The sequence below is a fragment of the Quercus lobata genome, chromosome 7, assembly GCF_001633185.2.
Source record: "Quercus lobata isolate SW786 chromosome 7, ValleyOak3.0 Primary Assembly, whole genome shotgun sequence".
In the NCBI taxonomy this organism is placed as follows: domain Eukaryota; kingdom Viridiplantae; phylum Streptophyta; class Magnoliopsida; order Fagales; family Fagaceae; genus Quercus; species Quercus lobata.
The window spans coordinates 24090469-24162557 of NC_044910.1; the positions used below are offsets into that span (position 1 = coordinate 24090469).

At 36.3% G+C, this 72089-nt stretch overlaps 4 protein-coding genes and 1 long non-coding RNA gene across 5 annotated transcripts; 4 read left to right on the forward strand and 1 right to left on the reverse strand.

Moving 5' to 3' along the window:
* Positions 1 to 28437: 28437 nt before the first annotated feature.
* Positions 28438 to 30666, forward strand: LOC115953512 (peroxidase A2-like). Its single transcript, XM_031071223.1, has 4 exons — positions 28438 to 28693; positions 28810 to 29001; positions 29108 to 29273; positions 30089 to 30666. The coding sequence occupies exons 1-4, from the start codon at positions 28484 to 28486 to the stop codon at positions 30505 to 30507; spliced, it is 987 nt and encodes a 328-aa protein (XP_030927083.1). The 5' UTR covers positions 28438 to 28483; the 3' UTR covers positions 30508 to 30666.
* A 4155-nt stretch (positions 30667 to 34821) lies between these two features.
* LOC115951777 (classical arabinogalactan protein 1-like) lies at positions 34822 to 36189 on the reverse strand. Its single transcript, XM_031068923.1, has 2 exons — positions 36175 to 36189; positions 34822 to 35196 (listed from the first exon to the last, which is right to left on the reverse strand). Exons 1-2 carry the CDS (start codon positions 36187 to 36189, stop codon positions 34822 to 34824), a joined length of 390 nt encoding a protein of 129 aa, XP_030924783.1.
* A 10339-nt stretch (positions 36190 to 46528) lies between these two features.
* On the forward strand, positions 46529 to 48732 carry LOC115953321. The gene is made up of 2 exons (XM_031070926.1): positions 46529 to 46780; positions 47120 to 48732. The coding sequence occupies exon 2, from the start codon at positions 47192 to 47194 to the stop codon at positions 48452 to 48454; it is 1263 nt and encodes a 420-aa protein (XP_030926786.1). The 5' UTR covers positions 46529 to 46780; positions 47120 to 47191; the 3' UTR covers positions 48455 to 48732.
* A 4956-nt stretch (positions 48733 to 53688) lies between these two features.
* Positions 53689 to 56644, forward strand: LOC115952731. Its single transcript, XR_004083528.1, has 3 exons — positions 53689 to 53870; positions 54997 to 55088; positions 56512 to 56644. It is a non-coding gene; the product is annotated as an uncharacterized LOC115952731 (long non-coding RNA).
* Positions 56645 to 59207: 2563 nt separating this feature from the next.
* LOC115951778 lies at positions 59208 to 61088 on the forward strand. Its single transcript, XM_031068924.1, has 4 exons — positions 59208 to 59609; positions 60278 to 60337; positions 60497 to 60649; positions 60705 to 61088. The coding sequence occupies exons 1-4, from the start codon at positions 59208 to 59210 to the stop codon at positions 61086 to 61088; spliced, it is 999 nt and encodes a 332-aa protein (XP_030924784.1).
* The last annotated feature ends 11001 nt before the right edge of the window (positions 61089 to 72089 follow it).

Here is a 72089-nt window from a genome sequence, read left to right on the forward strand (position 1 = left end):
AAAAAAGTATTATTTTATTGAACGATGAAAGGGGTATAAAAGAGCCTAACACAAAGAGAAAACCATTAAAAATGGTGCCAATTGTACTAGGGGAAGAAACTAAACAAATAACTAAATTGATCCTTCAACAGTTTATCAAAGTTTGATGTAGTTCTTTAATTTTTAATTGTGTCAATCTAGTCTGTCAACTTTTTAAATTAAATCAAATTCATCTTGCTTTCAGATTATTTAATAATGGTGTTGATAAATTGGTTACATTGTGTGTGTTTGGTGTGTGCTCTATTTGTTATGTCAGATAATCTAGTTTGGAAGTGTAGCTAGGAATGGCATTTGAAGTGATAATAGGATGAGTTTCATATTCCCATCCTCATCCCCCACCCCACTACACAAGCATAAGTAGACATGGCAAAACGGGTCAGAATTTTCCGACCCGATCCGAAAAATACCTGACCCAAACCCGATTTTTTTATTCGAAGTAAAAACGGGTTAACCTGTGACCCGACCCCTTTTTTTTGCGAGTCAACCCGACCCGACCCGTGACCCGACTTGAACCATTTTTTTTTTTTTTTTGGTAAAAAAAATAGTAAAATTAAGACAATATTGGTTTAATTGATTGTTGTGAGCTTTAAGGAAACAATTGATGCATTTACATAACTGCATGCAAATTAATTTAAAAATAAATGGTTAAGCATTCTGTAATGAGTAAAGATTTTTAAATATCAAATAGTAAATTACATGTCAAGATAATCTGATTATAGTAGAATTAAAAATATAGATTTAAAATTGTAGACATGTGTGAGAAACATTCACAAGTGTGAAAATAATGAAGTCAAAGTATCAAATTAGCATAAATTATAAATACTTAGACCTATTTTTTTTAACAATTTATGTCCAAAATAAATTATGATATTTCCTAGTGTATGTGTTGCTTAACAATGATATGATATTCATAAAAGAGACAATATATAAATAAGTAAGCAATCAAACTTAAATGTATATCTCAATTGAAATAGAGTGCCAACCACAATTGATAATAAATTATAAAATTAATTTTCGAGATTGTAAATTTCTTATATGTTTTTATTCTTTATCAAATGGGCTATCCAATAAGTCATTTGTAATTTTGTTTTATATTTTGGGATGTTGATATTGTGTAGAAATAAAACTTGTGTATTTGTTTTACTTATTTTTGTATTATTTTGTTTTAGATAGCAATGTTAGGATTTGTATAATTTTAAAATTGTTGAATAAGTATTAATAAGTTTAACTGAGTTCATTCTTAATATAAGTGGTGAATTCAAAATAATGCATTTTACATTAAGTAATTTGTTGCATAACTTTTCAAATGACAAATACATGTTGTTTTCTTTATAAAAATAAAATAAAAATAAAAATAAAATAAAATAAAAATTCATGTAAAAAATACGAGTCAACCCGACCCGACCCGCAACCCGATTGACCCGAACCCATTTTTAACCCGCCTAAAGTGACCCGTTTTGACCCGTGACCTGTTTGACCCGCAACCCGATTGACCCGACCCAAACCCGACCTGCCCCGCCCGTTTTGCCATGTCTAGGTTTTTTCCCCCACTCGTTCCTAGCAAGCACCCATAAGTACCCGGCCTAACCAACTCAATTATTTTTAATCTATTAAAATTTGATTTATAATATATCATATATTAAATAAAAACTCCTAAATGTCAAAAATCAAGTTCTAAAATATTACAAAACCTTCTAAAAGCATAGAAATAAAACAACTCAAGTATTATAACCCATAAACACAATTCAAACATAACAAGACAACAATTAAAAATGATAAACAATTTAAAGCTTAAAATACGTCTCTTTTTTTGGTTCTTCCGTTTTCAATTTTGTCATTCTTTCCCTAATTTGAGGAACCAAATTTATACTCTTGGTTGGAGACCTTACCAACCACCATTTTGCGGGTTCTTGGTACAATTGGAAAGCTTGTGCAATGTACTTTCCAACGATTCCAAGTTTGTGTCATTCGGTACGGTGGTTATTCAATCGGGAAGCAAGGTGATCCAAATGGGAAGTTGTTTGTTCCAAAGCGCAGATACACACACAATTATACTAAAGTACCAACTTTTTGGATCACCCATGGGTGCATCGTGGAAAATCAAGGCACAAAGTGGGCACCTTAAGCTGATTTTAGGCCATTTATATGGGATTCGCATGATTCTTTTCACTTTTGTAAACTTAATTTTAGCATTTTCGACCTCCATTTGACTTAAGCAAAGTATCGATGGAAAGCTTGTGATGAAAAATTTCAAATGATACCAACTCTACAACATTTGGTTTTAGATTTACCAAGCTCAAGTTTTTTGTCCAAAATTCTACTTTTGGTATTTCGTGAGTTCTCTTTGCTTGTGTGGAGTTTTTGTGCTCCTAGCCTATCAAATCAAACCTTATCATGAGATCTTTCCAATTACACTTCACTAATCGCTAACCCGTGCGATACACAGAAAAACTATTGACTCTGAAAAAAATAAAGAAATATTTACCTTCTATACTTTTCCATAATTTAAAAGTGTTGTCTAACATTGAACGTTATTGAGTTGCAAGTGCATAGTTACTAAAACTTACAAAGTAATTTACAATTCTTAAATTAATAAAGCAAAACTTCCAATAGTTATATATACACACATGTTTAAAATTAATATAAACTACAAATATATAAACAAATGCCATGATATGAGGAAGATACACAAAGTTTCAAATTTGAGTAGCAATATAACTTTCTCGTAGTAATAACAATATAGACAATTCAAAATTATAATACCTAATTCCATTATCTTTATGTTGAATCCATACAAATAATTAATTGAAATTAATCCAAACAAATAATTAATCACCCAAAAATCATAGCTTTTAATAAGAAAACAAAAAATCACATGAACCTAAATAAAAAGCATTTAAGGTGAAGAATTAAGGTCAACATATGAAAGAAAATTAATTCTAAATATAACAAAAGAAGAAGATAGAAAGAAAATCACAGGCACATATGAAAGCAAATAAAAAATTCAACATAAAAGATAAAATTCATTAATAACAATATAAACAAATATCCACATATTTTGAATTGAAATGTTATTAATAATAACAATATAAACAAATTTGACATAAAATTCATTAATCAAAGAAGAAAGTTGAATTTTTGTTTTTGAGTCTTATCAGAATCTTTGTTTCTATATAGATTATCAACGTTTGAGTTTGAATTTAAGTTGGACTTATTAGAAAGATAAAGTTTTACTCATTGTTAAGTTTTGATCAAACAAAAATAATTTTGTTTTTAAAAAATGATAATGATGAGTTTGAGTTTAAGTTGGACTTGTTAAAAAGATAAAGTTTCACTCTTTATTAAGTTTTAACTAAACAAAAATAATTTTATTTAAATAAAATGATAATAACGAATATATATATATATATATATATGCGATCAATCCTAACGAATATCTTAAAAGATCTATAACCGACCACAAAAAAATATATTAGATCATGATTTAGTTGTTGTGGTTGAGGATTATATTTAAAAAAAAAAAATTAAAAACAGTACTTAAAAATTAAAAACCAAGCCTACAAAACCACCTGAACAGCTCAAATTTTGGAGTGGCTTGAAAACAATGGTTAACGTTTGGTTGTGTAAATGCATATTAAACTTAAAATAATCAAAAGTTAGTTTTGCTTATCTATATATAAATTATGAGGAAAACAATTTTTGAGCACTGATTTTTATAATACGTTATAGTGAAAAAGTGTAGACTAGAAAACAAAAAAAATGGAAATAGTAAGAGTATGAACCTTCAATTATTTCGTCTTCGTCTTTGTCATCATCTCTTTCAATTCTTTGTTTCTTCTGAACCTTCATGCTTCCTACCATGGCTTTAATTTGCCGTGTGTGTTTTCTTTGTGAAAATTTTAGTGAGTATGAAGAGTTTTGACCTTGGCAAGGGTTTATATTTGTTGAAATATTTGTTATAGAATTTTAGTTGAATTAGAATTTTCAAGCTCTTGAACCATATATCTAATAGAATTTTATTTAAACTAAACTATTGTAACACTTGATAAGATAATTACACATTGAAGAGAAATAATAAATATATAAGATATAAAACCTAAAATAAAAAGAAAAAGAAAATAGTGATGACGTGGAAAATTGTGGGAGCTTCAAAGGCTTCGGTTTTATATATATATATATATATATATATATATATATATAGATTTGGGCCAAACTGATATTTTCGATTCATAATTTAATCAGGTTTAAATATTGATATGGAGGAATTATGACATTTTTTTCCTTAAAAATGACCAAGTGTTTGGCAAATTTTAAACATTTTCACGATATCTTATTTGTTTCACGTATGATCTCAGCCCATGAGTAGTCATTTTAAAGGAAATTTAATTAGCTTTCATATGAGCCTAAATTTATCTCAATCAAACTATCAAATTTTTTGTCAACTATTAGTCAAAGTAGGTCAAAGTGTTTTGGTAGATATATTTGGGAATGATAAAATGGAATTTAGTGGTTTGGTGAATTTTTGAGTTAGTTTGATCGCCTGTTAAACTTGTTCAAAGAGGGTAATTTGATTATACTGGCTTTTGATTCATGAAATTGGATCAATCACTATAATTCCCTTACCTTTGGAGTCAAAAATGTAGTTTTTGAAATTTTCTAGAATTTGTGCACAAACTCAAGGGCTAATAAAATATGGTATCAGCACCATTGATTAAATTCATGATGCGAGTCATCATTCATGTAATAGGAGGTAGTACCATTATACCATAATATGGGACTACCTAATTATTTTCTAGAAATATAATGTTGTGAATAGGGTTGCTTACTTGTTTATACTCTATTTTTTTGCTTCTTTCTATTTTAGTGAATGCTTCTTCTTTTCTCCTTCTATGGGGGAAAAAATGCAAATGACATGATTTTATTGAGTTCTTCTACAATTAAAACAAAATTTTACAATATTTTTATAACAAGCTAAGATATCAACATACTGCAAGTCAAAAATAAAATAGCAAGTAGTTTATTGTTGAGAGTTCTTTTTACGTTTCTTTTTCTAAGAAGGAAGTCGAGCCTGGCACTTCGCAGAATGGGCTTCAAAGTACCATTTTGCCTCTACCAATTTGTGCACAAACATTGAGTCCAAGTCCAAGGGAAGATGCTGCAAAGTGGGCTTATCCTCTATTTCTGCCGCAGAAGGAACTTTTCTCTAGTTTCTGCCGCAAAATGATCTTTTCTCTAGTTTCTACCACAAGACTAACTTTTATGCTATGCAGTAAAACTTCCTCCTGTGTAATAAAAACGTCTGTTGTGCATTAAAGCTTTCTGCGGTGCAATAAAGCTTTCTGTTGTGCATTAAACCCTTCTGCTGTGCATTAAAGCCTTCTGTTGTGCAGTAAAGCTGTCTGCTGTGCATTAAAGCTATCTGCTGTGCATTAAAGCCTTCTGCCGTGTAGTAAAGCCTTTTGCAATATGAATGACTACTCTTCATTTTTTACTGTAGAAATACTTTTCTACTTCCTGTATATAAACAAATCTAAAACCCAAAGAAAATACCAATCAAGCAAATGTTAGCTTATATGGGTTAGCATATTCTCAAATATATACATACACATATCCGTAAATATACTTATACATATTCACATATACATCTATAAAATATATTTTGCAGAAAATGAGAAACAAGATATATGTATATATATCCTTATGGCAAGATAAGGATTAGTTTATTTCAAAAGTAAAACACGTAATAACAAATAAAGAAAAAAGTTTCAGCAGAAAAGGTTTAGCTAGTATGATAGCTAACATGATAAATATAATGAAAAGATGCTCCAGTAGAATTACTAATACAACAAGTAAAGATATCACAGTAGGACAACTGATGCAACAAACGTGATAAAAATGTGCTACAACAGAATGACTAAATACAGCAGATATAATTTATAATGAGAAAAATCAAATATATTTGCAATCGAAATCAAGTATTGAATCTTCCCATAGGATAAGTAAACCAAGAAAGAACCCAAACCCCAACTTGAACAACCTTGTTATAGGCTTTTGCCATCAAAGTTGTGCATTTTGGAGAATAGACCTAAATGACTACTAGCTATTACTTTTGGGGACATCAAAGAGTGGGTTTGCTAAGAGGGAGGGAAAAGATGGTCTATTGATGCATGCCCCTATTCCTGCCATATTTTCTTTCTTCTTTTTACCACCTTTTTTTTTCTTTCTCTTAGTTCTTTTTACTCTTAGTTTCTTATTACTCTCTTGCCATGAGTTGTTCCCCCTTTTTGGTCTTTCCTTTTTCTGGGTCCTTCTCTCTAGGTGCTTACTACTCTTTTACCATGAGTTTTCCCCCTTAAGTGCTTCCCCTACATCTTTCTTTTATAGTGAACTGATTCAATGGGATTTCTCCCTTTTACCCCTAAGGTTTCACCAATTGTTTTTGGTTTGTTGTGGGCATCCCTTTAGGACTACTCACCAACCCATTGGTTGCCCCGACCACTGCCATTACTCAAAATACGTCAGATGCACTATTACTCATTTCACGACAAAATTCTGTTTTGTTTGTTCCTACTGTATACCTCTACCTCTAAGTTCAAATAGATAAGGATTGGACTACCTCACTACCTAACTCTATGGCATGCATCAAATGGTCCCAACCATCTATTACTTCTTTTGAGTAAAATACCATCCCAGCAAGGTATATCCCCAAAAGAAGTCATGGCAAGAAACCAAATATAAACCCCCTTTTCCCCCCACCACCAAACCACACCCCCTAAATCCCTTTGACCATGGGCCCACCTTCTTTGTATTGGCTGGGTACAGGTTGGTGGTGTTCCGGCCTTTCTGTGCTTGCTCCACTATCTTCTGCTTTTGTCTTCTTTTGTTCCCACGCCGTTTCTGTCGTAGCAGATTATTTTTGTTTCGTTTTGCTGCGTGATTGGTCTTATTTCTTCACACGTTTCCTGCTGTGTCTATCATTTCATTTGATTTGGCTTTTCTTTCCTTCACACGTTTCCTGCTGTTGACACTTCCTGTTGTTCCTTGTTTCTTTTCATCGTGCTTTTTCATTTTAGTTTTCACACTTATCCTTTTGTTCAAAAGGATTTGGGCCTTTGTGGGCCAAATAATGTTGACTGAATCAAAAGGGTCTTGGGCCCAATTTGTCTTTATTTGCCGAAGCCATTCTGCCAGAGAACTGTATTCTGCGGCAAATCTGTATTCTGCTGCAGATTTATAATTTGCTGTAGATCTGCGTTTTGCTGTAGATTTACGGCAGATCTATATTCTTTCTTTGGACCTTTCTTGCCCTTCGATCTTCTTGGTGGGTCTTGCTTTTCATTGGGCTTTCTTCCTCATGGGCTTTTGGATATGGATTCGCAAAAATGGGCATCAACATTTACATTAAGACCCACCACAACTCAAAACAAACTTGTTATGAGATTTTGTTGTACTCATAGTCTTTCTATATATATATATATATATTCAAATTTCCATATAGACAACTTGTTAAAATTAAAGTAATTTTTCTTACTATAATCTACATGCATTCTGATTTAATGTATTCTTCCTTCTAATGTTTTTAGTTAAAATATCTGAAGTCAAATCCTTTCACATGCATTGTAACTATCAAAATATCTACACACAAAACAAAACAAAACAAAAAAAATCTTTCTGTGATCATCTGCTCTCAATCTCCTACAATTCTGGCTGAATATGCACAAACTGATCACAACCATTAGTTGTCTCTACTCCATGAAAGAAAGATCATTTTATACCATTGAAGGGGTAAAAATAAGATATGACGGACCTTCGTTAAATTGGGCCTAACGGATCTAGTCCATGGGGCAAGCCCAAGGCACAACAAAGGCCTTAGATGGGAAATACTTGCGATACATGCTTGAATCATCATAGAATCCCAAGGAAAATAGGAATCCTAACACAAAGAGAATTCCGGTAGATACGCACGTAAATAAAGATCTTCTCTACAAGGAAAGTGTCTTGTCCATCACGTTTGGAATTATTCAAGAGGATTCCTATAAGGAAAAGACTTCTACGCCAAGAAAGAGAGGACAACCTTCTACTACTATAAAAGCCCAAATACCCTCACAAATCAAGGTACGCATAATTTACCCTTCTCTAGCGCTCTAGAGTTGTGAGAATAATTCTAACTTAACTTTCGAAGGGTATTTGGCTGGCACCACACCGGTGCTCTCTGTTAGGTCTCTTCTCTTTTCTCTTTTCTCTTGTAGGTATCGTTAAAAGCGTGCAAAGATCGTGTAGCTCACTGGTGATATTTATGGCACCATCATTTGGCGCCGTCTGTGGGAAAGAGTAGCATCACAATTACAGCTTGTAGGCCTTACAAACGCTACCCAGACAAAGGGCTGCATGGTACTTACAAGCTCGATGGCGACCACCAACAACGTTCAAGAAGACGAGCCACAACCTACTGCCCTGGAGAGACAAGTCCTAACCCTCATAGCGGTAGTGGAGCACCTCACCAGACAAAACCAGACTCTAAAAGAACAGCTGCAACAGAAGAACGCGATGACTGGAAACCAAGAAGAAAATCAAAAAGGTGCCAGTGCTGATCGCAGGAACCAGGAGAGATCAGAGGGTAGTAACGCCCCAAGCAGATCGAAGCGACAAAACCTAAGCCTCCCAACCCTCATGGATGCAACTCCGCCTATTGTCGCAGAGATGCAAGCAATGAAGGAGCAGATGGAAGTTATGATGAACACCCTCAAGGGACGAGTATCCAACGATCTTGACGACCTAGTCAACCGAATCGACTCACCCTTCATTGCCTTCATCAATTGCTTCCCCCTACCGCATAAATTCTGCATGCCACATATAGACAGTTACGACGGAGTCAAGAATCCTCTAGATCACCTAGAGACCTTTAAGACCTTGATGCACCTTCAAGGAGTTGCAAACAAGATCATGTGTAGGCCCTTCCCTACAACGCTGAAGGGTGTTGCAAGAATTTGGTTCAGTCGGTTAACGCCTGGCTCTATCAGTACTTTCAAGGAGCTGAGCACTCAGTTCACTTCACACTTCATCGGAGGACACAGATACAAGAAGTCAACTGCATGCCTGATGAACATTAAGCAACAAGAGGACGAGACGCTGAGGTCCTACATAACTCGTTTCAACAAGGAGACCCTCTCAATTGACGAGGTAGACAACAAGATACTTGTGGCAGCATTCACTAATGGGCTACGAAAGGGTAAATTCCTGTTTTCTCTATATAAGAACGATCCAAAGACCATGTCGGAAGTGCTTTACAAGGCAACCAAGTATATGAACGCGGAAGACGCATTGCTGGCCCACAAAGATAAGCTCAGAAAAAGAGAAAGACAGGAGGATACACAACAGGATAGGAGGCGCAAAATGGCTAGGACCGGAGATCGACGAGATGATAGACACTCCAAACCCCCCACTAGGAGGTTCACAAGCTTCACCCCGTTAACTGCCCCAATAGATCAGGTCTTGATGCAGATCAAGGACAAAGGAACTCTGACGTTCCCCGACAAGCTGAAGGGAGATCCCAGTAAGAGACCAAGGGATAAGTATTGTCGCTTCCATCGAGACCACAGCCACGACACAGGTGACTGCTACGATCTAAAACAGCAGATAGAGGCCTTTATAAGACAAGGGAAACTACAGAGGTTCATAAGCAAAGAGAAAGCAAATCCGCCCCAAGAGCAAACCCTACGACGAGAGAATGAGCGCCCAAAGTCGCCAATTGCAGACATAAGGATGATCGTATGAAGCACGGCAACTTCTAAGTCATCCAAAAAAGCCAGGAAAACCTACCTAAGAATGGTCCAGAATGTCCAGCTCACGGGCACTATACCCAAGATGGCACGGATCGACAACCCCGTCATCGAATTTTCAGAAGAAGATGCTCAAAGGCTACACCACCTACATGACAACGCACTTGTTATCAACCTAAAGGTAGAAGACTACAACATGCACCGGGTTCTGGTCAACAACGGCAGTTTGGCGGACATCTTATATTACCCGACTTTTCAGCAAATGAGAGTTGACAGAGAGCAATTGGTCCCGGTTAATGCCCCTCTAGTTGGCTTCGAAGGGATGAGAGTGTTCCCTATCGATGCCGTCACATTAACAATCACGGTGGGAGATTATCCCCAGCAAATCACTAAGGAAGTAACATTCCTGGTGGTCAACTGTTCGTCCCCTTACAATGCCATTCTCGGACAACCCACCTTCAACTCGTTGAAGGCTGTAACTTTAACATACCATTTAATGATCAAGTTCCCAACGGATTATGGAGTTGGAGAACTACTTCGAAATCAGGTGGCAGCACGAGAATGCTACATTGCTATGCTAGAAATGGACGATCAACAACAAAAAATATGCATAAAGGAATGACGGACAGTAGCAGAGCCAGTTGAAGAGTTAGAAGAAATAATCCTTGATGACTCAAGGCCAGAGCGGACGACTAGAGTGGGCACATTGGCAAGCTGGCCAGTGCGCCAGGAACTCACAGCATTCTTAAGAGACAATCAAGACATGTCCGCCTGGAGTCACAAGGATATGCCAGGGTTCGACCCCAAAATCATGGTTCACAAACTAAATGTATTACCCACATTCTCCCCAATCCTTTAAAAGAAACGAGTATTCGTCCAAAAGCGGGACAAAGCCATTGCCGAGGAAGTACGAAAGTTGCTTGAGGCAAATTTCATCCGAGAAGTGTACTACCCCGATTGGTTGGCAAATGTTATCATGGTTAAGAAGGCCAACGGAAAATGGAGGATGTGCGTAAACTTCACAGACCTCAATAAGGCCTGCCCCAAAGACAACTATCCACTCCCTCAGATAGATACTTTGGTAGACTCAACCGCAAGACACCGGCTTTTAAGCTTCATGGATGCTTTCTCGGGCTACAACCAGATTAAGATGGAAGAAGCCGATCAAGAGAAGACCTCTTTTGTCACCAGCCAGGGACTGTTCTGCTACAAGGTGATGCCATTCGGACTTAAAAATGCCGGAGCAACATACCAAAGACTAATGAACAAGATGTTTGCACACCAGATCGGGAGGAATGTACAAGTTTATGTTGATGATATGCTGGTGAAGAGCCTACACGAGGATGATTATCTGGGCGACCTCCGAAAGACCTTCGACACCCTCCGGTTATATAACATGAAGTTGAACCCAAGCAAGTGCGCATTAAGAGTGACAGCGAGGAAATTCTTGGGCTTCATGATATCCCAAAGAGGTATAGAGGTCAACCCGGAGAGAGTACGGGCCATAATAGAGTTAGAACCACCGAGGACGGTCAAGGAAGTGCAAAGTTTGAATGGCAAAATCGCAGCCCTTAATAGGTTCATCTCAAAAGCGATGGACAAATGTCTACCTTTCTTTCGCACTCTGAAAAAATCATTTGAAGGACGGACAAATGGCAGATGGTGTTTGACAACTTAAAGGCATACCTTTCATCTCCACCGTTGCTTAGTCCATCTAAGCTAGGAGAAGAGCTCTACCTATATTTAGCTATTTCACAAGCCGCTGTTAGCGCAGCTTTGGTAAGAGAGGAAGACGGATCTCAGAAACTAGTCTACTTCACAAGCCGAGCGCTCCGAGGAGAGGAAGAGCAGAACCCTCAAAAGGAGAAGTTGGCCTTCGCATTGATAACTGCTGCGCGAAAACTCAAACCATACTTCCAAGCATACACAATCGTTGTCTTGACGGACAAGCCCTTGAAAAGAGCTATGAGTAGCCCCGAGGCAGCAGGAAGAATGGCTTTATGGGCTGTAGAGCTCAGCAAGTCTGACATACAATACCATCCGCGAACGGCTGTAAAAGGACAAGAGGTGGCTAATTTCATCGCTGAATTCACTCTTTGAGACGGCCAGAGCGCAGAGGATATGCGACAGTGGAATATTTATATGGACGGATCTTCAAATAGACGAGCAGGAGGGGATGGCATAGTGATCCAAACCTCGGAGGGGGATAGGATCGAGTGTATGATCCAACTAGATTCCCCCACAACCAATAACAAGGCAAAATATGAAGCCTTGGTGGCAGGGCTAGACCTTGCAAAGACTACAGGTGCTGAAAACGTGGTCTTACATTGCGACTCACAGGTAGTAACAAGTCAGATTAATGGCGGCTACAAGTGTAAGAATGAAAGGATGAAGAGGTATCTAGAAGAGGTAAAGAATCGAATCAGTAGCCTCGAAGTCAGATTTGTTCAAATCCCGAGGGGGGAAAATGAATGCGCAGACTGATTAGCAAAAGCGGCCTCAGCAGAATTTATGCTTGTCCCCGAACATGTATTGTCATTTGTCCAAGTCTCCTCACTTATTGATGACAGAACAAATATGCAGGAACTAAATTCTGAAAGAAATTGGACTACGCCTTTGATATCGTGCCTCAAGACTAGCGTGTTACCAGGTAGTGATGCCACTAGAAAGGTGAAGGTCCAAACATCACGATTCGTGCTGATAAAAGATGTTTTATACAAAAGAGGGTTCTCTCGGCCGTACCTGAGGTGCCTATGCCATGAAGACGCTGAATACGTAATGAGAGAAGTCCACGAGGGTATCTACAGAAACCACTAGGGGGCACGGTCATTAGTGCACAAGTTGATCCGAGCAGGATACTACTGGCCTACAATGATGAAGGACGCACAAGCTTATGTCAAGCCCTGCGACAAGTGAAAAAGGTTCAGTAATCTCATTAGGCAACCATCCGAGGAACTAACCCCCATGACGGCCCCTTGGCCCTTCGCTCAATAGGGACTAGATATCATGGGCCCCTTCCCAACAGCAGTTAGGCAGTTAAAATTTCTAGTAGTTGGTATCGACTACTTCACTAAGTGGGTGGAAGCAGAAGCCCTAGCCACTATCACGGAGAGGAATATTCGGAGCTTTGTTTGGAGAAATATCATATGCAGGTACGGGATACCCAAAGTGCTTGTCTCCGACAACAGAAAGCAATTCGACAACAGTGCATATAGGGACTTCTACTCGAAGCTAGGAATCAAGAATCACTACTTGTCGCCAGCACACCCACAGGCCAACGAGCAAGTTGAAGTCACGAACCGATCCTTGCTCAAGATCATCAAGACCCGGCTCGAGGGGGTAAAGGGTATCGGGCCGAACGAGCTACCAAGCGTTCTGTGGGCATACAGAACTACCACAAGAGCGCCCACGGGAGAAACGCCGTTTCGACTAGCATACAAAAGTGAAGCTGTCATCCTAGCAGAAGTAGGGCTCACAAGCTTCCGAGTGGAGAGCTACGACAAGAATAAGAACGAAGAGGCCATGCGACTTCAGCTCGACCTTGTGGACGAGGTACGAATGACAGCGGAGCAAAGGATTGCGCGGTATCAGAATCTTATGGCGAAACACTACAACTCCAACGTCAGGAGTTGAGACTTTCAGGTTGGAGATCTTGTACTGCAAAAGGTAATGGGCGCTACTAGAGATCCTTCGCAAGGAAAACTCGGCCCCAACTGGGAAGGACCCTACAGGACCGCATCATGGCAGAGGAAGGGCACCTACCACCTCGAGACACTGGACGGACAAAAGTTTTAGCACCCATGGAACACGGAGCACCTACGGAAATACTATCAATGGGATAGCATGAAGAGCAACGACGCTATCTCCAATTTTTTCTTCCTAGTTTTTACTACAATTATTAGTTTTTCTTTAACTTTTTGCTACAATACTTCAAGTATCTTTTTAAGCCCAAGGGGGCAGGTACTTTTTTACTTGCTACAATACTTCGAGTATCTTTTTAAGCCCAAGGGGGTAGGTACTTTTCTACAAATACACGATTGAATATTCAGACATAACTATCTTTTCAACTTGAATTCTTATAAAGTCCACAAGCTGGACGGATCATCCTAGATAGGTGAAATTCAATGTCCATAAAAGTGGACGGATAACAAACAAAGTCCACAAGCTGGACGAATCATCCTAGACGGGTGAAATTTTTTTGAGTCCATAAAAGTGGACAGATAATGAACAAAGTCCACAAGCTGGACGGATCATCCCAGACGGATGGAATTTCTCAAAAGTGGACGGATGCAAGTCCATGAACCGGACGAGTCGTCCCATAAGGATGAAAAATTCCAATGTCCAAAAACGTGGACGGGCATAAGCCAAAAACCACGGATCACCCCATGAGGTAAAAATTCTAAGTCCACAAGAAAGGACAGGATGAACTACCTAGTATTTGAGGTGGACGATTCGTCCATACAAGATCTAAAATTGTGTACAAGTCCATAAAAGTGGACGGTTCTCCATAAAGTGGACAGATCGTCCAAAATGGTAAAAATTTAGTCCATAAATCGAATGGATTATCTAAAAAGATTGATTTTAGTCATTAAAGTAGACGGACCATCCTTGAATGTTAAGCCTGTCCTTGATAAAAAAGAGAGGACGGGTCATCCGTGTAGGATGAAAATCTTAGCCCAAGAAGTGGCCAACTGAAGAGGACGAAGATTTATACATCACGTTCAAATAAAAAAGATAGTAACGGGTCACACAAAAGACAAATAAGATGGGCATAAAACTACAGAATAAAACAAAATAAATACCACTGACGGACAAAACCCTCAAAGGGCAGTTGTTCAATACACAAATTTAATGACGGATTGTTCTCAAATTTAGCGGGGGAAAAAAAAAAAAAAAAAAAAAAAAAAAAAAAAAAAAAAAAGGGTCTACATCTTTTTCTTGACAGGCGTCATCAACTACAATATGGCCTTGACCCTGAGCATCCTGTACTTGAGCGAACTCTCCATCGCTATGAATTACATCCTCAGTAAAAAGGTCGTCGGTATCCTCTGAAGCAATGGGCATGACGGAGGTCTAACCTTGGTCTTCAACTTTAACATTTGAAACATCCAGGTCGGGGTAGGCGATCTTAACCTGATGGAGGGTGTCGTCAAAATCCTGCAGGAAGGAGTCTCCCAGCTCCGATAGCAAGGCGTCGGAGTCACGATACTCACGTATCGCCACCTCCTTAGCCAGATGGAGCCTATCCTCCAAGTCCTTTACCTCCTTGTCTTTACCCTCAAAGGCCTTCTTCGCCTCCTCCATGCTCTGCTCAAGGTCTTTTCTTGTTCTCTCCGAGAGTTCAAACTTCTTCTCCATTTTTGGACTTCCAAACTTGTAGTTGGTTCAACTCCTCCTCCGTCTCCCCTGCCTTTGCTTGTACATGCTCCAAGGCCGTCTCATTTGTTAGACACCATCCCATTAGCCCCTTCATCATAACCATGGCCTGAAACACAATAAAAGGGAAGTTAGACGGAAGCCAACTAGAAGGACGAACATAAAATTGATGGGTATTATTACCTGAGCGATTGTAAAAAGACCAGTCTCCCCCATGGCCTCCATGGAGTGATTGCTCAAGTCCTCATAATCCTCCAACGAAATGATGGATGAGAGTTGCTCCAAGGCATGTTTGGAGTCTTCACGGAGGAGGACGGGTGGCTTGTCCTGAGTAGTGGACGGGGCCTTCATAAGGCCTTTGCCAACCCCTTGCTTCACTTGGGTGACCGTCTTCGCACCCTCTGCCATTAGCCCTATGATGGGCTCCAAGGGGACTTTAGGCCTTTTAGCAGGATGGTCCCCCTTAGGCTACTGCTTTCTCTTTGTGGACGAATTACTTGAGTCCGTCCCCTTAAGAGCCACGTCGCCGCTCTAATTTTTCTTTGCAGCCTGCGACCTAATTAGTGCTCTCCTCTTAGCGTCGTCCATTTCTGTAAAGATGGACGGACAAAGTTAGTTAAAAAAAAAAAAAAAAAACATTTGAGAAGGATAAGGCGACGGACTTACGTCTTCGAATTTTGGCGTTGTACTTAATGGCTACTGACATTGGTGCAGGACCATCACAATACCAGTGGATGGTATCAATCGTCACTAATTTTGCCCAAGTCCTTTCCTCCAACTTGGTCTTGGCAAAAAATTTCTCTAAAAAGCTAAACTCCTCAAAGCTAACTTGTGGACGCCGTCTAACTGCAAATAATGTGGATGGATTAAAAGTGATTAAAAAAAAAACTGAACAACTGTTAAAAGTTCACAAAATAGGACGGGTGCATACAGGATGGATGCAATATGCCCCAAGTGGTGTCGACGGCATGTGTTCCGTGTCCCCTGGATGACACATCCACTCGTCACCTTCTAGGAAAAAGTAACGACTATTCCAGTCCCTATTAGAGTCGGGCGTTTCAAATATGACCTTCAATAATGGACTCCTAGCAACAAAACTATAAATCCCCCTTGATTTGTCTATTTCGTCCAGACGATAGCAATGAAGAAATTCCCACACCATCAGCCTCCTGGCTCCGTCTGTCATAGCACCATACAAAACCTCCATCGCTATAAAGACCCTCCAGGCGTTTGGTGATATTTGGTTGACGGATAGACCCAGATGCTTGAGAAGTTCACGGTGAAGGGAACTTAGTGGGAACCTAAGTCCTGCCTTCAACATCTATTCATACACTCCGACACCTTCTACCCCTTCATAATAGCACTTCTCCGACGCGTAAGGTAGACGGATGGGAATGTTATCTGGAATTTGGAATTTGGAAATTGTCCCTAAGTGTATTAAAGTGATTTTCCGTGATGGTGGACCTAAAATTGTGCACCGTCCATTCTGGCAGCATGATGAACTCCCTAAGTCCATCAGCACCTGCAATGAACCTTACTTGTTGACCCTCACCGTCATCAGAAACTTCCTCTGGGATGGCCATCTCCCTATCCTCATTTGTTGAGGACGAAGAAGATGTAGACAGACTCCTATCTTCGCTTGTACTCTCTTGTTCTTTGTGATCAGACGGGAATACTTCCTCGTAATCTGCCCCGTCATGGATAACTGATTGATTACTCGACGCACTAGACATTGCCTACACGTGACGACAAAAACCTAAGACTCTGACGGGTCTAGAAGGGATGACGGGTTTATGTAATCTAGGAAAATGTAGAGTAGCGAAAGGAGAAAAGAAACTTGTGAAAAAAGAGAGAATTCTTCCCAATTTAATAAGTAAACGGAGGAAGTTTGTTAGTGACGGATACAGCTACAGGACGAAGTGGTCTCTGACAAGGTTGACAGTTGCACTCTAACAAGGTGTTTCAACAGAAAATGGAGAAATAAGAAGGGAAAGGTATGATATTTATATAGGAAGTGCACAGAAGATGAAGCAACGCTCCGATCCAGGGAAAAACCTAATCAAAGAACGACACGTGTCATGCATCATTATTGCTTCAGACAACCTGTCAGGAATGGGCACAGTTCACGTCATCCTCTTCGAAATCCGTCAACCCACAAGCCTTTGAACCGTCAACCCCAGAATATTAAACCGTCATCCCATTGGTCCTTCCACTCAAGCATGACGGACTCATAGGGTGAAAGGGGCAACTGAAGGGGTAAAAATAAGATATGACGGACCTTCGTTAAATTGGGCCTAATGGATCTAGTTCATGGGCCAACAGAGGGCAATCCCAAGGCACAGTAAAGGCCCTAGATGGGAAATACTTGCGACACACACTTGAATCATCATAGAATCCCAAGGAAAATAGGAATCCTAACACAAAGAGAATTCCAGAAGATACGCACGTAAATAAAGATCTTCTCTACAAGGAAAGTGTCTTGTCCATCACGTTTGGGACTATTCAAGAGGATTTCTATAAGGAAAAGCTTCTACGCCAAGAAAGAGAGGACAACCTTCTACTACTATAAAAGTCTCAATACCCTTACAAATCAAGGTACGCATAATTTACCCTTCTCTAGCACTCTAGAGTTGTGAGAATAATTCTAACTTAACCTTCGGAAGGTATTTGGCCGACACCACACCAGTGCTCTCTGTTAGGTCTTTTCTCTTTTCTCTTTTCTCTTGTAGGTATCGTTAAAAGCGTGCAAGGATCATGTAGCTCACTTGTGATATTTACGGCATCATCAACCATAATTCTCATTCCTACATAAGAGAGATCCCAATTGTAGGGAATAACTACGAAATTTCCCGCATGTGAGAAACAAAAATAAAAAAAAACACACGTTATAGAAAATAATCACACGCACAAGACAATATTTACGTGGTTCGGCAATTTGCCTATATCCACGGAGTTACAGGGATTTCACTATGACTTGGGCCTATCGGCCCAAGCCTCTACTCCATGGACTAAACCTCAAGAAATCTCCCATTAAAAACTACACAATATTATTTCGGGTCGGGTCATCATCCGGACTAAACACAACTAGGCTCCACAAAACCCAACACCAATAAATATTTTATATTATTTATGTTGTACTGAGTTATTAGCGTGGGTATAATAACACATTCGTCAAAGCATTATTATTCAAATCACTCCACTTCTGCCAAATATCATATGAAAATTCTAGAAATCTTATACAGATGGTGCCAGGGTGTTTTGAATTTTGATGGATCAATTGAGTGTAAAATTAATCAGTGGGGAGTCTGTCTGGCGGTTTTATCGTTTTGTTATAACTTTCTAGAAAAGCCTTACATTATCAACCGAATTAAGCTTCCCCCAAGGAAGTTTTCTTAAATCAACAAGATTGCTACGACATTTCACCAAATTTGTACTACATATTTTACTCAGAAAAGAAGCGTGAGTTGTCAAACACATAACGCGGCTCCTTAATTGCCTCTGTTTACGCAGAGCAGACAAATGGTTTGGCTGCTTCCTTGTGAATTGTCAAAAACACATCAAGTACGATCAGTTACGAGTGAAAGTTGAAACTTCTTAATTTACTCCCCATGAAAATGATCACCGAATCAAGATATTGATTACTTAAGAAAATCAGGATTTCTTAGGGGATTGGTTGATAAATCAAGAGATTGATTAATATAGAAAATTATGGATGTCGGCCAAACGGGTCCATAATTTTTTATACTCTTATCCTATGGATGTCGGTCATAAGGCCAAACTATGTAAGCTCGTCTCTTTTTATTTTATTTTATTTTTCATGTGGCCCAAACTCGTCTCCTCCAAAATCTTTCCAACCAAACATTCTTTCCACCCAAAATCTTTCATATTTTCTCTCTTATATTTTCCATTTCCTCTATTTTCACTCAAGTCAAACATGCCTCAATCTTCGTTATCCTCTTATTAGAAAAAGGTAGTGGCATTTGAATTTACACGTAATAAAGCTTCCACTATAATTATATTAGTATTATATAGATTTATATATACTATAACAAAGTAGCTAGGAGACTGACAAAATGATAAATATCAACAAGAAAGTTTGGATTGGCCAGTTGTGATCAAGCCAACCTAACTTAGTATTCAAAGTTTGTTGTAAAGCATGCATCAACGACTCTCGCCGAACCCATGTGTTCTTCTAAGTGAGAGAATTTTAATTTTACATCAACTTCTGGCATAATTTGAGAGATGTGGCACCCACTTTCTTTTAGATATTTATATTACAATTACAAATATCACATTAATTCGTTTCAAAAAAAAAATATCACATTAATTTTTATTTCTCATTTATTTTTTCTTTTATCTTTACTGCTGGTACATATATAGGTCGAAGTGCAATGATATGTTAATATGATATACACGACTCACTAACATCAATTTTCCTTTTCGGTGGGTTTTACTTGGCAAAGTACATTAATTATAACGTGGAAGATGAATCAAGGAAATTTCTGCGAAGATGCAATCTAAGGAAATGTTTACGAGCAAAAAGGGTCTTTACTGAATTACTGGTCACACCATTTACTCCACATTTTTCTCTGATTGGTATATTGTTCTACGCCAAATGCCAACCTAATTATTATAGTTGGAACTTCAATAATCAATATTTAAAATTAAAAAATTGTAAAAACTGTAAAATCAAGATTAGAGTTTATTACACTTTACCCAGTTGTTATGATCTTGGGTGTAGCAAAAATGGTCACAATCTTTAGATTTCACAACGGTGAGAGAGAGTTTCTTCTTGAGTTGCTATTAGGTTCGCTTAATTTTATGTTTTATCTTTTAAAAATGTTTTTTATAATGAAAAAGAGTGAGGTGGGTTATGGCTGTATAATGAAACTATCCTTAGATGTATAATTACCCTTTTAGAAGCACAAATAAACAACTATAAACAAGCCCGAAACACTATAAGTGGGTAAAGTGTAATTATCCCTCGACATTATTATGACTTTGCTAACTACCCTTAATTTGATTTGCGATCTCATTGACCATTAATTTATGGGCAATATAAGTTTGATTGAAGTACAATAATTGTACTTATAACATGTATTCTACCATCACAGAAGATACCCTTCAATTACGTTCTATCAAAAACATGAATCAAACTTGCAGGATGAAAAGTATACTGGAGCATTTTTAAATAAAAAATGGAGCAGGCAGGCACAAGAGGCTACCTCCCTATGATTGCGGGACATTATTAGAGAATTATCAACGATAATTTGGTAGTGTAGTAGTAGTATCTGCTGCTGGAGATAATGATTATGAAAGTGATTCAAGGAAATCATATTTGTGCATTGATTAAAAATTGTCAAGGGAGTATCACTCGTATTAGAAATTCCTAGAGCAGGAAATATGGACTGGAGTGATTAGTGGACTGATTCCAGGATGAAGATATCATAAAAGTTTGGTAAAATGAAAATTATCTTTTAATTTTCCCTGTTTAGCTTGGTGTGAGATAGAATTATTTTCTACTAAAATTTTCTAGAACATAACTCTATATCTCGGAAACTAAATAAAGAAAACAACTCTCTATCTCATGAGAAATCAAATAAAGGAATTTAAGATATAATTTTTCAATTCATTTTAAAATCACTACCAAACATAGTAAAATAAGATAGTTTACTAAAAAAAAGCTTTTTTAAAAAATAATTCAATATCTATAAAATGTTTGATGTCCAAACAATCAGAGCGTTTAGATCATAATTGTTCCACATTGTTTAAGAGAGTGTGTTGTGTGTAGTATAACTTGTCCCACCCTCCCTTAAAAATTACCATAGCTTTTGAGTGGAGTTATGGTGTGCTTTTGTATTAAAACTCATTTCTCTCTCCCTTATGTGTGTGTGTGTTTGTTTCAAAAAAAAAAAAAAAAAAAAAAAAAAAAGAGCGTTTAGATCATATAACCATTAGCGTGAGAATCACTTTTAACTTTGATCTCCTCATATATTTGCTAAAACCATACAAATAGGAGAAAATTAAGGGATAAAATCATACTAGGAGGAAAATGTTTTAAGCAAGTCCAAATCTTCTGTCCCACTTTTCCTGCTCTATTCTATACTCTACCAATAAAAGCTTGCCACATGTTCACCTAACTAATTAAATACTACCATTTGCCACATGTTCACCTAACTAATTAAATACTACCATTATTGACTTATTAATACTACCATTATTAATTAATGGTAGTAATTAATTAATTAGGTGAATATGTGGCAAGTTTTTATTGGTGTCGTATAGAGTGGAGCAGAAAAAGTGGGACAGAAGATTTGGACTCGTTTCAAGCAATGAGAGTAGCAGCAAGAAATTATTAAATCCACCAGAAAGATTGCTAACGTGGTATTTCCAACCAATAAAATGCTGTTATTTATGCAAATGTGACATCATCTGATAATTTTTATTTTTTATTCCTTGTGCTGATTAGGAAGCTTATACATACATTTGCATAGATGATATCATCTCATTGGTCAGAGAGGACCACATTAGCAATCCTCTCGATGTAAATAATTTAGTTAGGTAAAACTCTAATGGATAAGTTTCAAGAAATTTAAAATTCTATTTTGACTAAAATTCTATTTCAGAAAAAATCAATTCAAGAATTTTAAAGTAAATTATATTTTACCTATTTTGATCATCTATCTTAATTCATAATTTTGTATTTTAATATAATAAATTTAAACATTTAATACTTATATATCATTCTTACGCCAAGAAGCTCAATATATATCTACATTTTGATCATTTAATCTAGATGAAACTCTATTAAAATTTTAAGTGGTTCACTAAAGTGTCATTACTTATCCTTTTCACTCATTCATTTTTTTTAAAGGAGAAATGAAATAGGATTTTTTTTTCTTTTTTTTTTTTTTGCCAAAATTAATAATTTTGTTTCTTATCATTGGCCAAAGTTTTGTTTCATTGCTTAAATTTTAATTGTATCAATTTTTTTTCCCTCAAATATTAATTGTGTCAATTTCGTCCCTCAACTATTAACTATACCAAATTTGCCCATCAACTTTTAAGATCGAATCAATTTCATTATATTTCCTAAAAAAATCAATTTCATTATATATCTTCTCCCCATAAAAATTCTTAACAAGATTACCTAACCTAACAAATACTGCACACATCAGATGCGCATTTGATTGCTTTCATCAAAACCATTGTCAATTAATTTCGTTAAGATTTTAACAGAGAGAAGACCTAAAGATGAAATTGACTTGATTTTTAAAATTTTAGGGGTAATAACAACACAAATAATAGTTGAGAGGGCAAAATTGATTTTTTTTCCCAATAATTAGAGGATTAAATTTGTAATTTAATCTTAATTTAATCTTTATCTCAAAAAAAAAATTGTAATTTAATCCCTTTTTTTTATTAACTATGTTCAATTCAGGAAAAAATTGGAGAAAGGGATTTTTTTTTTTTTAATTTTTAAGTTTTTTTTAAACCTTTACAATTTATTAAAATTGTAAAAATGTGTAAGAAAACTTTTATAATTTATTCCTTTCATGGCATTTTTGGGATAATTCAATAGTTACAGTGAGAAGGAGATTTGATCCCTAAACATCTCTGTTACGTACAAACACTAGGATGTGTAAGTTGAGTTACAAGCCTCTCGGCTATTCCTCCCATTTCCATCAACAACCAAACTACTGAAAATATATGCTATCTCAAATAATATATTCATTTAAGCAAAAAAATAAACAAATAAATAAATTATTGTCTCTTTTCTTCTTGCCCTCCCCTTCTAATCCTTAATTTTTGAGAAATTATATGTTACATATCCAATGTAGTACACTTTCTTCTCACATAAATATGGATCCTGTGCAAAACTCACATATTAGCACTACACTTTCTTCTCACATAAATATGTGGTGCACCTATGTTTCATTTCCTTTAAACTCTAAAATATAGTGTTTTATGTATGCAATAGGCAAATAAAATATCATATAAAGAAATTTAAATTCTATAAAGATTTTCTCTAAAACCTCTTATTTACACCCTCTAATAGGATCATGTCATATTGAGTTTTTTGTTTCTCCAAAAAAAAAAAAAAATCATATTGGTTTTTTTTTTTAAAAGGTATAATTGGTAGTTCTAAATACAAACATGACCTTAGATCGTGTCCAATACTTTTGTACATTAACCATAATATGAACACACCACATATTTTAAAAGAGTCATGTGTCACTCTCATATCTCATTTACTGTGTACAATGCAGGGACATGTTATATAAAATTTCACACGTAAAAGGACAATATACTTTTAAGAATGGTTTGGATGTTGAACTTTAGTAACTATAATATTATATCAAACATCAATATCAGGGTACTAAAACAGTGGAGGATAATTGAAAGAAAATGAGACCTAAGATGTTAAATATACAGCAACAAATATACAAAAAATTTTATTATGTCGGCTGTATCAAATACACATCTTCCTATGGCTTACCCCTGTAGCTGTAAGGCTGTAAGTCTATAGCATCAATTTCACACGAACGAGTACGCATAAAATTTTAACTTGTATTCATGTAGCAATGAAAAAAAAAATACTTTATTCTTTTTTGTTTAATCAAAGACCCCTTGAAAATTCTTTGAAAGTTTTTAGTTTAGTTTTGTGACTTGATAGTATTCCTATTAAATGTAATTGATATGATCTAGCTTTTCTTAATACTTCTAAAGATAACAAGAAAGTCATTGTTTGATTAGAAAAATGTTCATTCTTTTCTTTTTTCCATTATAAACAAAGTTATTAAAATTTCATTGTGTATATATATATATATATATATATATATATATGAGAAAAAAATACTGAAAAAGGAAAGACAGAGATGAAATATAATAAGTAGAAAGGAAAAAAAAATCAATTTAAACTCTTAGATATCTAGAATAGTTACTGATAGACATTTATTAGAATTAGAATTGTGTGTGTTTGTAGGTAAATCTATTTATTCTAATATTTGAAAAAAATGTGTTGTATTCCATTGGAGAGGTAGATAGAGGGTTTTTAGATATGAACTTATAGATTATACTCCCTACTAAAATGGTAGTAGTTGCCTAGTTAGTTGTTAGGGCCAATTTTAGGCCTAGGCGTGAGGCCCCCTTTATATATTAAAAAAAAAATCGAAAATTTTATTATAAAAACTAATTATTAATCAAAATTTAAAATAAAAGAAAGATTGTGTTTTTTTTTTTTTTTTTAACCTTTAGGCCCCAAATATTAGACCAATAGAAATCTAGTCCAATTGAAATTCTAAATTGTTAGATACAAATTAAATATTATAAGAAATGGGTTCAAGTTACACATTTTGTAAACCATTGGATTTAAGTAGATCCAACGATTAAAAAAAGACCCTCATTAATGTTAATATTCTAATTAATCTCATTTCTTATCCCTTATTTAATACATTCCATACAGGAAAATTTCTAAACCCAAAAAAAAAAATTTATACGGTTGATTTTCTCTCTCCACTACATGTCTCTTTCTTTTTATCTTTACACGTTTCTCTCTCTATCTCCTCCATGGCTTTTCCACCTCAATGGCCAGGTCGCCGACAACCAAAAAAAAAACTTAACATGTTCTCCAGTTGAACTGAAGCAATGATTATTACTGAGATTTTATTTTTCTATTCATTGTTTAATATGTTCTTTAGTTATGCTAGACTGACTTGAATCCCCAGTAATCGTCACAGAAAGATGGCCCTTGAATTTTTTCAAAGAACTTAACATTAGCTTATAAATAAATAAATAAATAAACTATATAATCACATCAAAGTTATTACAGTCTCCAAATTAAAATTATTCTATATAGTCTCCAAATGAAAATTTTTTATTTTCTATTTCTTTAATTAGTACTAACCACAACACTTTCCTTCATCAATATCTTTTGTCTCCTGCGACATTTTCTTTTTATGATATCTTCAGCCAACCATGCCACTCTCTTATGATCATCAGAGTTGTTGCTGACAATCCACTATTCGTCATTGTCCTTATTGTCAATGTTTGTCTTACATGCATATGGAATCCTTAAGCCACCATTCTTCAATTGGTATCCTCTAGTCATTGGTGCATTGTCCTCTGGCCACAGTAGTCATCTTTTGGCCTCCATCCATCATTAATTAATAGTTGTCATTTACTATGATCTTGGGCATTTCAATTCACTGGATTGTCTCCTGTGACATTTTCTTTTTATGATATCTTCAGCCAACTATGCCACTCTCTTATGGTCATCGGAGTTGTTGCCGACAATCCACTATCCGTCATTATCCATTGTTATTGTCAATGTTTGTCTTACATGCATATGCAATCCTTGAACCACCGTTCTTCTGTTGGTATCCTCTAGTCACTGCTGCATTGTCCTCCAGCCACAATAGTCATCTTTTGGCCCCCATCCATCATTAATTAATAGTTGTCATTTACTACGATCTTAGGCATTTCAATTCATGTCAAGCTCAATCCATTTTACATCTGATTTGGTCATTTATGGCCCGTGCTTAATTTCTTTCTGTAGGAACTTTCATATCAAACTCGTAACATCTTCAAACTTTCATCTTGAATTTGAGAAGGGATATTCGAATATATTAGGATGTTATTATAACCATGTAGACCATAGCTTTGTAGAATCCTGTGAGCTATTAGGACAATTGAGTTCAAAACCAGCACACACCCATTCATCAAAAAAAAAAAAAAAACAAACAAACACAGCACACAACCTATTGTTTGTGAGATTAAAGCGTGAACCCATCTCATACAAGATTACACTAGGTGAGATTAAAGTGTAGTTGAGATTAAAGCGTAGTTGAGTTTAATTTACATATAAAATAAATAAATAAAAAAGCACACAACCATATGAGATTAATGCGTGGGTTCTTGTTGAAAAAACAACCTTCATGGTCATGAGAAAAGATCTGGAGTGTTCATGTTGATGAGGCAAGGAGCATGGTGGTGAGATTGGAATTAAGAGAAAGGCAATGAAATTGATTTGGAGAAAAGCGATGGAGGAGAAAGAGAGAGTAGAGAAAAACATGATTATGGAGGAGAGAGAGAGAAAGACAAAGAAACATAGACTTTTTTTTTAGGTTTAGAGATAAGTATAGAATGTATTAAATAAAAGATAATAAATTAGATCAATTAGAATATTAGTATTAATGAGGATCTTTTTTTAATCGTTGGATTTACTTAAATCCAATGGTTTAAAAAATGTATAACTCTAAAGAGTAAACTAGGTGTAACTTGAACTTATCTCATATTGTAAATGTGCCGAATTAGCAATGGTGATTAATTTTCCTTAAAAGCCTGACACTTTAATTTTTGTACATCAATATCCTATAATGTAGATTGTCAACTTCTGCCACCTACATACTACACGACCTAGGGATGGCAATGGGGCGGGGTGGGGCCGAATGATGGGTCTTCGTTCCCGCCCCACATAGTTTTGTCTTGCCCCATCCCCACCCTACCCCACATGACGGGAAAACTTTTCTCACCCCATCCCTGCCTCTTGGGACCCTGCGAAGCCTCGCCCCACCTTGTAAAATTCTACTTTTTGTTAATTTGCCCTACAACTAGTATAATTTTTTTTAATGAAACCTATTTCATTAATAAAAATATACTTGAAATTACAACTAAATTTATCCTATCCAATCAAATTAATTTTTTAGAAAATATTGAATAATATATCCAAGTGTTTAACAGGACAATCACACCAAAAAAAAAAAAAAAAAAATTCATATTATAACACATAACAAAATAAAGACAGAGAACCACATTGGGTAGAATAAAATAAGCTAATATTAATATGTTTGTTTAAATAGTAGGTTTTAGGATATGAAAAATTTACAGTTATAACCCCTAGCAACACGGGGTGAGGTGGGGACTGGGTGGGGCAGGGGGAGGTGGGTCTAAAAAGTCTAAACTCATCCCTACCCCGCCCCGTGGTGCGGGGCTAAAATCTTGCCCCATCCCCGCCCACCACCTTTATGGAGCAAAGTGGGGAGAGGCGGGTTAAGCAGGGTGGGGCAAAATTGTCGTCCCTAACACGACCACATACTAAACAATTTGTATCACTCTCTTAACACCAAAATCAAAATTACATTACAACTTTATTTAATCAAGCATTACCCTATTCAAGATAAAGTAAATCTTCTTTGAAAAAAACAAAACAAACAAACAAACAAAAACAAATCTTCAATTTTTTTGGTTAAACTTTATGCATGAATTGTGATATTTGATTTTTTTTTTTTTATGAAATTAATATTGGTTTGTCTAGTATTAATTTATTAAAGTATGTTTTTAATTCAACAAATTAACCTTGATTGGTTAACATTAAATAAATTTATGTAATTGATATTTATCTAATTTATCTTGATAGTTGGATGCCACAAAGGGCTAAGAACCTTTCCTTTAAACTTACAAAAAAAAAAAAAAAAAAAAAAAAAATCCTACCTCCAAGGTTTGGGCTAATGCCAAATAATACAAAAAATTTTCAAAATTATCTAAGTTGTCCCCTAAATACAAACGTTAGCCGAAAATATATTAGCCGAAATCTCACGAATAGCTTTTGTATTTTATCCTAATTTATTTTAACATAATAATAATAATAATAATAATAATAATAATAATAAATTTTAAAAATACCACACTTAAAATATCACTTAAAAATGTTAATCGATCTTTCTAACTCATAAGCCTAGCAAGCAGTGTTCTTCTATTGGTATCTTAATCTAATAATAAAAAGTTATCATTAAGAGTAGACGTTATAAATTGAAACTATTTATAAATAAAATAAAATAATTTCAGTTCAGTTTTTTGCCCCTCCTTTTTTTAGTAGTTTAAATCTCTCTAATCTCTATTCTAAAATTTCTTTCTCTTACTCTTTTACTTTGCACCTAAATGACCTAATGCATTATTAAAAATTTGAACATTTGAATTATACAAGGACTGAGAGACCCCATTAGAAGAAGACAATTAGTGACAGTGAAATCAAACTTTTACTTTGTTGACTATTATGCTTATATTAGTAATATTACAAGCTTGTGATAACACGCACAACTGACTTTTCTTTTTCTTTTTCTTTTTTTTTTCTTTTTTAGCAAAACAAAACCCGCACAACTGACTTTTCTGTCCAACAGTGAAGTAGAGCATAGTGACATATTTCTATATATAGTGGCTCAATTAGGTACCATTCACCAACGCCACAGAGCAGAAAATTGGAACCCAACTTACAAGTAGGAAAAACAAAAATGGGTTCTTCTTCTGCTGTTGTAGTGGCAACCATTTTCTTAACACTAATGCTTCATGAATCAAATGCACAATTGAACTCCACATTTTATGCTAACACATGTCCGAATGTGTCTAGTATTGTGAGTAATGTCATTCAGCAGGCTTTGCAATCTGATTCCAGGATTGGAGCCAGTCTCATCCGACTCCATTTTCATGACTGCTTTGTTAATGTAAACTCAAGCTCTTTATCCAAAAACTCACTGTCTCTCTTTATTCTGTCTAGGCATTCTAATGATTTTTTCTATTTCATAGTAGGCATAATGAGTTAGTGCTTGTTTTGTTACAGGGATGTGATGCTTCAATTTTGTTAGACAGTACTGCAAGCTTTCTGAGCGAGAAAAACGCTGTTCCAAATGCTAACTCCACTCGGGGCTTCGATGTTGTTGACAACATCAAAACTGCTCTTGAAAATTCATGCCCTGGCGTTGTTTCTTGTGCTGACATACTAGCCATTGCTGCTGAAGCTTCTGTTTCTTTGGTAAGTCTCTACAACATATTCCTAGGAAGAATAGAGGGTGGTCATTTATTCTTTGTTCAATTACACAGACACAAAGATAGGACTAACTATAATGTATGTTTTGCAGTCAGGAGGTCCTACATGGAATGTATTATTGGGGAGAAGGGACAGTCTAACTGCAAACCAGGCTGGAGCCAATTCCTCTATTCCGTCTCCGGTAGAAGGCTTATCCAACATTACTTCCAAGTTTTCTGCTGTTGGTCTAAATACTAATGACCTTGTCGCATTATCTGGTACTTATTTTTTTACCACCCAAAAATCTAGCTGCAAAAAACTCATTGAATGTTTTAGTTTGTTAAAATATAAGGAAGAAAAATAAAAGATCTAGAAAGAGAAAGAGACAGCCAAAAGCCTACACAACTACATCTATTCTATGCTTAAGGTCTAAGTTTAAGGAAAATGATGGTCACACGCCACTTATTACACCCAAAAATTACGCTGAAATTGTAATTTAAAATTATAACTTTAGTGCAATTTTTGGGTTTGTGCAAATGTATCTAACTTTAAGAACATAACTTTTATGCCACAATTTTGATGTGATTGACTGTAAGTAATGGATCTATATAAAAATGATTTTCTAACACTTACGTTCAACCACCACAACAAATTATGACAAAAATTGTAGTAAATGGTATATATGATCCAAAAAGAAATGTATAAGAGTTAACAATGACATAAAATTAAAGAGAATCTCTTTATTGGACTAAAATAAGGGATATTAATATTTCTTGATTATAAACATATGCTAAATGTGATATGCAAGATACTCCAACACAATTGATTAGGTACTTAAAGATTTTATTCATCGTGAGTTCTGATTAGTTCAATTGGTAATTTTTTGTCATGGATTAGAAATATGAGATTCGAATCTTGCCTACACTAAAAATTAATTGATATCTTCGTTCGATTATAAAGAGCAATCATCAAAGTGTAAACTTATAGGTCGAAACTTTATAGTATAATAATAATAATAATAAAAAGATCTTATTCAGCTGTTTGACCAATTTCCATTGCAGATCTTACTGACCATGTTTGACAAATTTGACAGGCGCTCACACATTTGGACGTGCTCAATGTCGCTTATTCGTTGGCCGGTTATACAATTTCAACGGCACAGGCAACCCTGACCCAACAATAAGCTCATCATACTTGGCTACACTCCAGCAAACATGTCCCCAAAATGGTAGTGGAACTGTTTTAGCCAACCTTGATCCTTCAACCCCAGATAGTTTTGACAACAACTACTTCACTAACCTTCAAAACAATCAAGGCCTTCTCCAATCAGACCAAGAGTTGTTCTCCACCACTGGTTCTGCCACTGTCTCCATTGTTAATAGCTTTAGCAGCAACCAAACAGCTTTCTTTCAAAGCTTCGCTCAGTCCATGATAAACATGGGAAATATAAGCCCTCTAACCGGAAGCAGTGGGGAGATTAGGTTGGACTGCAAGAAAGTTAATGGAAGTTAAGCTATCAAAGTGTTACATCAACTTGAGCACTGCATGGGAAGCCAATAAATTCTTAGTTATAGACTCTTTTTTTATATAAGAATTCTTAGTTATAGACATGTTTCTGCAAACTATCAAGAAAAGAAAAAACAGTTCTGTATTGAAAGTTCAAGAATGACACGCAAATGTTTGGTACAATCATTTCTACAATTATTGATTAATTTGGGAATGGTGGGTCAGACATACTTTTTATTGTACTATCTTGAACACAATTTGGATCGTGGAATGGAACACAGTAATTTAAAGTAAATTATTTAAGTCACCGTCGCTGTTACACTTCTTTTTTTCTTTCTATAAAGTAAAATGTTCATTGAATGAAATAAAGGTTAGTTATATCTTGATTTGTCAATTAAAAGTGAAAAGTCCAAGGCCACAACAATAATAAGTCATTCAATCCCATACCAAAACCACCCTCTCCATTTACAAGGACGTGCACAACACTATTACAAACTTACAATTCCTCCGGCTCAAATATGAAGGGCTTAAACGGAGAAGATATTAAGTTATTAACCATTCAAAACTTCCTCTCTCTTTTTTGAATTGTTAAATAGACCTAAAGCCTTTTGTGATGTATATTTTTGATGATCTTGATAGGATCCGTGCTGTTGTAAATGTCTAGTTTCTGTTTGTTTGCTGCAATAAAAACTTTCATGACTTTTTTCTCTTTTATTCAGAACTATCTCAGGAGCTTCCCAATGCTGATAGGCCAATATTCTTCTTTCATTCCTTCCACCTAGCTCCTTCTTCTTTTTTCTTTTTTTTTTCTCCCTCAATAATAACTTGATTGTGATTGTTATCCTAGGCTACTTTGACTGCCAAGTTAACCGGCATAATTTCTGATACAGTAGCAACTGATAACATCACAAAATGCACCTATGATAAGACTTCTTATTAAAAGGGAAAAGTATCTCTTTCTTTTTTCTTTTTTTGAGAGATAAAAGGGAAAAGTATCTTCTTCTTTTTTGAGAAAATAAAGGGAAAAGTATCTACTTACCCTAACATAAGTTAAAATATAATCTTATAAGGTCACCAAATCATGCCTATAAATCCCTCCCTAAAATAAACACACTTTTTTTTTTCGGGATAGAAACTCAAACACACTATTAGTTATCTTTTGGTGAATATTTAATATGTGCATTGTGAAAACTAATGGAATTAATTAAGCTATGTCATCTGAGTTCAAATCTTATGTCTCATTCTCTCTATTCCACTTTATGTTCTACAAATAAAAACTTAGACACATGATCATTTATATAATTAATTGTTAATTTTCTGCCTTTCTTAACTTAGTTACCTAAATTAAATGAAAAAAAAAAAAAACAGTCAACACGTCGCTGCCACCGACACCACAACCATCTTTTACCGGCACCACTTGTCAGTAGCAACGGGTAGCCAAAGAAACAAAATAAAGAAATCCTTGAGTAGAAATCCTAACTAGCAACAGTCTTTTGTCTCCTGTTTCTTCTTTATTCGCTCTTTCTAAATTCTTTATTCATTCTTAACCAATACGTTGACAAGTTTCTTATTCAAATCCGTGATGGGTGCCCACCGCCTCCTTGTCTTCTTCAAATCTTTTAACAGGTTTTAATTATAGATGATGGCATCCGCCAATAATAACAAATACCAATACCCAAAAATGGTGGTAGTGAATGGTTGTTTCTAACGGCATTGAACGCATCTGCAATTGCTAGTAGAGCATGCAATGGTTGGTGGGGGTGGTAGTGGGGCACGTGGCGCCAGTGAATGATGGCGGTGGTGCCCGTGACCGGTGGTGGGAATGTGTGAACTGTTGTGTTTTAATGGACTTGGTTTATCTCTAGTATATTTTTAACTAGACATATTTTTTTGTTTTAAATATACAACATCAAATAACAGTAGGTTTTAATCCCTACCTTTTATTTAATTAGTAGGTGATGTGGCAACCTCTCATTAAAACAAAAAGAAATTCTTCTTTAAAAATTACTGAAAGTAAGTCAAACCCTTAATTTTTAAGCTTTATTTAATTAAGGTAACTAAATTAAGAAATGCAGAAAATTAGTGATTAATTAATTAGATAGACACGTGTCAAGTTTTTATTTGTGGAACATAAAATGGGATAGAGAGAGTGGGACAGAAGATTTGAACTCATGTCATCTCTCCCTCCAATATAATGAGATGCGGCTTTGGTCCAATGCATTAGTGCATTGAATCTGTTGATATATATATATATATATATATATATATGAATATGTGACAAATAATTGATGTGAACATACAGAGTAATAGACTCAACCCTTGCCCCATATAATGAACCTATCATTGACATAAACCCTTTATCCAACCAAAAATCAAAGACGATGAAATTTTATTTTTTTTTATTTTTTATTTTTTATTTTTTTTATGAAATGAAAACATTATAATAAATCATATCCTACTCAGACTCAGACGAATAAACAGAGCTTTAGCCTGGGCTTCAATTTGAAGCCGCCATACTAAAACAACGTATGGCACCTTAGGCACGGTAGCACATTGCTATCTCATATAAGATATAACATCTGTTACATCAAAGGTAGTTCCTCCCTCCCTCCACTTAGGCTATTAGGGACAAAATTAAAATATGTAATTTACATCTATTATTGAATATTAATACTTTCGGCTTTATCTGTTCTTATGAATAAACAGTTATACCAAAACCTAAAAAGGGTACAAATTTAACCAGTCCAACCATGTTATAATTTATGTTAAATTTGCAATTTTTATTCTCTTTCAAATAAGTAGCCCCAGTAAGACGTTGCGGGATCTTTTTCTCAAGTTTTGCTATGATATTGGTTTTTTAGTTTTAGTAGCTCAATAGTTGAGAGAGGGAAGAATTTGAACATTGGATATTTAGAAATTATGTCTTGGTTGCTATCATATTATTGAATTTTTCTTTTCCATACGCATTTGTATTACAGTTCATATGTATGGATGACCCTCTTCAAAATTAATATTTTTCTATACTTAATAGACATGTAATCCTTTAAAAAATATAATAATAAAAGAGACTTGTGAATTGTAAAGAGAGTTTTAAGTATCTGCCTATTTGAAACTTAGTCCCTAAATTAATTATCTGTTTAAGTCTTCTACCATAACGGTCCATATACAATTTTTTTTTTTAATACAAGATAGAAATTCTATTATAACTTAATCTAAGTGTATATATGTGAGACTTGAACCTCAGACCTTGCCCCCCACACCCCACAAACATTTAATACTTGTGGAGTGACCACCACACCAAGGGTACGCGATGATGTCCATATACAATTTTTGAATCTTCATAGTTCGTACCTCAAAAGTTTTTAATTAATGTCCTCTTTTTTAAAGCAATAATAATAATAATAAAATAAATCAGTTCTTTTTTTTTTAATTTCATTCAAAATATTCTTATTACTTCAATATATTAAACTAAATTTTTGATTTATTAATTATAATCTTAGTATATCAAATTTATATTATCAAAAACTAGGATCCTTTATTATTAATTCTTATTGTGATTTAAATATTAAAAATTATATTCGTCCGAATTAAAAATTATTGATACATTCTTTAAAGAAAACAATTTTGATAGTATAAAATAAAAGTACTAATTTTGGATTCTAGCGGAAACTTCAATTCCCAAAGAATTCTTAAGAATTTCAAACGATTAGTTTTTACAAATAATTTATCTGTTCATATTGAAAGGGATATTTCTAGTAATTTATACCTAATTCTTGTAATTCTTTTTAGCTGTTCATAATGAAAGGGAAATTTCTAATAATTTATACCTAATTATTTTAATTCTTTAAAATAGCATAGGCTACAGTTTTTAATTGAGCTAGTTAGTTTTTGTATTATTATTTGGGGAAATGCACTTTACCCACTTGTGATTTGATCCGTTTTAACAGTGCCCACCCGTGATTTAAAAGTTACCACTTAACCCACCTGAGGTGATCGGCCTCTGTTAGACCCCCGTTACCCACCTCTACCCTTTCCGTTAGAAAATCCATTTTACTATGTAAGCCAAAATTAGAACCCAAATAGAACCCTAAAATGAAGAACGAGCTCTCTCCTTCTCTCTACCTTAGAATCCCTAAAAATCCCCAAACTCATAATCCCTTTCTCTCTTCACTTAGATTGTCAAAGTGAAATCTGAACGCTTGCAAGTAACCTGATCCTTTTGTGTGTTATATTTTATTGAACTCAAGCACCAATTGATTTTTGTGTAATCGCAATTCAAACCCATACAGTTGGAAAACATAGAATGAACCCTTGTAATTTCTAAAACACCAAAACTGCAACGAATACTGCTACAGCCACAAATCCAGCAGTGAACCCAACTCTGTTCAAAACGGCGCCACTCTGAGCTAGTCCAAGAGCTTCAGAAGGTGGAGTACTAATTAAAGATGGAGAACTCACCGAAGCCTCAGAAGAAGCTGAAGGAGGAGATGGTGGAGAGTTCACCATTGTCGGAGACAGAGCAAGCACTGGAGTCTTTCTAACTGTAGGCGACGGCACTGAAGCTTTAGGAGCAGGTGCTTGTGTTGGCGACTTTGATGGAGAGTGTGAAGGAGACTGGGCTAAAGTTGATATAGAGGAAAACCCAAGCTTCAATACACCTCCTTGCTTGCAAGTGTCAAATTTCACTTTGGCAATCTAAGTGAAGAGAGAAAGGGATTATGGGTTTGGGGATTTTTAGGGATTCTAAGGTAGAGAGAGGGAGAGAGCTCATTCTTCCTTTTAGGGTTCTATTTGGGTTCTAATTTTGTCTTATATAGTAAAGGGGATTTTTTAACGGACAAGGCAGAGGTGGGTAACGGGGGTCTAACGGAGGCCACCTCAAGTGGGTTAAGTAATAACTTTTAAACCACGGGTGGGAACTGTTAAACGGGCCAAACCACAGGTGGGTAAAGTGCAATTTCCCCTTATTATTTTCTTGTGCATAAACTTAGTGATTGCATAAGAAATTATCAAAGTAGGTAAAATATTCCTAATATTTTCTTAATCTTACAACAAATTATTAAGTTCAATAGAAACTTTTTTGCTATACATTTTGGTTTATAAAAAATAATTTATGTAGTGACTCAAAAAATAAAGGTCCAAGCCCACTTAGATTAGTGATACCTTGTCCTTCAAATCTAGCCCAAACAATAGAATTTATAAAAGAGTGGGTGACTAACTCAAGTGCAATACAAGGTTACGTCCAAGTCTAGCACCGAAGAGTCTTAAGCAATTGAAAAGCGTAAATGGGACATCATTTAAGGATAATGTTCTCCTCAGGTAGATCCGAGAATTAACTTCTTGTGTATAAATTGAGTTCTGGTTCTTTTACAACGTAATCATGTATTCTCCTCATTATTCTCTTGTTACTTAGAAATTGTTCATCCCCTTTTTCTGGGGGGGTTCCCTTCCTTCTATATCCCTTTTCCATACATCTCAGCTCTCCACCTGTATGTCTCAAGGCATTTCTCAGGATACTTGTCCCATCAAGGCCCTGTTGAAGGTGGTAGAAGGAGCTGCTAGCTGTGAAGTTACTGTTCGAGGGTCATTTCCACATTAATAGAACTGATAAGGTTGGTGTAGGGCATTGAATGCAGAGGTGGGAGGTATATCCTTCAGGAAACTTCCTCCCACCATCCTGGCCCCCATTGCTATCTCTTCTCCTATCCTTGGGCCTTTACAGGATATCAATTGTCCTATTTCTCTTACTCTCCTTGGGTAGGTGAAGTCCTTGGAGCTTGCTTATCCTTCTTGGCCTGGATTGGGCAAATTAATCCTTAGCTGGTACTCCACGATCCTTGGACCCCACACAATTTCAATTAAAAAAAAAATTGGTTTATAAAATACTTCACTTTGCACTTAAACTACGTTTCTTCTCAAAAAAAAAATGTTATATGATATGTCAAATAATGATAATAATAATAATAATTACATTTTATTTCACCCCTCCCCCGGATAATTTTCTGGTTTTGCCTTTCTCTTTAAGGGGATAAAATGGGCTTCTGCCCTTTTTGGGAAAATTAATTAGTCTTTTGCCCTTCTTCCCAAACTAAATAGGGAAATGCCCTTCTTTTGAAAATCGAGTTAAAAAAAAAAAAAAAAAATCTGGAGTCCTATAATGACGTTTGTAAGGACCTGTAGTGACATTTTAAGAACCTATAGTGACGTTTTATAACCTATAACTCGATTTCATGGATATCAAATTACAAAACGCCACTATAGGTATTTATAAACGTCACTATAGGGCTTAAATCGATTTTCAAAATAGGGGTATTTCCCTATTTAGTTTGGGAAGAAGGGCAAAAGGCTGATTAATTTGCCCAAAAAGGGCAGAAGCCCATTTTGTCTCTCTTTAAGGGTTGCTGGCTGAAAGAATATGTTCAAAAACAATAGGTTATTTCTTAATCTTCTCTTTATTATTTAATGCATTTACTTTTGCTGTTCATAAGTCCTCCCTAAAGGACTGCATGCAAATACTATGATTCGTTTCTCCCGGATTTATCATGGATACAAAGAGATGGATAAGAGAAAGAAACGAATAGATGGTTTTGGCAGAAATGCAAGAAAAGGGATGGCCCCTCATTTGCTCGGGGATTGTGATAAGGGGTGTAATTTGTTAGTTTGTGAAATTAATAACAAATAAAAATTTTATTTAATTCAATAAAAATTGTTATCCCCCACAAAATCACATATTTTGAGAAGAATTGGATTCATACCTCTTATCAACTGTAGAACTTCAGGAGAAAAGGGAGTAATTTGCTATTAGTTAGATTGAGAAATTAATAACAAATGAAGTTTTATTTTAATCGTTCAAAGATCGTTACATTGCATATCACATATTTTGAAAAAGAACAAGATGTGTAACTATCTTATCATCTCAAGTGCTCTCTCTGTGGATTTTGAAGACCATTGCAATAACACATAGTAGTTCTAAATTTCTAATGGCTAACTAGTATTGTGATATGTCTTAACTTTTAATTATAAGACTTGGGTTAAACACTATTGAGAGGTTGGATTCAGGATCATTAGGGATCTTAATCTGCATTCATATGATTAGTCATACCTTTAAGAGGTTACAGACTTTGAAACTCTTTCCAATATTATTCTTGGATTTTTTCATTCAAATCTGGAAAATATTTTGAATTTTATAAATTGCAATATTGTTCATTGACACATTACAATTGACCCATAAAGATTAGAGAATTACAAGTGAAATCTCTTCATCAAGAATTTTTACATATTTATCTTCTTTGGCACAATATTTCACATAAGCCACTAGGATTGGATTAATATCACTGTCAACAATCAAGACCCTACCTTTTGTAACCCTAAAATTCTTAATTAATTTTGTCAAACTCCAAAAGAAGTTTTGAAGACCTTTTTTTTTTTTTTTTGGTAAAAAAAAAAAAAAAAAAGTTTAGGTGAGGGGAGGCTTTTGAAAACTCTTTATAACATATATGTAACAACACTTTGAAAAAGTCACTAGCTTCGTTTTTATTGATTCCAACTCCAATATGAAAAGAAATTAAATATATTGTCTCCTTCAAAGACTGGTGGATTTATTTCTCATTGTACATATAGCCAAATATATATATGCCCATTCCTTTAAATAAGTATTGTCGATTAGCACGCCAAATTTATGTTAAAAATACACAAACCTTCATGTTTGATACTATAAGAAAATTGTAATAGAACAACCTTCAATCGACAATGTTCACTCCATAAGGTGTACGTTCTTGCTTTAATTTGATCTAATTATTGTGGGAAAAAATTGGCTTTTTCCCCTTTCAAAAAAACAATCCAGCATTTTGCCCTCTTTCCCAAATTAATTAGGGAAATGCTCCTCTTTTGAAACTCGATTTTCTCAAAATCGAGTTAAGCCCTATAGTGACGTTTTTAAGGATCCTATAGTGACGTTTTAAGGACCTATAGTGACGTTTTGTAATCCGATTTCCATGAAGTCGAGTTATAGGTAAAAAAAAGAAAAAAAATTGCATGTAACTTGACTTCATGGAGATCGGATTACAAAACGCCACTATAGGTCCTTAAAACGTTACTATAGGCTCCTTAAAATGCCACTATAGGGCTCCAAAATTTATTTTTTTTTAAACTCGATTTTGAGAAAATCGAGTTTTAAAAGAGGAGCATTTCCCTAATTAGTTTAAGAAATTGGGCAAAATGCTAGATTTTTTTTTTAAAAAAAAAAAAGGGGCTTTTGCCCATTTTCTCCAATTATTGTGTACTTGTTACATTACACCCCATTTGTTTGCATGAGCTCACTGCCTTAATGATGGAATAAATCATTTTATTATATAGCAACATAAAAAATGTAAGCTCTAATGGTGATATTATGTTAATATCCATAACATAGAACAATTTAAGTACATGAAAAAGTATTACTCTCTACCTTTGGCTCCTTAACCACCAACATAGTTTTTCAACAAAGGGGGCATGCCGCATGCCACATCTAAATAATGAATCTACCTACAATAATAATGTATGTGGAAAAGATATTAATTATTAAATAATAGATTTACAAAATCAGTTTTTTGAGGGCATATAATTCAATCTAACTCCCACTTGTAGTTAAAACCAATAATACATATATTTCACTCCAATATCTTACAATAATTTCCAAACACCCTTTGAGGCAAGACGTTTTTTTAGCGGATATGCTACATTTTTTGCTAAGGCAATCATTGTTATTGTCACATCACATCTGTGTATGATATGATGTATCAATTGAAATCTATGTTCAATATGTTTTGTCCACGAATTAGTTCTCAATTCACTACATTTGCAATTGCACCACTAATGAAACAGAAGATTTTAATGGGTGACTCAATAGAAAGAACAAGTTCGAGTTCTTTAAAGAACTTGTGAATCCACACAATTTCTTTTGTTGCTTCACTTGTAGCTATATACTTTGCTTCTGAATTAGTATCTTGCTTGCAACTTCTCCAACTTACTTCTCCCTTGTCAGGAATAAATACAATAATGGAAGTTGATTTTCTATAATCAATATCTTATTGAAAATCTAAATCTAAATAACCTTGAAAAGTCAAATCCTCACTACTAAAAACCAACAAAAAAATTTCTTATTACCTAATTGATGTTTGGCCTAATACAAAACATTGTACAGTATATGTGAGACTTTCTACAACTGCGCATTAACAAAATCTCTCTCTCTCTCTCTCTCTCTCTCCCCCCCCCCCCCCCCCTTACGTTTTAGGACACATTTTCTTTGAGAAATGAACACCATATCTAGGTGATAAAAACCATTTCTTGGAGTCTTGTATGCCAAGAAATCATCCATATAAGAGTCATTTAGCATGATATACGTAATTTCAAGCACCTTATCAACCCCAAGACTAAATTACAAGGTAACGAAAGACAACACTATTATCAATGGTTGGTTGATCATGGATCAACAAACCTTCCTTGAAATACATTGTGTCTTAAAAGAGAATTATCTACTAAGCATAAGGCCCTGAAAACCTAAACATGTGCTCCAAACTCTTAAGGCCTTACCCTTTCACATCAAGAAAAAGCCACTCAAATTTTCTTCACATATGTGCCAAGACATGCCCATCTAAAACAAGCCTACGTTCTTGGTAAAATATGGTTGCAAAATAAGGACACTCAGTCACCTCTTAAGAATCTTAGTTTTGACTAGTGTGAGATACCGTACCCCTAACCCAACCAGTTCTCTAGTTGGGTCCAACCCACATGAATGGGTGGAGTCGCCACTTGTTAATATTGGAAAAATAAGAAAATCACAATTAAAAAGTGCATATTTATTGATGAATTGAAATTGTACATCTTTGTGGAGTAACTAAATATTACATGGCTTTGGTCCTAGATACAATCTAAGACAAGAGTACACGGATTTGAATCTTAGTTACATTCTACAAGAATAAAATTACATGGAAATGAATTGATCTAGAACTCTTAATCTAAGTTTGGAGGGTAAGTTACAAAATGTGAACATGTTTGGCACCCACCTTGCTTGGTAAAGCCAATCTTCTAGAATTTGGTGGTCAATTGCATATCAAATCATGAAATAGTTATAGCACCCAAAAACATGTGATTAAGAACATTGAAACAAACATTCATAGGCTTGGTAAAATAAAAATAAAAATAAAAAACACCTAATTTAGACATGCAAACATCAAAGCAAGGTGAATATGTGTATGTCATGTGATAACCCTAATTTAAGAACATGTGAGTATGTTATTTGAATTGAAAAGCCCTAGAAATATGTTTAACATTAAAAACTCAAGATAAGCTAGATCGAACAAGCTAGCATTCAAAAACTTGTGAAGAAATTGGAAATAAAAGCAAGCTTTATTCCAAAGAACTATGGCATAATTAAAGAGAAATGTTTAGAAACCCTACTTGCGTACACTAGCATGCCTAACCACTCAAAGCAAGAAAGTTTCTCTAGAGTGAGATTCTTTAATAGGAAGTTGATAGCTTAATACCAATTCGACCAAGCTACCCCTTCTGGTGAGTTAAGACAAGAGGACAAAAACACCAAAAGAACTTTCCTACTAACAACTCTAGAGAATAGGGATAGGAAGAAGTGGTGAGAAATTAACTAAATTTGGGGTACTTTGAGTAGGGTCAATTTAAAAAAATAAAAATAAAAATAAATAAAATAAAAAATTCATATCTCACTCGTTTCTTAACGAAATAGGTCCATTCTTGTGCTTAAATTGAAACCTCGGATGTCTAGTTTCCAAAAATATTAACCTTACTCAAAAATTTGAAGTGATCTAAGATATATTCACGAAATAGTTAGTAGAGATCATTTCTTGGAGAAGAGTTTCAGCACAATTATCATTAATAGCCCCCAAATTTACTCTTTTTAGCATAAATAAGCCCTAGTTAACTCTAAATTAATTTTATTTAATTTATTATTTTAACCAAATTTTAGGAATTAATTAATGCTTTGTCCCTAAATTGAATTATACACATGCAACTCCATGATAAATCATAACTTTGACCAATTATGTTATGACACATCATTAAATTTATTTTAGACTAAAAATAGGTCAATTACAATTAAGACTTTATAATCACATGTAGTCTAGATTTAATTTATGCAAGTGTAGATTAACCATTAAACTTGATTACCTAATATCTCTGGTGGTCCAATTAAGGCCTATGAACTATCCTTTTGATTGTTGTGACTCCAAGATTTATTTCATGCAATGCAATTGGAAATCAAATAACCAAAAATTTACAATTTTACCCCTAAAATGTGATATAATCATGATGATGCAATGAAGTTAAATGGGAGCTACGAAATGGGGTGTCTACAACTAGACCTTCTTAGGTGATTCGTGCATTCAAGGAAAACCTTGATGGTACAAATGAGCTTTCATGGGAACACAATTTCACTAGAGCATCTTTCTTTCTAGTGTAGGATCACTTTTTACTACCCAGGCACACACTTAGCACTACACGGATATTAGATTACTTTGTGCTACCCAATACACACTTTTTCACTAGCACGGTATGATCATTTTATGCTATCAAGGCATACACTCAACACTACACCAATGTTGGATCATTCTGTGTTACGTGGCATACACTTCACACTACCCTTGTTATATGGCATACACTAAGCGTTAGAAGCTTTACTTATTGTTGATGATGGCATGAGGAATAAGGGTGTTTAGGTAGCATTAGGCTAGTCACATGGCTTTATGTCTTCTTAACACATTGATGGTTCCTCATGCCAGATTAGTAATGCTCTTAAGGGCTTTTTAAGGGGGACATGTCAAGTCTCCCTACTCGAGTTGGATAGATGAGTAGTGTGAGGGGGCAGCATGTGGAGGCACCTTGCTCAACATGATACCCCAAGACCATGGTAAAGGAGGGCCATGGTGGGCAAAGTTGGTTTCGAGATGGGTGGCAACAAGTGGTGTCAACCCTATTTGGCAGTGCATGGCATTGGTGGCTTGTTGGATGATTGCTTGTGTGTGGTCTTGGTGCCTTATATGCAAGGCAGAGCTAGGCTGCCATGATGATGTGCAATCAAATGCTGTGTGCAAGGCATGGGCTACTGGATGCTAGCCTAGTACATGGACAAATGCTAGTGGGATGGGTAGTTACATTGTGTATGTGTTGTATATGGACATGCTATGTTGGCCGATGGAGGAGGGCTTAGGCATGGCCCAAGCCTCCCAAAACGTGTATTTAGATGATGTGTGGGCTGTTGGATGATTGGCAAAAGCCATGTGATCTGTCAAGACATGGGCTGTGACATGTGCTAATGTGCAATGGTAATTACAAGCAATTACCAAGCAGTTCCTGATGTTCCTGATGATGCTAGCCTGCTGTGTAGAGGCTACAAATGGGAAGAGAGCCAAGATAGTAGCAGTTCATTGCTGGAAAATCTGGTTTTTCATCTCATACAAAACACACAACAAAAGCAACAAACACGGATCTATTTCATTTATGAAAAATAGAATGTAATCTTGAATCCTAGAACAAAGAATAGAAAGCGTAACTTGATGCAGTGAAATTCAAAACCAAGACTTGAGAATACCTCTAATCAACATCTCAATTCCACATGGTGCAAAAGAAGTGTGGTCTCTCAATCAATTTACATATGTGTTCAAGGGAGAATAAGAGAATGGCTTACACTAACATACACACCATTTCCATGATCTATATATTCTGAAAATTTTGTATGTTTCTCTCCTTATACATAACCGATTATCTAATTGGGCTAACCTTTTAGGCCTGCCCAATTGGACTTTAGTTTGTGGCTTGAGATCGGACTAAAGGGAACAAATAAGACTCTAACTCCAATGGGCTTTGAGCTTTTCTATCAACTTTTGAAAAGTCCAAAGTTACCATTAATTATATTTAATACCACTATATAAATATAATTGCACTCTAGACCTTATTAATAAATTATATCCCAAAACTCTAATGATATCATTTGACCCCTCCATGAAATATCCATAGTGAACAAAGTCATAAAGAACTGTCACTGTGTAAACAATTGTTTTGTCCTTGAGTACCCAATTTAATCTTTTAGTTATTCACATTTATTGAAATCCAATTTCAATAAATATAAGCTTAAGTAACTTCTTACTAAAGTGGGCGCCCTGAATAACCAGTTCCTATTAAACTTATCTCAAGGAGATATTTCGTGTCTTTATAAAAAGAGATTATAGATTTCATCTTGAGAATATGTGTTCCCTCAACACTACCTATGGTTACCCAACATACTGAGGTTTTGACCATGAATATTAGAAGTCGTAAGATTAATTATTCAAGTGACAGTTGTTGATTAAATAATTAATCTCACAATGGTCTAGTTCAGTATGTCTTAAAACTTAGGATACATCAACTAGAAGTCCACTTCCATGATCAAGACAAACCATGTTAATTGATGTGTTATAGTTTCTGCAGATGAAACGTCCAATTTCATCGCTGACTACGAACTATATTTTGAGTTTATAAGGAACTTATGATTTATATCTTTTGTGACTATATCACATAAATCACATACAATGCATCTTAAGAACTATGATAATGTCCCATTAGTTCATTTATAAATAATCTCATATAATTAAACACTTTAATTATTTATGACATGCCAATAAATTGGATTTTAGTTCATAAACCCCAACATTCACGATGTCTTAAGTCAGACCATAAATGGCAAATTATCCAAGACCTAAGCAGTTACTAAGCGATAACTGCCATAACAGTTATTTCCATGTATATGACCTTAATGTTGTTGGGGTGTCAACAACAGATTTTGTAATTGCGTTAGAGAGAATTTTGTGTATTTCTCCAAGCTTGTAAGGGTTTTCTTTGTACTTGAGATTAAGTAATAAAGGTTGGGGTTGGTTCCCTGTAAACATAGTGTGTGCTGTGTGAGTGTGAGTCCCTATATAATCTGTTCTAAATGTTTCCTGCAATAGGTATGTATGGTGTTGGCTGAGACTAAGTCAGGGACTTAGGGTCATCACAAGCAGAAAAGATTGGAGTCACCACCTAGATTAGGTCTAAGAGCCATTTAATAGCGTCTTTACGTGGAAGAACTAAGTCTTACTATCAGAGTATGGGTTCGGAGTTTAGGAACAGTTTTGAGAAGGTGTTTGACATCCAAAACCATCTGACCCGTGGGTCAGCTTACAGTCATTGTATCTTACGTCTTAATCTTATTAAAGGCACATTCAACATTGCATTCTATACTCACACATACACTAGCATACATCGAAGCATACAACATGACATTAATCATCCCAAAACCCTAACATACATCTATCATCATAAACCCTAGCATGTTCCTATTATATCCAAGGCAGCAAACAAATCATGGCAACAAGTATACATGGCAGAAACACAAACATGGCAAGATCCAAATAAACGTGTGATTGCATCATGAACAAATCATCTAAGCAAACATGTTCATACTCATCATCAAACATATACCCAAGGTATGCTAATGTAAATGCATGACTTACCTTACTACATCTCAACACCTATACATCAATGGATGGCCATCTAAATGCATGTTCATGGCATTAAAGCAAGAAATAAAAAGAAACTCTAATCTGGCATGTTAAAGGCAAACAAGTAATTAAACAAAGGAATAAAGAGTCAAGAACATAAAAAAACAGGACAAAATAGAGGCATATTATATAAGAGAAACAAAGAAACAGAAGCAGAAAACTCGAATTAGGGTTTCTGGCCTTGAGTACGTGTGCACATACATAGGGCCTGTGTACGCAGCCCAGTTGTATGCATACACATACTTCATGTATGCATGCGCATGCAATTAGCATGCTATGCGTACACATACATGCCCCCAAACCCTAACCCAAAGACTCAAAAACACATAAAATAGAGCAGGATTTAAAACAATAAATCTAACAACCTAACATGTCTTAAAACATGAAAACTACATAAAAGTAAAACTAAACTAAACAAGCATATTAGAACATAAACAAAGCAAGAAAGCAACATTAAAAACAAGATTATAGCATAAATGAAATAAGAGTTTAGAACTCAATACCTCAAAACAAAAACTCCTAGGTTTGATTTTGACTGTTCCCCTCAGTCAAATTTATTCACAATCAAATAAGGAAGTGATTAGTAATCTTAAAACTTAAAGAGCAAGGCCAGAAAAGACCCCAATCGGGAAATATTGACTTAAGGATGTTTTGTGAAAAACTGCCTCTTTGATTCACTATTTCTAGTGAATCTTGTGTTTTCCCTTGGGATTTTCTCTGTATTTTTTGAAAAGGTATCGTGTACGGCTTTATATATTTGAAAAATAGAGATATAGTTGAAAAATAGGGGTTTGAAATAGCTCCCAAATAATGTGAGATTCATTTCAAACCTTAACTTTAATGCAGAAAACTTGTCTTTCATAGCTCTCTGAAACCCTAGTTATGTACGCAAGCTCGTGTATGCGTACGCATACATCAAACCTGCGTACACATACGCATGTATGCGTACACATCCCTAGGGTTTCCATGGCCTTTAATTTCCAAAAATAGCTTTATTTATTCATAAAAGAGTTATATTTTTCATTTTAACGTTTCTCAAGTCAATTTAAAATCTGATTAGGCCCTAAACCAACCTTGGGTCTTAGAATTTCAACATCATTAGGAAATGGGGGCCTAAGTCGTAAGGGGTACAAGATGCAGTATCTATACCCCCAAACACCATAAAGATTACCCAACCATATCCAATGAACCCTAAATTTACCAAAATATCCCCAAAACATTCCAAACAATGTGAGACTCCAAAATTTCCCCAATTCTTTCAAAATCACATACTAATCCTAAAGCTTACCAAAATTATTACTCAACCTCAGAACATAAACACAATTTTAACCCTGAAAATCACAAAATCTCATGATTGGTCCAAATTTTGCCAAAATTACAAAACTAGCATGTCAAGTGGATCCAAATGCACCAAAGAAGCCATATTGTATCGCACATGATTATTTCCCTCTCTCTCTCTCTCTCTCTCTCTCCTCGTTGTTACTTACTTTTGTATCAATTTCACACACCCATCAAAACCCTGCGTTATTAGCCTCATCTCTTTCTACATTTCTCGCTTAGATCGCTGACCGAAAAAGGATAACCATCCATGCCGAGTCGACTCGGACCTATCCCAGCTCAGGACATCGCCACCTCGTCCCCTGACTCGGTAATGAGTCTCAGTTGATCATCGAGTTCGATCCTTACTGACCCAGGTGTTCAATTTTCTTCTTCAAGTTTCAATTTTTTCTCTGTAATTTCTTGTAAACCCCTAAATTGTTATCCAAAAAGTGTTAGTACAACACCCAATATGGCGAAGTCACCTTTTTTGTTGACCTAAGCCTAGTTTAAACTCCCATTTATGCGTTACTTCGATGTCTGGGTATGTGAATTTTGTGTTGAATTTTAGGGTTTTTAGTTTGGGTTTCTTCAATTTTGTAACCAAATATAGTGTTTTTGATATTGGGTTTGTTCAATTTTTGTAATTAAGTTTTGGTTTTGTGTCGAATTTGTTGTGTTGCGAAAAAAATAATAATTTGGGGCTTTGTTGTTAGGGTTTTTTGATCTGGGCTTGTTGAATTTGGGATAAAGCAAGTGTTTTTTAATCTGGGTTTGTTCAATTTGTGATGGGTGAGGAGACATCTGATACTATGAACCTTGACTTGAACCTGGGTCCTGTTCCCGAGCCACCATCAGACTCGGTATCAAATGAATTTGTAAATTTGGATCATTTGATTGATCATCCTTCCCATAGTCTTAGGGAAGCTATTAGGTTTAGAGCTCGACAGCGATGGAGGAGATGGCGACAGATTCCAATTCCACCTGAAGCTCAGAACATATCGATGGAATTGAACGAATTGATGGTCAATTCTGGTGATACGAGTACATTGCAGACAGGTGAGGGTAGTGTTCCAGCTGAGGAAAGAATGAATGAGGTTCCCAAAACATGTGAAAATAACAATGGAGGTTTGGAGGATGAGACTTCAGTGAAAAATGATGATGTTGAAAAGGGTAGTGGCAATGATGGGAGCTTTTTCGATTGCAATATATGTTTGGACTTGTCTAGGGACCCTGTTGTGACTTGTTGTGGCCACTTGTTTTGTTGGCCTTGTCTCTACCGATGGTTGCATCTCCATTCAGACGCAGGGGAATGTCCAGTGTGTAAGGGAGAGGTGCAACACAAAACTGTGACCCCAATTTATGGTCGTGGGAACCCTGTTCGTGAGCCCGAGGAGGACTCAGGTCTGAAGATCCCTGGTAGGCCCCAGGGACACAGGGTTGAGAGTTTGAGGCAATCAATTCAGAGAACTCCGTATACTTTCCCTGTGGAGGAGATGATCCGTCGCCTTGGAACTAGGTTTGATTTGACTAGGGACTTTATACCGCCACAGGAGCCTGACAGTACACGCGAAACAGTAGAAAGAACTAATTCCTTGTTGAATCGGATTCTGAATTCTCGTGCACGGAGAGAGCAAAATCAAGTGGCTTCCCCTGATGATGTTGTGGATTTAACAAGCGACATGAGTAGCCCTGAGACAGGAGAAAATCGCCGGCTGCAGGCCCTTTATCTTCGAAGGACACAAGCTCATAGAACAACACTTTCTTCTCTTTCATCTGCATTGAGTTCTGCTGAAAGGTTTGTTGAGTCATATTTTCGCAACCATCCTGGAGGTAGAAGTCAAGAGCCGCCTCAACCAGTTGATGATAGAGATTCATTCTCAAGTATTGCTGCTGTTATAAATTCGGAAAGTCAGGTGGACACTGCTATGGAAATTGATTCTATGGTGTCCCTTTCAACATCATCTTCCCGAAGAAGGAATGATGCTTCAAGGAGTTCAGATGTGGACAGTGGAGATTCTCGTGCACCTAGAAGAAGAAGGCTGAATTAAAAAGGGTTTCCTCAGTCCTAATATTTAAATATCCTGCTGCCACTCCGAGAAGATACTTTAACAGCTGTGCAAATGCTCCTTGCCTTATTATTGCTTTCGCTCTACAATGTATTCACCTTGCTACTATCCCGTCAACTATCATGAGGTGATCATAAAACTCTGCAGCTTTTGCTGCTTAAAATGTCTTGCTTGAAATATTATCTTTCTCCTTCAAGGTGTATGCTTTCATTTTGTATGGCTAATCAAGTTTGTAGTGGAACAAGTAGGCCGCTTCATTAGTTTCTCCTGTACATAACCTTGCAAGCTCCATATGTCCAACTATATTTGCTTTAAGTTTCCTATGATAACAATAACCAAACCTTATTTCTAAAATTTTGGAATTGGGCAAGAATCCTCAACAAATTTTCGATCATTCTATGTTACCAAAGTCATAGTCAATGTTATTTCTTTAATTGTCTTTAATTGATGGTATGTCCCTTTTTAGTTGTTAGTATCTTTATTTTTTATTTTATTTTTTATTTTATTTTGGTCATCTGCTGCATTTTTTTGTTCTTTCAACTTGAACCAACTTACCTTCTCACCGTATATTAATCAGTCTACTATGAACTTGAATCTTAATTTTATTTTAAAAAAGATATAGCTCTTCTTCCACAAAGATTTATTTATAGGAAAAAATTGTCTTATAATCGATATTAATATTGGATAAATAGGCATGCTTGCTTGCTGGATTGTTGTCTCAGTTAGGTTTTATTTTTTTCCTCCTAATCTTGGTTTTAGTTTTCCCTTCTGGTTTAGGATTTGAGTGGAAGGAAATGCCCAAAAATTGGTATGTGATAAATCTTTTTTTCATTTTTTTTTTGGTTGCTAAAAAACCGAGCTTCATTATGCGATTATATTTTGTATGAACTATAGGCTCCTTAGGTTTTGGGTTGTCAAATGACTCAAATCTGGATGGCTTTCATAGTAATCTATAATCTAATTTTTTTGTGAGTGAAATGATAAATATATTGCAGGAAACAACCAAATCAGCATGGAAACTAGGGTCCAATACTGAAACTAAAAAAAAACACACACACACACACTAGTCACGCCTGTCATGAAAGACTCGGGTTGTAAAATCCCATTTTGCCAAATTGTGGGCTGTACTGTTTTGCAGTTATGAACCCAGTTGAATCGGAACATAAACTCAGGGTTGCTACTTGCTATATTGACCAGACCCCTTTTCTCTTCAATTATCTGCTAAATTCCCAGCTAATGGCCTTTTGAGAACCTTCAACAGCCTCCAAAACATCGTTTAAGTATCACCCTCTACTCTGACCTGAAGAAATTTTTGTTCTAAAGCCACTTTTTCAACTCTCGTTTTTCTGATAATTCGATGATTACAATGGGGAGATATTTTCATATGCGCCATCTCTCTCACTGACATGTGGGTCTCTAAAAGGGCGCATATGAAAATTTCTCCCAACACAGAAGATACCTTCCTTACAATTGGAGAGGAAGAACTTGAACTCCTCAACTCTCTTAAGCTTAACAACTTTGCCGCTATTGCTAAACTAGCAAGAATTTAGATATCCTTACCAATTTACATACCCCTTCACTCTTCCTAGCCACAGTGACCATATAAGCCTTAGCTCTAACCCATGAAATTTACTTTCAACCCACTTCTTCCTTGCATCAATTTGATTAAAAATGACTGCATTTCTTATCTTCAAATAACACCAAATGTAACTACACCCGTTAACAAAAACTCCTCTCGCTCCATGGCAATACTAGTGAGTTGTTTTGGAAGATCAAATATAGCATGACCAGATTTGATCTTGGATTCTCTAAAGAATTAGTAATCAATCACAGTAGGTCATGTCAACACATGAAAAAAGTTGTAAAAATTATAGTCCTAGATTTATTGATAACTTAACGGCTGATAAAGGTACATTTCGATATAGATCTTTAAAAAAAATAATAATAAAATAAATAAATAAATAAATAAAAAAGAAGAGAGAGACAGAGAGGGCAAATGTCTACATTAATTAGATGGCATTTACAATAACTTACCAAAACTTTGAAAATTTCCGGTTTAATCCACCCAACTTCCTATTCCTAATGTAATAACTCTCCGAGCACCAAATGATCAAAGTTGGCATTTTTGGAAAGTAGGCAGCGTAAGCTTTCCAAATGATCAGAGTTTTGGAAGGCATTCAACCATGTGCACAAACATTGGACCATGAAACAAATAGGAAAAAATTGCAGAAGTGGGAAGCTACAACTGCCACTGCCATGGAGACCAAAAAAACAAGCCTACTATTCACACATGGAGACCAAAAAAACAAGCCTACTTTCATAGTATGCACCTACGCCTTTTTAGGCTCTATTTAAAGAGTAGAGTAGTCCTCTCAACTTGAAAATAAGGAAAAAATTACCTCCAAAACACCTCTATAATGTTCTAATCCTTCCAGAAAAATTACCAAAACATAATCACTCGGCTCCATAGTCCTAAGTCCATCCCATTAGGTAAGTTCTAATCTCATCCTTATTTTCTATTTTTCTTGCTTTCCTTCTCTTAATTACATAAATAATGTCATGCTTTGTGAGTTAAACGAAAAGATTTTTAGAACTAAACTTCATCTTTGATGTACCTCCGATAAATCCTTATAGTTGTCGGTAGGCCAAAAGACTAGGAAGTAGATTGTTCTAATCCTGGCTTGGTTCCTCATACTCAAACTTACATATGCTATAAAAATAGCATCTAAAATATAGTTTTTTTTTTTTTTTTTTCAAGACTTAAATTGATTATTGAGCCGAAAAATAAAATTTGAACTTAAGGGAAAATTGGTGCCTAACTCTGGCAACTTGGATCGGGTTGATAATCTACTTGGCCCTAACATAGACTCAAACTGAGAATTAAATCTGTTTAACATGACACAACCCAATTTGAGGTTAACGACTACAATCTCACAAGTCCATTTCCAACTAGGAAAATTAAATTCCAATATATAACAGCTTGTGGAGAAAGAAATGTTTTCCCCCCCTAGTTTATTAGGAAAGAAATGGCTGAAACGTTACTCATTAGAAAGACCGTTATCAATGGCTATAGTAGACAACAACGAGGTGACATGTTTGTATTTGTTAAGCATGGTTTAGATCTTGTCTAGTTGAGTAAGTTGGGCTGCATTGGATTTGACTCTCCAAGGAGTTTCCATTCCAAGTTTTTATTTTTTCCTTGGAGAGAAGAGACCATAACGTATACCCACCTTGAGTTTTAATACTACTATTTCTATTCATATTTGGATTGAAAATTGATCCTTGATTTAAACTTAGATCAGATGTGCATTGTTCATGAGAAGTGAGCTTGAACAATTGCATACACAGTGGTTTTATAAACCGAACTGTTCAATAAACCAAAAAAGAAAGAAGTTCAAGGTTTTTAAGGTTAAATCAAAATTCAATCGAGGTCAAGCCCTTATAATGTCATAATTAATTTAAGAATTAACTAAAATGCAAATAAATGTATTAAATGTGTAAATATATATATATATATATATATATTACCTTAAAAAATATCTAAAGTAATTTAAAACCTTTAAGACAAATTTTCATAATTTTTATAAAGTGAATAGAAATTAATAAAGTATAAACAAGTTTAAAAAAATTAGTAATCTTTCAAACAACTTTCAGATGAACAATCGCATACACAAAAACTCGTGAGCAATCACATACACATACACTACTGAATGCGATTTTGCTTGGGAGGATAATATTTTTCCTCAACATTTTCACAACAAATCTTAGGTGACAAGCTATTATTAGTGGATAAAAAAGTAATATTAGTAGTATGTCTAAATTAGAGCCAATAACATCTTATTATTTAGGATTTATTCTGAAAATATTGTAGACATAGCATTATTCTTATCTATATATATATATATATATATATAACTGAAACTTTTGAAGCTTCCACAAATTTCCACGTCAGCACAATATTAAAAAAAAAAATAATAATAATAATAATAATTTTTTAAAACCCTACCCGATGCTCTGCGTTCTCTCACTATTATATTTTTCTTTTTATTTTAGGCTCCAGAGAGACCGAATACTCTTTCTCCTTTGCCGTTCTCTCTGCTTCTCTCAATTCTCAGAATCCCCAACCCGATGCTCTGCATTCTCTCACTATTTTATTTTAGGCTCCAGAGAGACCGAATACTCTTTCTTCTTTGTTGTTCTCTTTGCTTCTCTCAATTCTCAGAATCCCTAAACCATAGCCCATGGTCACTCTCTCACTCCTTCAATGGCAAAAAGTGCCAGCCTCCGGCCGCCACCATCATATATCGCCAAAGCCACTACCAGTGCAGGTATTTTATGATTTAATTTTTGCTATCTTAGATTTAGGTACTTGGATTTGGTTTGATTTTCTTTAATTTAGGTATTTGGATAATTGGTTTTGATTAAGGTTGAACCCGTGCAAAATCGAATATATCTGCTACTTCAACTCTCTCTCAGCTTCCATCTTTTCCCTGAAAAACACAAAACACGAACTGGCCTCTGACCTCTAGGTTATTGGTGTTAAATTTTTTTAAAAAAATTAAATAGGAATTATTGAAGCTTGGCTTAGACTATATGGGAGTAAAACACAAGAAAATGATGGGAAAGTTAAGAAGATTCTGCCGTGCAAGCCTTTTCAAAGGTGATTCTGACTTTGTTGGTGTCATGGTGGGTTAACCCCTGAAAATCTGTCTTTATTAATCTTAATTTTCTTAATATGTTTTTTTGTTTTTTTGTTTTTTTTTTGGTTAGTAAATGAATTATGAATGAATATTGGCCTCAGTGTTGTATCAATATGGCTCTCTTATTTTTTAGGTTTGATTTGTTCAAGTTTAGTTGAAGCTGCTAACTCTGTTGGTTGACCAAATTTGTTGATTTAATGATTTTAGCATCATCTTCTTAAATCGTTTTCTAGGGAGGGTTTATTACTTTTATTTTATTAGTTATTGAAGAAGACCTTTGTTCATGTTAGGCACACATTCACGCAATGTTTGAACCAATCTTAGATGCCTAAACCGTTCTTTCCTTTTTTTGGGGTTTACAATAAATGGATTATAGGAATTCAAACCTAAAGTCTTTCTAGAGAGAAAATTGAATAACACCATTTACTTATCATTGGAGAGTATGTTGTTCCTGTGATACAACCTCATAATTATGAATAGCTACTTTTCATCTGTAAGGGCAGGAAGAGAAGATGTGGAAATTTGTGGTGCTTTGGTCAGCCAAAACTAAGTTACGGGTGAAGGATCTGTCAATTGCATGCCACAAAACCTGCATAAGTTTGCATACTCCTAATTTGGCTTTCAATATTGGTCATTGTCCCTAGCAGGCGATACAGCAAGACTTCTTTTTCATCTCTCACGCCCACATGAACCACATTGTGAGTGTCCTTTCTGTGTTTTTCTTACTTTCTCTTTGTTTATATTGCTCTTGGTATTGGAAATTTTTTGTATACTTCATTGTGTGTGTGATAAATTACAATGGTTAGATGTTAAATACTTAGTAACTATTTATACATTTGTATTTTGTTTAAAGTTGTACTACAAGTTGAAGATTTTGGTTGGTGACTATGTTATTTGCTCCCCAAAGCATTTGTAAAAATGCCTAAACCAAACTTTCCATCACTTAGGAAGTACAAGGAAAAAAAATCTAATAGAAAACTTTCCATCCTTACTGAAAGTTATTTTGAATCTTAACTTCAATGTGAAGGGTTCACTGAATTTTTTCAGATAAGCTTTCACTTTGAGGAAAATATTTCCTATTAATATAGCAGTCCTACACTCCTATTGTTGAGTGCTCTGCTTATGGGGATATTTAGATTTGCTTAGGAATTTTGATTCATGGGAACTGTTTTTGTTAAGGTGGTGCTGTCTTTGTTAGAAACAGAGGAAAAGGAAGTTTGTAAGAAGCCTAAATCTGAGATAAAGAAAGGGTATTTCTTTCCCCATTGTTACTTCCCAGAAATGCCAAAAATAATTGTTTCACTTGAACTTGGGACCTATATGGCTTGAATTGTTTAAGAACTTTGTATGTCTGGAGCAATTTAGTAATAATTTTCATTTTTTAATCCTACTTAGTTTCTAAAGATATTTTTTTCATCTATTCTTTGTTTGCCGATATCTATTTCTTTCAAATGGTAAATGTTTCAGTGACTCTACTTCTTTACACTATCAATGTTAAAGTTGTTCTCTATATATGAGTGAAAAGGCTCCACATGTGAGGCTGTACTAACACTAGCATATATATAGTTTGAATGGGGCTCTCTTGATTTTCCTTATCTTATTGATGTAATTGAAATATTTAACTTTCTCATCATTGATGCAAAATTTCATAGTCTTCACTTTGGTTATATTAGTCTTAACTTTGTATTGCTTTGTTCTGTTTATTTTTTAAAAAAATCATTTATTTGTTTCTTTTGTTACAATTTTATATAGTGTTGAGGTTAAGGTGTATATGACCATATCTACATTACAGCTAATTTCACATCATGTTTTCCTGGCTTACAGAGGGCTGAGACCTTGGTAATTGCTGAATTCCCAATACTAGGCTGCATCAGGAATATCCAAGTTGGGGTCAAAGATACAATCTTTTCATCAAGGTAAACATATTACACATGTTTGTATTATTTTATTGTGAACAAAATAAATTAAGAACTTATTATTGTCACTATCTAGAATAATTTGTGCATCATGTACCATAAAGAGCTTAATTGTGATCATAAATAAAACTGTCTTTTTAATATATATTGGAAGACTCCTAGAATAACCTACCGTAGATGGGTGGAATCTCATTAAAAATCTTGAGGTGAATGGGATGTATGGTCCACCATGGTTAATAAATAGACTTTAACAGGCACATGAATCAGTAATGAAATTGGTCTGTCCAGTTCACGCTGATTTGCTACTGTGATGATTTCCTTGAAACTTCAATATTAATGAAATGGTAGTGAAGTGATTTGTGTTGTTGCCTTCCATTTCTTTGTGTATTGGCAGTATACACACACACACACACATTACACTTCAATCAATAACTTCCATGGGAACGTCCTGTAACTTCTGTTTATGTAAGAAATATGAAGTTGAAATCAAAAGCTGCTTTTAAGCAATAAATGAGTAATCCATCCAATGCTAGGTAACAATAAGGAATAAAGAATTGAAGGAAAATTCAAGTCTAAAACAATAAAGCTAATCAAAATCGTAGAAACCCCATAAGAGATTATCCTAAAGAAAACAAAATAATTTTCTCTCAAAGACTATTTCTTTGGCTACTGATTTTATGGCTACTAAATTGGATATGTCACTTGATGATCTTATTAAAAATAGAGGTTCCCGTGAGAGAGTTAGAAAAGTAACAGCTATTTGATTTAGTTTTATAGATTTTTGTAGATTAGGTATTTTGTTGTATATTTGCTTCTCATAGTGCTTATTAAAAGTGGCTGTATTGGATATTGCATGATGGTGGTGATGATTTTTAGAGACTTTTAATTATTGATTTTGTCCTTTTCAATGTTGGGCTTTTCTGGGTTTTGCATGTAATGCTATTCTTAAAATTTTAGTTGATAATCTGTTTGAGTGATGAGGGGAGAAAATCAAACGTCTTGATTTGAATTATATGGAGTAGTAAGTATGGTTAAGCTATATATAGGTAAATCATTCCAAATTTTTGCAGCATTCCCTGTTTTAATGTTTTGAAGATAAATGTTAAGGATAGTCTTTTAAAAAATAAAAATAAAAACCATGCAGAGGGTTGTAATTTACTGCTTCAGTTTTTTAATCACATTTATGATGAGTATTTCTAATCATGGCTTTTGATTAAAATTTAATGGCCAAAATTGCACCATATTTGTCACAAATAAAAAGATATATGTTGCAACCAACAATGGCAAAATTGCTAATTGATGTACATCATTAAAATGTTGAATTTTGGTTAAAAGGCTGATATCAACCTAATTTTTAGCATCTTTCACAATTTTAAGTAAATACATGTAAATTTGTTCAAAAGTTAATTTTTATGCCTTACAGGGTTTTGAGGAGTATATAAATTTAATTCTAGATGATGCTGGAAAAGTCAACATCAAGAGGAAGAGCAAAAAACTTTAGATGGGTTCATTTTCCTTTACTTTTAATCTCCCAAATGTACATGCTTTGAACATGGTACATCTATTTTGTTATGGGTTGATTACATCAAAAAAAATGTAAAGGGTAGATTCTTCTTAAGAGATGCAACACAACAGCCACCTCTCTCTCTCTCTCTCTCTCTCTCTCAATAATGGAAAGTGATGATTTTAGCAATGGTGTAAATCGGCATTATGTTGCCTTTTCAATTCCATTAAGGTCTAGCATCTTTGTTTACTGGCAATGTTAGTATTTAGATACATCTTGGACATCAAGAATGATTAATATAATTTATGAAAGATATTTGATTGAATGAGTATGAAAACTATATTTGTGTAATTAATTGTATTGGATAGTACTTATATCAGTTATATATATTTTAAATATGATTTCAAGCTCTTGGTTATCACGATTTCTCAGTGCATGTGATAGATTTTATTATCATGCAAGTGATTGATTTTATTGGTTTGGTATATAAATTACACCATGATATTGATTTTTTTTTCATATTAGGGAAGTTATCAATAGCTTTCCCGTGCATCGCACGGGTTAGCGACTAGTTTATATTAAACCCAAATTCTTGAGATTTTCCAGTTAGGGTGTTCAAAATACTTCTTTAGGATAAACAAAACAGATTAGTTTTGTAAGGACCAGATTAAATCCTAGCCCAAGGTATAAATGGACTTAGACCCAAAAAGTCCAAAACAATGAATTTGTAGAGAATGGGTTGGAAAATTGGGTTCTAATGGATTAGACTAACTAGAAAATAGGTTTAAAGGACAAGAAGATGTAAATGAACAGGCTTATAATGAAGAAAATCGTCATCGGCAAAGTCCGAGAAGATCTGTTCTTATGTATTTCTTTCAGGTTTGATTACAAAGTTAGTTCTAGATGCTACAGTAATTTCCTCTCTCTTTTTCGATCCCTTCATCTCATTGCCTCCTTCTTCTTTTATATTGTCTTTCCTTTTCATCTCCACCTTCCACGTGCATGCCAGACAGTCGGTGTTGATACTTGTCCCATCAGCACTCCTCATAAGTCCTTATGTAGTAGCTGTAAGGCTAAAATCTACTGTTCAGGCATCACCTCCACATTAATGCAACCAGAGAGTTAGCTGCAGTGCATTTAATGCGGAGGCAGCAACTTTCTCCTAAGATATTTTTAGGACTTCTCCCAGTCTAATCTCGTTGCAATACATATTTGCACCAACGGAACTTCTTGGAACGTTACCTAGGACGATTGATAACCCCTTCGGACCTCGGCATTGGTTAGCCGAGGATGTGCTTATCCTCAACCCACCCCTTGAACTGTTACGACCAAGACGGATCTCTCTACTTACTATCGCAGTCTCTTCTGACAAAGATTTCCCTTCCCCAGACAAACCCTCATTCTCGGATTGGGCCATAAGCCCAATATATAAACAAATAAAGAACTTCTAGGTCCAATATCCCTACAATAGCCCTTCGGGATTCTTCTTTCTGGCTCCTCAGCAAGAAAAAAGGATTTCGATGCCACCTTAGTCAGCCCGTGCCTATCATGCATCACTCCTGCCTACGCAAAAACCTTTTTAACTACCCAAGACATGCTCCTAACGCTTCTACTTATGAGACACGCTCCTCATTAAATTTTGACGGCCTTATGTCCCCCAGGTTCTACGATGCGATGCAAATCAAACGGCTGAGAACTCTGCTGGGACTTGGGCAGGAACTTTCCCGCTCTGTAGCTCTCTTTTTGATATAAATACCTCTCAAATCAACTTCTCCTCTCACTTTAGCATTCATACCGTTCCAGCGCATATACCTTGAACTTGCTCACCCTTCTAACTCACTTGAGCCCTTTACAAATACCAAAGGCCTGTCCGAGGACCCCTTTATTCTTTTTGTAAGTCTTCTTGAAATTTTACTCTTTATTTTTCTATACGTTCTTCTTCTCTTTGCGTTCTTTCCTCTTCATCCCCATTTCCCTTTCTCAATCTTCTTAGTTTCTCCCTTCCTTTCCAAAAAATGGGTAGATTCAAGTGTTTGGTATAGTCTAAGGAAGGAATGGAGAACTTTAGGGCCCGGTACGGGATCCCTCCTGAGTAGGTATGAGGTACTGTAAGGAAGGGCAGTGGTTTGAAGATAGGCGGGAGGGAGAAGTGGTAGTCCCAATGATCGCTTTCATAGAAGGGGGGATGAGAATCCCTATGGGCACGGTCACTAGGGATTACCTTAAAGCCCACAGGTTAGCTCCCACCCAGTGTGCTCCCAACATGTTTAGGATCCTAGGTTGTGTCAATGTCCTAAATGAGAGAATGGGTTTAGGCCTTACCTATCACGATGTAAACTGGATTTACAACCTCCACCACCTAACCAGACAGGGGTACTACCTGAAATCTAGGTACCCTAAGGTTATGCACATCCAATGCCTTCCCGACTCTAATAAAGGCCTGAAAAGGATTTTTTGATCCTATCAGGGGAGTGGCACGATGGCCTCCCTTATTTGACGACGGAAGGGAAACCAGGTGGGGTTCTAGGTCTACATTTTCAATTTTAAAGTTATATCCTTATCTTTTTCCTTAACTCTTGTTTACCCAAATATTTCCTTTGATTTGCACTTTGCTAATGAATGATTCTTCTGTCCTTGTTGATGACTTCGCAGACCTACACGCTGCTGTGCCCAACTTCAACCTGGTAAATCGAGCAAGTTTGGACAAGATCTTGAAAGCCGAGATCTTCATCCACACAAACGGACAGTTCAGAGCAGCTCATTTGATTTTGGACTACATTTCGATCTCCAAAAGCTTTTTGGCGCCTAAGTGTGTCATCAAAGCTAGAGATCCTCAGCTGCAACGAATCAGCGTAGCGGCCCTAAGTTTTCTACTCTCCGACCCTAATCCAGAAGGCACACAAGCTGCTGATCCTATTCCTGAGGGCATATCAAAGGTAGCCTCACCACCACCACAAGCCACCGGAGTAGCCACTTCTTCCTGTCTTACCAGCACCGAAGAGGAAGAAGTAGTTGACGTACCTAACTCCGAGGATGAATTTGAGATCTTCAACCGAGCTTGGTCCCCATAAACTTCAACTTTTGATCTCGACCCTCCATTCAGTCCATTAATAGACGAGATAGGGATCCAGCGCAAGCAGAGGTCCAGTCTCAAGGACTTACTGGAGTCCCTATCGAGGAAAGATGCACCGAGGAAGGTTGCACCTGCCTTACCCCTCCAGCTTGAACCTGCTGGATTAAAGAGGATGGGGGAGCCTAAAGGCAAGGAGATGATGGACACTGGAAAAACCCATCCCTCCCAAGAGGACAAGGCCTAGAGAACGGCCAAGCAAATTAAAATAGGGCAAAAAGGGGCTGAAAGGAGGAATGAGCCTTAGGATGTGCCCCCAGCTTGGCTTCCTGCCCCAATGCTGGATGGGGCACCTCTGTTAGCCACCGCCTCTATTAGAGAGTTCTAGGGGGGAACCGCCGGCTACGTGGTCGATGCGGTGGAGCAGGCTTTGCTGCTCCCTGAGGATATGGCCGAGCTATAGTCAATGAGGAGGCATGAGGTCTTCCTCAACCTCAAAAGGTATCTCGCTATGATATGTCTTCTACTTGACCCCTTCTTCTTCTCTTTCTCCTTCATTTCTTTAATTGGTTTACTTACTTTCCTTTTCTAAACCCCCTCTTCTTTCTTTAGCAGGTTGTTCAAGCCTCCTTTCGAGCAAAGGAGATTACCAACTCCACCGTGAAGGCCTCCACCGTGAAGGCCTTCAATATGGCCAAGTAGAGCAATAAAAAGCTCAAGAAACAACTGCTGGAAGAGTAGAGAGAAAGAAAAAGTGCAGCAGCAGCAGCTCTTGATAGTGCTGAAAAACAGGCCAAGAGCTAGAAGGTGCTCCTTTGCAACCCCGAGGATCAGCTGACCGCCTCCAAAACTCAAATCGTCGCGCTTAAGAATAAATTGGAGGAGGCCGAGAAGGCGAAGGTCCAAGCAGAAAGGGCTCGGGATCAAGCCGAGCAGGATGGGTACGACGCCAGAGTGGCAGAGACCGAAGAAGCCCACAGGGCTGAGGTCCCAGGGTATGTAGAATTACTGCTCCCAGATGTAGTATGAAGCTCTCAACCAGGTCGGGGTTGAGGCTTCATCTACACATAAGAAGGCAAAGAACGTCTACTACCCCCCTGCCATCCGGCGGTCTGTTCCCTCTTTTTCGAGGATTGATGTCGAGCCCGAGGTGGCAGAGGTGAGCAAGGACAGCACAACCAACGTTACAACCTCCTCTGCCAACCTCTCCGAGGAGGCTAAGAAGCCCGGGGCTACCGAAAAAGAAAAGAACTCCAATCAAGTGGTGGCCCCTGATGCTCTTAAGCCCCCAACTACCTCCCAGGACCCTCCTATAGAAAAAGAAGCATCTAAAACAATGGAGATTGTCCTGGCTTCTCTGCCTCTACCTGCCAAGTCTGATCCTGCAAGCAAAGGCCCTGAGGCCTCAGAAGCTGCATCTGCTTAGCCAATTGGAGGCCTTCTAAAGGAAAAACTTATCATAAAAAAGTAGAATGAGTGTAGTTTTTCTTTTTCGTTTTGTCTGTTTCTTTTTCTTTTACTCGCAAATTTTGTTTTAATTCCTATAGTTTGCAAGGAAGTTGCTTATTTTGTACTCTATCTGCCTTGCTTGAAGGCTTTGATTAATGAAAGTTGTGTATATTTTCTTTATTTCTATGATTCTTATATTGGTGTTGATATAACTTCTATCTTATCTAACACTTAATAAAGGTAACAATGGGGTAAAACCCTCCTTACTAATCTATGTAAGTAACAAACAAGTTACCCTATCTCATATGATCAGTTGTAAAATAAGTTAAAATCTACTAAGTCCATTACCTCAGCAAGGCATAACTTTAACTTTTAAGAACATACACAGTGATATAATCTGTGTACTGGTTTAAACCTACTCTGCTCTTTACTTATTGATAAGTCTAAAGGAGCAAAGGGATAATGAACTCTTAAACAAATATTGGTAAGTCTGTAAATGCTTTAAGTGATGCTCATGAATATCCAAGTGAGTTTGTTGCCACCATAAAGATCTTTGTTGTTTAGAGAAGCTGATCACATTTGACATTCTAGTAATTAATAAGAGATACTTGTTTTACCTTAAGTATGTGGGATGAACTGAGGCTTTGTCTGGAAATTTGTCTAAAATGATAGGAAGTATTAGTGATTAAAGGACACTGATTTATCCAAAGCATGTGATCCGAGGAGCTAGGCATAACTAAGGTTCTCTTTAATACTTAGAACAATGATTAAGAGATATCAATTTACCCAAGGTATGTGGTCCGAGGAGCCAGGCATGACCAAGGTTCTGTTTGATACTTAGTTAGATGTCAAGAAGTATTAATTTTCTCAAGGTATGTGGTCCAAGGAGTCAGGCATGACCAAGGGTCTGTTTAATACCTAGAACGGTGATTAAGAGATATTAATTTACCCAAGGTATGTGGTCAGAGGAGCCAGACATGACTAAGGTTCTATTTGATACTTAGTTAGATGTCAAGGAATATTAATTTTCCCAAGGTATGTGGTCCGAGGAGCCAAGCATGACTAAGGTTCTGTTTGATACTTAGTTAGATGTCAAGGAGTATTAATTTTCCCAAGGTATGTGGTCCGAAGAGCCAGGCATGACCAAGGGTCTATTTAATACTTAGAACAGTGATTAAAAAATATCAATTTACCCAATATATGTGGTCCAAGGAGCCAAGCATGACCAAGGTTCTGTTTGATACTTAGTTAGATGTCAAAGAGTATTAATTTTCCCAAGGTATGTGGTCCGAGGAGCCAAGCATGACCAAGGTTCTGTGTGATACTTAGTTAAATGTCAAGGAGTATTAATTTTCCCAAGATATGTGGTTCGAGGAGCCAGACATGACCAAAGTTCTGTTTAATACTAAGATTGATAGTAGAACGCATGACATACAATATGGTAGACCCAAATGTGGTGAAGAAAGCTTTTATTAGTAATAGTACCTTCTCAAGTTATTTACATTCCAGGGGCGTGGTATAGCTTTTTTCTCTAGATCCTCAAGATAAAATGCCCCTATTCCGACCACAGATGTGATACGATATGGCCTTTCCCAGTTGGGTCCAAATTTTCCTCATGCTGGGTTCTTTGCAGTGCCTAAAACCTTTCTTAAAACCAAGTCTCCAACTATCAATGGTCTTAGTTTTACGTTGGCATGATACCCCTGCTTGAGCTTCTGTTAATAGTAGGCCAATTGGACCATGGCATTCTCCCTTCGTTCTTCAATTAAGTCTAAACTCTTCTCTAACAGCCCATCGTTGTTGCTCAGAGTGAAAGAACTCGTTCTCAGCGTGGGGAATCCAGTCTCCAGAGGAATGACAACCTTGGCCCCATAAATCATTGAGAAGGGTGTCTCTCCAGTTGGTTTGCAAGGAGTAGTCCGGTAAGTCTAAAGGATGTGTGGTAGCTCTTCCACCCATTTCCCCTTCGCGTCATCCAATCTCTTTTTAAGTCCACTCACTATGACCTTATTGACAGCCTCAACCTATCTATTCCCTTGTGGATAGGCTGGAGCGGAATACCCGTTCTTTATTCCCAGATCGCAGCAGTATCTCCTAAAGGCTTTACTATCAAACTGAAGTACATTGTCCAAGATGAGTGTATATAGGATTCCAAACCGAGTGACGATATTTTTCCAAACGAATCTTTTTGCATCTATGTCCCTGATATTTGCTAGTGGTTCAGTTTCAACCCACTTGGTGAAATAATCTATGCCGACCAATAAATATCTCCTATTTCCTGCTGCCTTGGGGAAAGGCAAGGAGCTGGACAGTGGATTGAGAACTCCACCAGGTTGATTAATGTTTGGTGCAAATTTTTGGCATTGGTCGCGCTTCTTCACATATTCTTGTGCTTCTTTCTGCATATTTAGCCACCAATAATCTTGTGTGAGGGCCCTGTGAGATAAAGATTTACCCCCTGTGTGACTTTCACAAATCCCTTCATGTAATTCTTCCAAGAGTAGCTTAACTACTTCAGGGTGTACACATAGCAGGTATGGGCCAGGGAAGGATCTTTTATACAACTTTTGGTCCTCGGACAGCCAAAACCGAGGAGTTTTTCTCCGTATCTTGTGGGCCTCGGACTTACTCTCAGGCAGGACATCTTCCTTAAGGAGTAGCACAATAGGGTCCATCCAGCTAGGCCCCACCTTTATTTGGTGAACATGAACCACATTCCTTTCTGCTTCGGAGGGTTTGCACAAGTCCTACACAAGGATTACCCGAGGTAAGCTCTGTGCCGAGGAGGTTGCCAGTGTGGCAAGGGAGTCCACATGTGCATTTCTACTTCTAGACATTTCTATTTCTAGGAATTTGTGATAAAATAAAAGACTCAAATTCAAACTGTAAGTGTCTAACCTGGCTCAAATATTCCTACATTCTAGGATCTCTTGCTTCCAACTCACCCTGGACTTGGCCTACAACCAGTCTTGAGTCAAAGAATATCTCCACTGCTTTTCCGCCCATTTTTTGGACCATGGTCATCCTTACAACAGAGCTTCGTGCTCGGCCTCATTGTTTGTGGCCAAAAACCCCAGTCTTAAGGATTTCTCAATTGTGATCTTCTCCGGAGATACTAGAACTAGCCCCACCCCAGATCCTCTGTGGTTAGCTGCACCATCAACGTAGACCTTCTAGGACAAAGGCTCTTGCAAGGAGATTACACCAACCGATTTTCCATCCATGTTTTGCTCCTCTAATTTATCGTCTGATGGGGTCTTAATAAACTCAGCCACCAGGTTAGCGAGGACCTGACCCTTGACGAAAGTGCGAGGCATATATTTGATATCAAAGGCCCCTAGGATCGCCCCCCATTTTGCAATTCTCCCTGTGTAGTCAGCATTCCGAAGTAGAGATCTGAGCGAAAGCTAAGTCAAGACAACAACCGTGTGTGATTGGAAATAATGGGGGAGCTTACGCGTGCCGTGCACCACTACCAAAATGGCCTTCTCAAGTGGTAAGTATCAGACCTTGGCTTCATGTAGTGACTTGCTCACATAATAGACTAACCTCTACACACCACTATCAACCTGGATCAACACCAAACTTATTGCGTGGGAGGCTACTACAATGTAAGCAAATAGAACCTCGTCCATCTCGAGCCTGGACATAATGGGTGGTTGAGAAAGGTACTCTTTCAACTGCAGGAAAGCCAAAGCACACTCTCAGTCCATTCAAATCCCTTCCATTTGTTCAACAACTGAAAGAAAGGCCTACACCTGTCTGTTGACCGAGAGATGAATTGGTTTAGAGCAGCAGTCATCCCAGTTAGCCTCTAGACCTCTTTGGGATTCCGAGGTGGTTGCAAGTTGTTAATCGCCTTGATTTGGTCAGGATTAACTTCAATTCCGCGGTGAGTGACCATGTAGCCTAAGAACTTCCCTAATCCGACACCAAATGAACATTTGGAAGCATTAAGTTACAGCTTGTACCTCCTCAAGATCTAAAAAATATTCCCGAGGTCAGTGACGTGCTCAAATTCCAATTTGTTCTTGACCACCATGTCATCTATATAGACCTTAACGTTTTTTCCTAACTGTGGCTCAAACATCCTGGTCATCATCCTCTAGTAGGTAGCCCCTGCATTCTTTAAACCAAAAGACATTACCTTGTAATAGTAATTCCCAATAGGGGTGAGAAAAGTTGTCCTCTCTTGATCATCCAAGGCTAATGGTATTTAATGGTACCCTTGAAAAGCATCCAAAAAGCTCATCCGAGGATGGCCTACCGTTGCATCCACCAGCTAATCAATCCGAGGCATGGGGAAAGGGTCTTTTGGGTAGGCCTTGTTCAAATTCGTAAAATCTACACATACACACCACTTCCCACTCTTCTTCTTTACCACCACTGTATTAGCCAGTCATTTAGGGTAGAACACTTTTTTAATAGCCCCGGCCCGTTTAAGTTTCATCACCTCATCTTTGACAACGTTAGAATGATCCCTAGATGAGCACCGAGGTGGTTGCTTTCTAGGGACAACGGACGAGTTGATGTTTAAATGATCACGGATGAAGTTCGGATCCACCCCTAGAGCTTCATAAGCATTCCAAGCGAATACGTCAATGTTCCTCTTGAGGAATTCCACCAACTCCTCTTTCTCTTGAGGTGGTAGCTGAACTCCAACCTGAAAAAACTTCTCTGAATCACCACATACAGTAAATTTCTCTAAACCTTCACATTTGGCATCCTCGGCTGGCTCGTTCATGGTTAATACCGGAGACTTTGACTGCTATAAGCCATCCTCAACAGAAGCCGAGGCCTCAACTGCTGGCTTATGCGAAATCGCAGACACAAGGCATTGCCTAGCCATTGACTGATCCCCTATTAGCTCTTCAATCCGATCTCTGAACGGATATTTCACTTTCTAATGCAGAGTTGAAGAAACAGCTCCTAGGGTATGGAGCCATGGTCTGGCCATAATGGCTGTGTAGGATGAGTATGCGTCTACCACAATGAAGTCTACTTCCACCACCTCTGAGCCAGCCTGAACAGGCATCCTAATCTGGCCTATCAGAATAACAACTTTCCCATCAAAGCTTACTAAAGGTGAATTATAAACTGTTAGATCCTCAGGTTTTAAGTTCAGCACCTTGTACAAGTCAAAGTACATGACTTCTACACAACTACCTTGGTCTACCATTACTCTCTTAACGTCATACCCCCTTATTCTGAGGGTAACTACCAAAGCATCATCATTTGATTGGATGGTTCCAATCCTGTCCTCGTCCAAGAAACTCAACGGTGGTCGGACCTCTATCCTAGCTCTCTTTAGCTCGGAGTGAGAGTCCTCGGGCGATAGCTTGGCTACAGACATTACCTTGAAAGGGTGAGAACCAGTTCTCCTAAGCGCAGCAAAAATGACATTGATGGTACCTAGCGGGGGCCTTGAAGGAGTATTCCCCCGAGCCCCTAACCCTGATTGGTCCCCTTGTTCGTTAGGTCAGTACAAAAATTGTTGCAACTTCCCTTCCTTGACCAGTTGCTCCAGATGGTTCCACAGTGTTCTACAATCCTCGGTGGTATGTCCCCTTTCTTGGTTGTATTGGTAGTGAAGGCTTTGGTTGCGCCTCGAAGGGTCTCCACTCACTCTGTTCAACCACTTAAAGTATGGCTCATTTTTTATCTTCTCCAAAACCTGATGTACCGGTTCTCTAAACACAATGTTAACCGCTTGAGGAGCTGTAGGCTTAGATTGCCTAGCAAAATCCCTCCGGGGTCTATTATTGTAGTAGCGGTCTGACCTGAAATCCCTCTTTTCCTGAGGGATAACCTTGCCCTTACCCTTTCCCTTACCTTGTTGTTGGTCCTCTTCAACCCTCTTATACTTATCAATTTGATCTATGAGCTGGCATACACTAGTAACAGGCTTCCCAGTCAAAGATTTCCATAAGTCGTGCTCGGTAGGTAAGTCGAGCTTGAATGTGCTGATGGCTACATCATCAAAATCACCATCAATCTCATTAAACATCTCCCAATAACTGTCCGAATATGTTTTCAGGGTTTCTCCTTCTCTCATGAACAAAGACAACAAGGAAGCTAAAGGCTGAGGAACCCTGCTGCACGTAATAAAACGGGATCCAAACGATTGAGTGAGTTCCTTGAAGGAATCAATGGAACCTACCCTCGGACCATCAAACCACCTCATCGCCACAAGCACCAAACTGGATGGGAAAACTTTGCACATCAAGACCTCGTTCTTGGAGTATACAACCATTCTTTGATTGAAATGGCTGACATGCTCCACAGGGTCTGTTCTACCATTGTACATAGTGAATGTGGGCTGAGTGAACTGCCGAGGAAGTCTCCCTCCCTCAATCCAACGCGTGAAAGGTGACTTGGAAATTTGGTTGAGTGCTTTACTCATAGCGTCGTTTCCTAGGCCTATCGAGGACGAATTTCTGTTTTTGCGTTCATAATGATAATCCTCATCATATGAGAAAGACTCACTAGGAGAAGTCCTTGATCTGTATCTATAGCTATCATCCTCTTCACCATCGGAAGAGAAGTCAGAATTGCATGGAGCTCGCTTTCACCATTCATGGCGCAAGCTTCTCTTTAAGTGATCAATTTCCTTCTACATGGCTTTGGTATCTTTCTCTTGGGAGAGATGGCTACCACCCCAAGAATGGCTCTTACCAGTATGGGTAGCACGTACACTCCCCTCCCAGTCTCTCCTTCGCTCAAGTTCACGGAAGTGATCTTGATGTTGAGACCCCATGGATTCTGCTTTGTTTGAACCTGAACCTACCATAGTTGAACGTCAAACTCACTATCGCACCAGTATTCCCCACAGACGACACCAATTGTAAGGACCAGATTTGAAATCCTAGCCTAAGATATGAATAGACTTAGGCCCAAAAAAGCCTAAAATAATGAATTTGTAGAGAATGGGTTGGAAAACTGGGCTCTAATGGATTAAACTAACTAGAAAATAGGTTTAAAGGACAAGAAGATGTAAATGAATAGGTTTATAATGAAGAAAATCGTTATCAGCAAAGTCCAAGGAGATCTGTTCTTATGTATTTCTTTTAGGTTTGATTACAAAGTCAGTTTTAGATGCTACAGTAATTTCATCTCTCTTTTTCGATCCCTTCATCTCGTTGTCTCCTTCTTCTTTTATACTGTCTTTCCTTTTTATCTCCACCTTCCACGTGCATGCCAAACAGTCGATGTTGATACTTGTCCCATCAGCACTTCTCATAAGTTCTTATGTAGTAGCTGTAAGGCTGAAATCCACTATTCAGGCATCACCTCCACATTAATGCGGCCAGAGAGTTAGCTACAGTGCATTTAATGCTGAGGCAGCAGCTTTCTCCTAAGATATATTTAGGACTTCTCCCAGTCTAATCTCACTGCAATACATATCTGCACCAACAAAACTTCTTGGAACGTTACCCGGGACAACTGATAACCCTTTCGGACCTCAGCATTGGTTAGCCGAGGATGTGCTTATCCTCGGCCCACCTCTTGAACTGTTACAACCAAGAATGATCTCTCTACTTACTATCGCAGTCTCTTCTGACAAAGATATCTCTTCCCCGGACAAACCCTCATCCTCGGATTAGGCCACAAGCCCAATATATAAACAGATAAAAAACTTCTAGGCCCAATATCCCTACAAGTTTAGTTTTTTTTTTTTTTTTTTTTTTTTGGGGGGGTAGGGGGGGGGGAAATCAAGCCGTTCGAACACCCTATCTATAATATAAAGCCAGCAATACATCTTTCAATTTTTAATATTTGATTTGAGCCTAACCCATAAAATTGATCTATTTTAACGTGAAGGGATTGACCCTATTAGCCTTAGAAAGAGCAACCAAAGCTTGTGGGAGATTCTGGCAATATGCCCTTAATTTCTAAAAAAAAATTGGCAATATGCCCCTGTTTGCAAACTATATAGGGGCGTGCCCCTGTTTCGATACTCGATTACCCTAAAATCGAGTTCAATTAAATACTCGATTCATAGAAAATCGAGTTATGCCCGATCAAACTTTAAAAAAAAAAAAAAAAAAAAAAAAAAAAAAAAAAAAAAAAAAATTTGCATGGAACTCGACATTCAGGAAATCAGTTCCATGCAAAAAAAAATTTTATAAGTGTGATCAGCCCATATTCAGGGAGCCCTATAGTGGCGTTTTTAAGCCCTATAGTGACGTTTTAAAACCATATAGCAGCGTTTTCCTGGAAAAAATTTTATAAGTCCCCATACCAGATTCAAGGAGCCCTATAGTGGCGTTTTTAAGCCCTATAGTGACGTTTTTAAGGCCTATAGCGGCGTTTTCCTGCAAAAAAAATTTATAAGTCCCCATACCAGGTTCAAGGAGCCCTATAGTGGCGTTTTAAGCCCTATTATGACGTTTTTAAGCCCTATAGCGGCGTTTTGGAACTTGACTTCCCTAAAATCGAGTTCCATGCATTTTTTTTTTGTTTTTTTTTTTTTTTAAGTTTTATTGGGCATAACTTGATTTTCTATGAATCGAGTATTTCATTGAAACTCGATTTTAAGGTAATCGAGTATCGAAACAAGGGCATATCCCTATATAGTTTCGAAATAGGGGCATATTGCTAAATTTTTTAAAAATTAAAGACAAAAGGCTAGAATTCCCAAAGCTTGTGAGCCAGTACATTTGCAACTCTATTAATATACCAAACTTCTCTGACTTTCAAGCAAAACTTAATATCATGAATAATTTTTGGAATCTCCGAATCCAATTGCTAGAAGTCTTTCAGAATTGCCAAAGTTTCAAACTAAGAATCAATTTTCAAAAATAAATGTATTTTAAGTCTTTGTTTTGCTGTTTCTTTCATTGCTAAGAGGATTTTCCTTGCTTCGGCAAACAATGGAGATCCAATTGATTCAGCACTTGACCAAGCATAATGAACTCTGCTTGAATAGTCTCTAGAGATGGCTGCAATGAAGACTCCCTCAGTTTCAATGGTTATATCAAGTGAGTTTGCTTTCAGAAACAGGTCCTATGGACTTCCAAGCATTAATATGGATCATTCTTGCCAACTGAACCGAGCCAATGACTTCACCTTAGAAAACAAATTGATTTCTTGACCACCACAGGTTATCACAAAAGATAAGCGAGAATAAAGGAAACAATTTTTCTTCTTCTGGGTCAAGACCCAAGTGAGGTTTAATTATGGAAATAAAATCAGGGCTTAAAATTTAGTTTATGAGCAAATTTTAGACTCCAATACGTGTGTGTGTATATATTGTTTTAAAACTTTTAGATGATGTGACCAAACAAAAAACTAACAAATCACCGCTCAATTAAACATATTAGAGATTAAAACTGATCATTTTATGTTTGTTAGGGACTAAAATTGATCACTTGAAGTTTTTTAAGGACTAAACTCACTCACTTTAAGTTTGTTAAGAACTTAAATTAATTACTTTAAACTTATTTGTTATGTATACGCTCACTAAGTTAAGTGTGAATAGGTTTTTTAACAAAAATATATAAATAATTAAAAAAACATTTAAAACAATTATATTTATTAAATTATTGTTATTGTTGTGGTCGTGTTATTATTATTATGAGTTCTTAAATATCTTTAAAGCTTTTTCAAACTCTCTAAGGCACTACGAAAAAGTAAGTCATTTAACTTATAAAACTAAGAAAAAATTCTTTCAAAATGCCAAGTAATTACACAGTGCTTTAGCACACTAATAATAATAATAATACATATACTAAACCTTCATTTGATACTAACAAAGTCAACCTAAGTAGTTAAACATATGGACCCTTTCTTAAACTTTTGTTAATGATATTAAATAATCATTAAGTTTATGATGTTCTCTGAAGTGGATTACAAATTTTGTCTCTTAATTAAAATTAAATTATTTAGGTCAACTGCTCCCACGAAATGCTGACACAGAGAGGTATATTTAAAGCAAGAAGAGTTTGTGTTAAAAACATGTACTTGAGTAACAGTTGTGTCACTTTACTTGCTTGTGCTCTTCTGATTTCACCGATATTTTGGTGAGTGTGAGGTTGTAAACTTAGGTTGATGATTGAAAACATACACCATTATTAGTTGCATGTGGGTAATGAGAGAGAAATAGAGGGAGTACATAGAGATGAGGGGAATGGTTTTTTATTTTTTAAGTGACTACATTTTCAACTTTTGAATGGCACACGTTATTTTAATGAGAATAATTTTATAAAAAAATAAAAAAGAATTTAAAATTTTTGAATCTAACAGAATTTATTAGTGGCAGGGGGAAATTTGCCAATTACCAATCAATCGAAGGGGATGGGGGAGAATTGTGTTGTTTAAAAGTTTAAGGGGAAGATTGAAGTGAACCTAATAGATATGTGGGGAGTGCAATTAACCTTAATAGTTGTTGTGTTTATTCTTACCAAGTTCAGTGTGAATGGATTTTTCCACAAATTTACTATGTTGATCATAATTGTTATTGTTGTCGTCATCATTACCGTCACCATTGCCGTCATTATTATTATCTCACAAAACTTTCTACATGTTAGGTAATTTTGTAAAATGGCCCTTAAAGCACTTTTATCCTCTAAATTCACTACAAGAAAATCCCTATAACATGCAAAAGTAGGAAAATTACCTTTAGAATGCCAAGAAATTAAACAATACTTTAGCACATTAACACTAGGAAAAGGTTTGGCTCCACAACTGTTTACAACATTGGATTCCAACTATTAAAAAGAAGATAACATGTGTCCCATTATATGCAATACGCATGACTCATTTGGTTAGTTAGGTTAAATAAGTCATATGCTGAAAGATTCAAAATTATTGATGCTTGGACTTTGTCCTTAACATTATAGCTAAATTTTTTTTTTTTTTTTTTCGGGGGGTGGGGGGGGGGAGGTTGCTATGATCATCCATTAATCAAGTTATACAAACAACTTTTTGATTGACATATATAGTGTTGTGCCATAGACATTTTTGTTTTTTAATGAAT

Coding starts and splice junctions, on each gene's coding strand:
- LOC115953512 (XM_031071223.1), top strand. CDS start 28,484: ATGGGTTCTTCTTCTGCTGTTGTAGTGGCAACCATTTTCTTAACACTA. Junction 28,694..28,809: donor TTCATGACTGCTTTGTTAAT/GTAAACTCAAGC, acceptor GTTTTGTTACAG/GGATGTGATGCTTCAATTTT. Junction 29,274..30,088: donor TGACCTTGTCGCATTATCTG/GTACTTATTTTT, acceptor CAAATTTGACAG/GCGCTCACACATTTGGACGT.
- LOC115953321 (XM_031070926.1), top strand. CDS start 47,192: ATGGGTGAGGAGACATCTGATACTATGAACCTTGACTTGAACCTGGGT.
- LOC115951778 (XM_031068924.1), top strand. CDS start 59,208: ATGAATGATTCTTCTGTCCTTGTTGATGACTTCGCAGACCTACACGCT. Junction 59,610..60,277: donor AAGAGGAAGAAGTAGTTGAC/GTACCTAACTCC, acceptor TTTCTTTAGCAG/GTTGTTCAAGCCTCCTTTCG. Junction 60,338..60,496: donor CCACCGTGAAGGCCTCCACC/GTGAAGGCCTTC, acceptor CCCGAGGATCAG/CTGACCGCCTCCAAAACTCA.